We start from the raw sequence: 72,089 nt of genomic DNA, 5'->3' as shown, positions 1-72,089 counted from the left end.
GCATGTGTGGGAGTTGGGACAAAAGAGCTCTCTGAGCCATGTTGAGTAGGACTAGGGGCTCTGCAGTAAAATAAAACAAGGATAACTACCCTAAACAACAGTATACAAGGCATATTGACATTAGAGAGAGACATAAAGCGAGGCATAAAGCAATCACAGGTGTTGATTGGGAGAGCTAGCTAAGACAACAACGGGTAAGACAACAGTTAATCAGCTAAGACAACAACAACAGGTAAAATGGTGATGAATGGGCAGAGAGGGTCAGTTAAATACACACAGGGCCTGAATTCGAGGCTGGGGCCGACAGATAAACAAAACAAACAAAATGGAGTACCGTGATTAATGAACAGTCCAGCAGGCATCAGCTATGTAGCCAAGTGATCATAGGGTCCAGTGAACGGGAATATACGAAACAGGGAAGCCGGTAAGTAGTCGTTACTATGCTAGCCGGGAGATGCGCCTGGCTCGAGGCTAACTGGTGCTAACTTCGGGACAAGGGCGTCACCGACGTCCTGCAAAGGCCGGTTGAGGGCACATCGGACGGAATTACGTCGGCAGACCAGTCGTGATGGATCGGTGGAGCTCCGTGTTGACAAAGGGTACAGGCCAAGTGGCAAAATAGCTATTGTAGCTGGAGTAATTTTGTTTGGTAGCCGGGAGATGCACCTGGCTCAAGGCTAACTGGTGCTAGCTTCGGGACAAGGGAATTAGCCACTATAGCCACTCCGGTGCAAAGGTCCAGAGCTTACGGCAGGAATCCGGTGATGTAGTGGCTTCTAGTCGTCTTAGTGAAGAGTCTGGGAGGCATCAGCTGTGTAGCTGAGTGATCATAGGGTCCACTGAGCAGGCCGGGAGATGGGCCTGGCTCAACGCTAGCTTCGAGGCTGGGCCACTCGGTAGCAGCTAGCTAGCTGTGATTATCCAGTGTAATGGTCGGCTTGTCACCAAAAACACTCACAAACTTTTACAGATGCACAATCGAGAGCATCCTGTCGGGCTGTATCAAACGCCTGGTATGGCAGCTGCTCTGCCCATAACCGAAAAAGGCTCTCCAGAGGGTAGTGAGGTCTGCACCACGCATCACCATCACCAGAAACTATAGGAGCATAACATCAGAATTTACGAAGGCAAGCAGCAGCGGGAGGAGTAGGCTAAGGAAGAGGTTTTTTTCTGATGGTTAGGCTCTTGTATCTGAGGGGTGTCATCAATAGCCCATAATGACATAATGACAAAGTTAAAACAGGTAAAAAACAGAAATACCTTATTTACTTAAGTATTCAGACCCTTTGCTATGAGACTCAAAATTGCTTTCAGGTGCATCTTGTTTCCATTAATCATCCTTGAGATGTATCTACAACTTGTTCGGAGTCCACCTGTGGTAAATTCAATTGATTGGATATGATTTGGAAAGGCACACACCTGTCTATATAAGGTCCCACAGTTGACAGTGCACGTCAGAGCAAAAACCAAGCCATGAGGTCGAAGGAATTGTCTGTAGAGCTCCGAGACAGGATTGTGTCGAGGCACAGATCTGGGGATGGGTACCAAAAATAATTCTGCAGTATTGAAGGTCCCGAAGAACACAGTGGCCTCCATCATTCATAAATGGAATACTCTTCCTAGAGCTGGTCACCCGGCCAAACTGAGCGATTGGGGGAGAAGGGCCTCGGTCAGGGAGGTGACCACAAACCTGATGGTCACTCTGACAGAGCTCCAGAGTTCCTCTGTGGAGATGGGAGAACCTTCCAGAAGGACAACCATCTCTGCAGCAGTCCACCAATCAGACCTTTATGGTAGAGTGGCCAGACAGAAGCCACTCCTCAGTATAAAGCATATGACAGCCCTCTTGGAGTTTGACAAAAGGCACCTTAAGACTCTAAGACCATGAGAAACAAGATTCTCTGACTTGATGAAACCAAGATTGAACTCATTGGCCTGACTGCCAAGAGTCACATCTGGAGGAAACCTGGCACCATCCCTACGGTGAAGCATGGTGGTGGCAGCATCATGCTGTGGGGATGTTTTTCAGCAGCAGGGACTGAGAGACTAGTCCGGAAAGTATTATGTGAAATTATTTTGATGTGATATTTAAATATTGTGTGAAATTACTCTGAATTGATATGAAAGTACAGCAATTTATGCTTCTAGAAACGTATTGCAATTGAGAATCAATTCACATTTAGATGGATTATTTGACTATTTTACCTGAACAGAGCCAGTCTACCTCTGAAAATAACATACAGTCCTTGGACCTTGAGGAGTAACGGGGGCAGCAATCAGCAGTAGAAACAATAACAAAGCGTACTCCCTGCCCGTTTCAGTAAAAAGCTGAGGGATGGGGCTGGAGAAATGTAACCATCCATGATATCAACATTCTAGTTTTAACCATGTTTTGAGGATATACAGTGTTTGTTTATATTTACTGACAAACATTGGAGTAAAAGAAGCTTATATTTTGGGTTCTGATGGGGTTCGACAGTTGAACTAAGCTCATGAGGCATTTATAAGTGATTTATTCAAGAAACAGATGGGTACATATCATTAATGTATAAGTCCCCAAATGGATGTAACAACTGCTGATTGCCCCTTTAAGATAACATCTTGGGCTAATCTAATAGGAGATATTGAGGACTACAGTATTTCAGGCATTGTCATTGGAAGCATTTGATCAATTGTTAACGTTTTGTTGATGGTCCACTCTTGATGTTCTACACGTTACAGTGTAGCTTCAGCCATTCCTACAGAACAACATTAAAGTGTAGAACCCCTTTACTGCATATTGGTTCAACGACTGCAGAGACGGTACTTACTGGTGTTAAACAGATCTCCAACCTCCTCTTCTTCCCCCAAGTGACAGTCATCTCCCCCTCCTCCTCTTTCACTCCAAAAACTGCCTCCTCTTTCTCTTCTTCTTTTACTGTAACATCCTCCTCCTCTTTCACTCTGAACGCGTCTTTCTCTTCTTCTTTCACGGTAACAGCCTCACCTTCTACTTGTTTTTGTATTGTAACATCTTTCTCTTCCTCCTCCTCTTTCACTAGAGCTTCTTTCTCCGTCCAGCAGACCTCCTCTTCTTTATCAGGAGGAGAGTAGCTTAGTGAACTCATGGTCGGTATGTTAGCATTAGCGACTAGCTTAGTTCTACGCTAACTTAGCAAACCAGCTAGCTGACAAACAACGTAAATATATCATTAAATAGGCCAACAAGTACATACGACAGAAGTGTGTTTAATACACAGCGACTAATATACACCAAAACAGTGTAAAGAGCGTGAATGTTGTAGCTATGTTTGTTAGAAAGCTACCGAGGTGTCTGACTAGCTGTTGTTGTTGTTGAAGGAGCGTCCCGTCCACTAGATTATACGTCACACTGGCAGCATCGCCTGAACCTAAAAGACGCACATCGCCATCTGCTGACTGGACTGGGCAACGCAGTTGAGGAACCAAACGTTTATTTTTCATTTATTTCATAAAAGTTTAATATTATATTAAGTCGTTCAAAGAGAAGCATGTGTTGATTGATTAGTTTTTAATGAGTGAGAAATTAAAACAAACTTTAAACCCACTACATATTTGCTTTGAACCATACTTCTGACATGGATCATTTTGACCCCAGAGGCATATCTTTTATCATAGCCAAAATGTAGTTTATTCAATTCTTCATGACTTTGTCAATCAACTTGTTCTTAATAAATCTAAATCATGGTTTAGTGTTTCTATGTCAATATGGACTTTTAAAAAATTAAAATCCTTTGGAGTCATTTTGACCCCAACCAAAAGCACCTTTGATAAATAGGACGTTTATTTCAAATCAAATCACATTTTATTGGTCACATACACGTGTTTAGCAGATATTATTGCAGGTGTAGTGAAATGCTTGTGTTTCTAGCTCCGACAGTACAGTAATATCTAACAATTAATATCTAACAATATCACGACATAGACCCAATACACACAAATCTAAGTATTTGAATCTAGGTTTCTCTGTAGACATGATCCATGCCACCAGAGGGTGGAGGGGCTCCTGTATCAGTGGTTTTGACCAGATAGACACATGCAGACACACAGTATAGTGCCTCCCATGTACTCTCCTAAGATTGGACTTTTCTATACCACGTATCACATGACAGTGTACAAAACTGCCAATGATAGAAAACTCTGCCAGCGGTTTACAATGCATTTGTTAAGTATTCAGACCCCTTCACTTTGGAGGAGAGAGCAGCTGTAACACAGCACCTGGTCTAGTTCATGACATTGAGGAGGAGAGAGCAGCTGTAACACAGCACCTGGTCTAGTACATGACATTGAGGAGGAGAGAGCAGCTGTAACACAGTACCTGGTCTAGTTCATGGCATTGAGGAGGAGAGAGCAGCTGTAACACAGTACCTGGTCTAGTTCATGACATTGAGGAGGAGAGAGCAGCTGTAACACAGTACCTGGTCTAGTTCATGACATTGAGGAGGAGAGAGCAGCTGTAACAGTACCTGGTCTAGTTAGTGACATTGAGGAGGAGAGAGCAGCTGTAACACAGTACCTGGTCTAGTTCATGACATTGAGGAGGAGAGAGCAGCTGTAACACAGTACCTGGTCTAGTTCATGACATTGAGGAGTAGAAAGCAGCTGTAACACAGTACCTGGTCTAGTTCATGGCATTGAGGAGGAGAGAGCAGCTGTAACACAGTACCTGGTCTAGTTCATGACATTGAGGAGGAGAGAGCAGCTGTAACACAGTACCTGGTCTAGTTCATGACATTGAGGAGGAGAGAGCAGCTGTAACACAGTACCTGGTCTAGTTCATGGCATTGAGGAGGAGAGAGCAGCTGTAACACAGCACCTGGTCTAGTACATGACATTGAGGAGGAGAGAGCAGCTGTAACACAGTACCTGGTCTAGTTCATGGCATTGAGGAGGAGAGAGCAGCTGTAACACAGTACCTGGTCTAGTTCATGGCATTGAGGAGGAGAGAGCAGCTGTAACACAGTACCTGGTCTAGTTCATGACATTGAGGAGGAGAGAGCAGCTGTAACAGTACCTGGTCTAGTTCATGGCATTGAGGAGGAGAGAGCAGCTGTAACACAGTACCTGGTCTAGTTCATGACATTGAGGAGGAGAGAGCAGCTGTAACAGTACCTGGTCTAGTTCATGGCATTGAGGAGGAGAGAGCAGCTGTAACAGTACCTGGTCTAGTTCATGACATTGAGGAGGAGAGAGCAGCTGTAACACAGTACCTGGTCTAGTTCATGGCATTGAGGAGGAGAGAGCAGCTGTAACACAGTACCTGGTCTAGTTCATGACATTGAGGAGAGAGCAGCTGTAACACAGTACCTGGTCTAGTTCATGGCATTGAGGAGGAGAAAGCAGCTGTAACAGTACCTGGTCTAGTTCATGACATTGAGGAGGAGAGAGCAGCTGTAACACAGTACCTGGTCTAGTTCATGGCATTGAAGAGGAGAGAGCAGCTGTAACACAGTACCTGGTCTAGTTCATGACATGGAGGAGGAGAGAGCAGCTGTAACACAGTACCTGGTCTAGTTCATGACATTGAGGAGGAGAGAGCAGCTGTAACAGTACCTGGTCTAGTTCGTGACATTGAGGAGGAGAGAGCAGCTGTAACACAGTACCTGGTCTAGTTCATGACATTGAGGAGGAGAGAGCAGCTGTAACAGTACCTGGTCTAGTTCATGACATTGAGGAGGAGAGAGCAGCTGTAACACAGTACCTGGTCTAGTTCGTGACATTGAGGAGGAGAGAGCAGCTGTAACACAGTACCTGGTCTAGTTCATGACATTGAGGAGGAGAGAGCAGCTGTAACACAGTACCTGGTCTAGTTCATGACATTGAGGAGGAGAGAGCAGCTGTAACACAGTACCTGGTCTCGTTCATGACATTGAGGAGGAGAGAGCAGCTGTAACACAGTACCTGGTCTAGTTCATGGCATTGAGGAGAGAGAGCAGCTGTAACACAGTACCTGGTCTAGTTCATGACATTGAGGAGGAGAGAGCAGCTGTAACACAGTACCTGGTCTAGTTCATGACATTGAGGAGAGAGCAGCTGTAACACAGTACCTGGTCTAGTTCATGACATTGAGGAGGAGAGAGCAGCTGTAACACAGTACCTGGTCTAGTTCATGGCATTGAGGAGGAGAGAGCAGCTGTAACAGTACCTGGTCTAGTTCATGACATTGAGGAGGAGAGAGCAGCTGTAACACAGTACCTGGTCTAGTTCATGGCATTGAGGAGGAGAGAGCAGCTGTAACAGTACCTGGTCTAGTTCATGACATTGAGGAGGAGAGAGCAGCTGTAACAGTACCTGGTCTAGTTCATGACATTGAGGAGGAGAGAGCAGCTGTAACACAGTACCTGGTCTAGTTCATGACATTGAGGAGGAGAGAGCAGCTGTAACAGTACCTGGTCTAGTTCATGACATTGAGGAGGAGAGAGCAGCTGTAACAGTACCTGGTCTAGTTCATGACATTGAGGAGGAGAGAGCAGCTGTAACACAGTACCTGGTCTAGTTCATGGCATTGAGGAGGAGAGAGCAGCTGTAACAGTACCTGGTCTAGTTCATGACATTGAGGAGGAGAGAGCAGCTGTAACAGTACCTGGTCTAGTTCATGACATTGAGGAGGAGAGAGCAGCTGTAACACAGTACCTGGTCTAGTTCATGACATTGAGGAGGAGAGAGCAGCTGTAACAGTACCTGGTCTAGTTCATGACATTGAGGAGGAGAGAGCAGCTGTAACAGTACCTGGTCTAGTTCATGACATTGAGGAGGAGAGAGCAGCTGTAACACAGTACCTGGTCTAGTTCATGACATTGAGGAGGAGAGAGCAGCTGTAACACAGTACCTGGTCTAGTTCATGACATTGAGGAGGAGAGAGCAGCTGTAACACAGTACCTGGTCTAGTTCATGACATTGAGGAGGAGAGAGCAGCTGTAACACAGTACCTGGTCTAGTTCATGACATTGAGGAGGAGAGAGCAGCTGTAACAGTACCTGGTCTAGTTCATGACATTGAGGAGGAGAGAGCAGCTGTAACAGTACCTGGTCTAGTTCATGACATTGAGGAGGAGAGAGCAGCTGTAACACAGTACCTGGTCTAGTTCATGACATTGAGGAGGAGAGAGCAGCTGTAACACAGTACCTGGTCTAGTTCATGGCATTGAGGAGGAGAGAGCAGCTGTAACACAGCACCTGGTCTAGTACATGACATTGAGGAGGAGAGAGCAGCTGTAACACAGTACCTGGTCTAGTTCATGGCATTGAGGAGGAGAGAGCAGCTGTAACACAGTACCTGGTCTAGTTCATGGCATTGAGGAGGAGAGAGCAGCTGTAACACAGTACCTGGTCTAGTTCATGACATTGAGGAGGAGAGAGCAGCTGTAACAGTACCTGGTCTAGTTAGTGACATTGAGGAGGAGAGAGCAGCTGTAACACAGTACCTGGTCTAGTTCATGACATTGAGGAGGAGAGAGCAGCTGTAACACAGTACCTGGTCTAGTTCATGACATTGAGGAGTAGAAAGCAGCTGTAACACAGTACCTGGTCTAGTTCATGGCATTGAGGAGGAGAGAGCAGCTGTAACACAGTACCTGGTCTAGTTCATGGCATTGAGGAGGAGAGAGCAGCTGTAACAGTACCTGGTCTAGTTCATGACATTGAGGAGGAGAGAGCAGCTGTAACACAGTACCTGGTCTAGTTCATGGCATTGAGGAGGAGAGAGCAGCTGTAACACAGTACCTGGTCTAGTTCATGACATTGAGGAGAGAGCAGCTGTAACACAGTACCTGGTCTAGTTCATGACATTGAGGAGGAGAGAGCAGCTGTAACACAGTACCTGGTCTAGTTCATGGCATTGAGGAGGAGAAAGCAGCTGTAACAGTACCTGGTCTAGTTCATGACATTGAGGAGGAGAGAGCAGCTGTAACACAGTACCTGGTCTAGTTCATGGCATTGAGGAGGAGAGAGCAGCTGTAACACAGTACCTGGTCTAGTTCATGACATGGAGGAGGAGAGAGCAGCTGTAACACAGTACCTGGTCTAGTTCATGACATTGAGGAGGAGAGAGCAGCTGTAACAGTACCTGGTCTAGTTCGTGACATTGAGGAGGAGAGAGCAGCTGTAACACAGTACCTGGTCTAGTTCATGACATTGAGGAAGAGAGAGCAGCTGTAACAGTACCTGGTCTAGTTCATGACATTGAGGAGGAGAGAGCAGCTGTAACACAGTACCTGGTCTAGTTCGTGACATTGAGGAGGAGAGAGCAGCTGTAACACAGTACCTGGTCTAGTTCATGACATTGAGGAGGAGAGAGCAGCTGTAACACAGTACCTGGTCTAGTTCATGACATTGAGGAGGAGAGAGCAGCTGTAACACAGTACCTGGTCTCGTTCATGACATTGAGGAGGAGAGAGCAGCTGTAACACAGTACCTGGTCTAGTTCATGGCATTGAGGAGAGAGAGCAGCTGTAACACAGTACCTGGTCTAGTTCATGACATTGAGGAGGAGAGAGCAGCTGTAACACAGTACCTGGTCTAGTTCATGACATTGAGGAGGAGAGAGCAGCTGTAACACAGTACCTGGTCTAGTTCATGACATTGAGGAGGAGAGAGCAGCTGTAACACAGTACCTGGTCTAGTTCATGGCATTGAGGAGGAGAGAGCAGCTGTAACAGTACCTGGTCTAGTTCATGACATTGAGGAGGAGAGAGCAGCTGTAACACAGTACCTGGTCTAGTTCATGGCATTGAGGAGGAGAGAGCAGCTGTAACAGTACCTGGTCTAGTTCATGACATTGAGGAGGAGAGAGCAGCTGTAACAGTACCTGGTCTAGTTCATGACATTGAGGAGGAGAGAGCAGCTGTAACACAGTACCTGGTCTAATTCATGACATTGAGGAGGAGAGAGCAGCTGTAACAGTACCTGGTCTAGTTCATGACATTGAGGAGGAGAGAGCAGCTGTAACAGTACCTGGTCTAGTTCATGACATTGAGGAGGAGAGAGCAGCTGTAACACAGTACCTGGTCTCGTTCATGACATTGAGGAGGAGAGAGCAGCTGTAACACAGTACCTGGTCTAGTTCATGGCATTGAGGAGAGAGAGCAGCTGTAACACAGTACCTGGTCTAGTTCATGACATTGAGGAGGAGAGAGCAGCTGTAACACAGTACCTGGTCTAGTTCATGACATTGAGGAGGAGAGAGCAGCTGTAACACAGTACCTGGTCTAGTTCATGACATTGAGGAGGAGAGAGCAGCTGTAACACAGTACCTGGTCTAGTTCATGGCATTGAGGAGGAGAGAGCAGCTGTAACAGTACCTGGTCTAGTTCATGACATTGAGGAGGAGAGAGCAGCTGTAACACAGTACCTGGTCTAGTTCATGGCATTGAGGAGGAGAGAGCAGCTGTAACAGTACCTGGTCTAGTTCATGACATTGAGGAGGAGAGAGCAGCTGTAACAGTACCTGGTCTAGTTCATGACATTGAGGAGGAGAGAGCAGCTGTAACACAGTACCTGGTCTAGTTCATGACATTGAGGAGGAGAGAGCAGCTGTAACAGTACCTGGTCTAGTTCATGACATTGAGGAGGAGAGAGCAGCTGTAACAGTACCTGGTCTAGTTCATGACATTGAGGAGGAGAGAGCAGCTGTAACACAGTACCTGGTCTAGTTCATGACATTGAGGAGGAGAGAGCAGCTGTAACACAGTACCTGGTCTAGTTCATGACATTGAGGAGGAGAGAGCAGCTGTAACACAGTACCTGGTCTAGTTCATGACATTGAGGAGGAGAGAGCAGCTGTAACACAGTACCTGGTCTAGTTCATGACATTGAGGAGGAGAGAGCAGCTGTAACAGTACCTGGTCTAGTTCATGACATTGAGGAGGAGAGAGCAGCTGTAACAGTACCTGGTCTAGTTCATGACATTGAGGAGGAGAGAGCAGCTGTAACACAGTACCTGGTCTAGTTCATGACATTGAGGAGGAGAGAGCAGCTGTAACACAGTACCTGGTCTAGTTCATGGCATTGAGGAGGAGAGAGCAGCTGTAACACAGCACCTGGTCTAGTACATGACATTGAGGAGGAGAGAGCAGCTGTAACACAGTACCTGGTCTAGTTCATGGCATTGAGGAGGAGAGAGCAGCTGTAACACAGTACCTGGTCTAGTTCATGGCATTGAGGAGGAGAGAGCAGCTGTAACACAGTACCTGGTCTAGTTCATGGCATTGAGGAGGAGAGAGCAGCTGTAACACAGTACCTGGTCTAGTTCATGACATTGAGGAGGAGAGAGCAGCTGTAACAGTACCTGGTCTAGTTAGTGACATTGAGGAGGAGAGAGCAGCTGTAACACAGTACCTGGTCTAGTTCATGACATTGAGGAGGAGAGAGCAGCTGTAACACAGTACCTGGTCTAGTTCATGACATTGAGGAGTAGAAAGCAGCTGTAACACAGTACCTGGTCTAGTTCATGGCATTGAGGAGGAGAGAGCAGCTGTAACACAGTACCTGGTCTAGTTCATGACATTGAGGAGGAGAGAGCAGCTGTAACACAGTACCTGGTCTAGTTCATGACATTGAGGAGGAGAGAGCAGCTGTAACACAGTACCTGGTCTAGTTCATGGCATTGAGGAGGAGAGAGCAGCTGTAACACAGCACCTGGTCTAGTACATGACATTGAGGAGGAGAGAGCAGCTGTAACACAGTACCTGGTCTAGTTCATGGCATTGAGGAGGAGAGAGCAGCTGTAACACAGTACCTGGTCTAGTTCATGGCATTGAGGAGGAGAGAGCAGCTGTAACACAGTACCTGGTCTAGTTCATGACATTGAGGAGGAGAGAGCAGCTGTAACAGTACCTGGTCTAGTTCATGGCATTGAGGAGGAGAGAGCAGCTGTAACACAGTACCTGGTCTAGTTCATGACATTGAGGAGGAGAGAGCAGCTGTAACAGTACCTGGTCTAGTTCATGGCATTGAGGAGGAGAGAGCAGCTGTAACAGTACCTGGTCTAGTTCATGACATTGAGGAGGAGAGAGCAGCTGTAACACAGTACCTGGTCTAGTTCATGGCATTGAGGAGGAGAGAGCAGCTGTAACACAGTACCTGGTCTAGTTCATGACATTGAGGAGAGAGCAGCTGTAACACAGTACCTGGTCTAGTTCATGACATTGAGGAGGAGAGAGCAGCTGTAACACAGTACCTGGTCTAGTTCATGGCATTGAGGAGGAGAAAGCAGCTGTAACAGTACCTGGTCTAGTTCATGACATTGAGGAGGAGAGAGCAGCTGTAACACAGTACCTGGTCTAGTTCATGGCATTGAGGAGGAGAGAGCAGCTGTAACACAGTACCTGGTCTAGTTCATGACATGGAGGAGGAGAGAGCAGCTGTAACACAGTACCTGGTCTAGTTCATGACATTGAGGAGGAGAGAGCAGCTGTAACAGTACCTGGTCTAGTTCGTGACATTGAGGAGGAGAGAGCAGCTGTAACACAGTACCTGGTCTAGTTCATGACATTGAGGAGGAGAGAGCAGCTGTAACAGTACCTGGTCTAGTTCATGACATTGAGGAGGAGAGAGCAGCTGTAACACAGTACCTGGTCTAGTTCGTGACATTGAGGAGGAGAGAGCAGCTGTAACACAGTACCTGGTCTAGTTCATGACATTGAGGAGGAGAGAGCAGCTGTAACACAGTACCTGGTCTAGTTCATGACATTGAGGAGGAGAGAGCAGCTGTAACACAGTACCTGGTCTCGTTCATGACATTGAGGAGGAGAGAGCAGCTGTAACACAGTACCTGGTCTAGTTCATGGCATTGAGGAGAGAGAGCAGCTGTAACACAGTACCTGGTCTAGTTCATGACATTGAGGAGGAGAGAGCAGCTGTAACACAGTACCTGGTCTAGTTCATGACATTGAGGAGGAGAGAGCAGCTGTAACACAGTACCTGGTCTAGTTCATGACATTGAGGAGGAGAGAGCAGCTGTAACACAGTACCTGGTCTAGTTCATGGCATTGAGGAGGAGAGAGCAGCTGTAACAGTACCTGGTCTAGTTCATGACATTGAGGAGGAGAGAGCAGCTGTAACACAGTACCTGGTCTAGTTCATGGCATTGAGGAGGAGAGAGCAGCTGTAACAGTACCTGGTCTAGTTCATGACATTGAGGAGGAGAGAGCAGCTGTAACAGTACCTGGTCTAGTTCATGACATTGAGGAGGAGAGAGCAGCTGTAACACAGTACCTGGTCTAATTCATGACATTGAGGAGGAGAGAGCAGCTGTAACAGTACCTGGTCTAGTTCATGACATTGAGGAGGAGAGAGCAGCTGTAACAGTACCTGGTCTAGTTCATGACATTGAGGAGGAGAGAGCAGCTGTAACACAGTACCTGGTCTAGTTCATGACATTGAGGAGGAGAGAGCAGCTGTAACACAGTACCTGGTCTAGTTCATGACATTGAGGAGGAGAGAGCAGCTGTAACACAGTACCTGGTCTAGTTCATGACATTGAGGAGGAGAGAGCAGCTGTAACACAGTACCTGGTCTAGTTCATGACATTGAGGAGGAGAGAGCAGCTGTAACAGTACCTGGTCTAGTTCATGACATTGAGGAGGAGAGAGCAGCTGTAACAGTACCTGGTCTAGTTCATGACATTGAGGAGGAGAGAGCAGCTGTAACACAGTACCTGGTCTAGTTCATGACATTGAGGAGGAGAGAGCAGCTGTAACACAGTACCTGGTCTAGTTCATGACATTGAGGAGGAGAGAGCAGCTGTAACACAGTACCTGGTCTAGTTCATGACATTGAGGAGGAGAGAGCAGCTGTAACACAGTACCTGGTCTAGTTCATGGCATTGAGGAGGAGAGAGCAGCTGTAACACAGTACCTGGTCTAGTTCATGACATTGAGGAGGAGAGAGCAGCTGTAACAGTACCTGGTCTAGTTCATGGCATTGAGGAGGAGAGAGCAGCTGTAACACAGTACCTGGTCTAGTTCATGACATTGAGGAGGAGAGAGCAGCTGTAACAGTACCTGGTCTAGTTCATGGCATTGAGGAGGAGAGAGCAGCTGTAACAGTACCTGGTCTAGTTCATGACATTGAGGAGGAGAGAGCAGCTGTAACACAGTACCTGGTCTAGTTCATGGCATTGAGGAGGAGAGAGCAGCTGTAACACAGTACCTGGTCTAGTTCATGACATTGAGGAGAGAGCAGCTGTAACACAGTACCTGGTCTAGTTCATGACATTGAGGAGGAGAGAGCAGCTGTAACACAGTACCTGGTCTAGTTCATGGCATTGAGGAGGAGAGAGCAGCTGTAACAGTACCTGGTCTAGTTCATGACATTGAGGAGGAGAGAGCAGCTGTAACACAGTACCTGGTCTAGTTCATGTCATTGAGGAGGAGAGAGCAGCTGTAACACAGTACCTGGTCTAGTTCATGACATGGAGGAGGAGAGAGCAGCTGTAACAGTACCTGGTCTAGTTCATGACATTGAGGAGGAGAGAGAAGCTGTAACACAGTACCTGGTCTAGTTCGTGACATTGAGGAGGAGAGAGCAGCTGTAACACAGTACCTGGTCTAGTTCATGACATTGAGGAGGAGAGAGCAGCTGTAACACAGTACCTGGTCTAGTTCATGGCATTGAGGAGGAGAGAGCAGCTGTAACAGTACCTGGTCTAGTTCATGACATTGAGGAGGAGAGAGCAGCTGTAACACAGTACCTGGTCTAGTTCATGGCATTGAGGAGGAGAGAGCAGCTGTAACAGTACCTGGTCTAGTTCATGACATTGAGGAGGAGAGAGCAGCTGTAACAGTACCTGGTCTAGTTCATGACATTGAGGAGGAGAGAGCAGCTGTAACACAGTACCTGGTCTAGTTCATGACATTGAGGAGGAGAGAGCAGCTGTAACACAGTACCTGGTCTAGTTCATGACATTGAGGAGGAGAGAGCAGCTGTAACACAGTACCTGGTCTAGTTCATTGCATTGAGGAGGAGAGAGCAGCTGTAACACAGTACCTGGTCTAGTTCATGGCATTGAGGAGGAGAGAGCAGCTGTAACACAGTACCTGGTCTAGTTCATGGCATTGAGGAGGAGAGAGCAGCTGTAACACAGTACCTGGTCTAGTTCATGACATTGAGGAGGAGAGAGCAGCTGTAACACAGTACCTGGTCTAGTTCATGGCATTGAGGAGGAGAGAGCAGCTGTAACAGTACCTGGTCTAGTTCATGACATTGAGGAGGAGAGAGCAGCTGTAACACAGTACCTGGTCTAGTTCATGACATTGAGGAGGAGAGAGCAGCTGTAACACAGTACCTGGTCTAGTTCATGACATTGAGGAGGAGAGAGCAGCTGTAACACAGTACCTGGTCTAGTTCATGGCATTGAGGAGGAGAGAGCAGCTGTAACAGTACCTGGTCTAGTTCATGACATTGAGGAGGAGAGAGCAGCTGTAACACAGTACCTGGTCTAGTTCATGGCATTGAGGAGGAGAGAGCAGCTGTAACAGTACCTGGTCTAGTTCATGACATTGAGGAGGAGAGAGCAGCTGTAACAGTACCTGGTCTAGTTCATGACATTGAGGAGGAGAGAGCAGCTGTAACACAGTACCTGGTCTAGTTCATGACATTGAGGAGGAGAGAGCAGCTGTAACAGTACCTGGTCTAGTTCATGACATTGAGGAGGAGAGAGCAGCTGTAACAGTACCTGGTCTAGTTCATGACATTGAGGAGGAGAGAGCAGCTGTAACACAGTACCTGGTCTAGTTCATGACATTGAGGAGGAGAGAGCAGCTGTAACACAGTACCTGGTCTAGTTCATGACATTGAGGAGGAGAGAGCAGCTGTAACACAGTACCTGGTCTAGTTCATGGCATTGAGGAGGAGAGAGCAGCTGTAACACAGTACCTGGTCTAGTTCATGGCATTGAGGAGGAGAGAGCAGCTGTAACACAGTACCTGGTCTAGTTCATGACATTGAGGAGGAGAGAGCAGCTGTAACAGTACCTGGTCTAGTTCATGGCATTGAGGAGGAGAGAGCAGCTGTAACACAGTACCTGGTCTAGTTCATGACATTGAGGAGGAGAGAGCAGCTGTAACAGTACCTGGTCTAGTTCATGGCATTGAGGAGGAGAGAGCAGCTGTAACAGTACCTGGTCTAGTTCATGACATTGAGGAGGAGAGAGCAGCTGTAACACAGCACCTGGTCTAGTACATGACATTGAGGAGGAGAGAGCAGCTGTAACACAGTACCTGGTCTAGTTCATGGCATTGAGGAGGAGAGAGCAGCTGTAACACAGTACCTGGTCTAGTTCATGACATTGAGGAGGAGAGAGAAGCTGTAACACAGTACCTGGTCTAGTTCATGACATTGAGGAGGAGAGAGCAGCTGTAACACAGTACCTGGTCTAGTTCATGACATTGAGGAGGAGAGAGCAGCTGTAACACAGTACCTGGTCTAGTTCATGGCATTGAGGAGGAGAGAGCAGCTGTAACAGTACCTGGTCTAGTTCATGACATTGAGGAGGAGAGAGCAGCTGTAACAGTACCTGGTCTAGTTCATGACATTGAGGAGGAGAGAGCAGCTGTAACACAGTACCTGGTCTAGTTCATGACATTGAGGAGGAGAGAGCAGCTGTAACACAGTACCTGGTCTAGTTCATGACATTGAGGAGGAGAGAGCAGCTGTAACACAGTACCTGGTCTAGTTCATGGCATTGAGGAGGAGAGAGCAGCTGTAACACAGTACCTGGTCTAGTTCATGGCATTGAGGAGGAGAGAGCAGCTGTAACACAGTACCTGGTCTAGTTCATGGCATTGAGGAGGAGAGAGCAGCTGTAACACAGTACCTGGTCTAGTTCATGACATTGAGGAGGAGAGAGCAGCTGTAACACAGTACCTGGTCTAGTTCATGGCATTGAGGAGGAGAGAGCAGCTGTAACAGTACCTGGTCTAGTTCATGACATTGAGGAGGAGAGAGCAGCTGTAACACAGTACCTGGTCTAGTTCATGACATTGAGGAGGAGAGAGCAGCTGTAACACAGTACCTGGTCTAGTTCATGACATTGAGGAGGAGAGAGCAGCTGTAACACAGTACCTGGTCTAGTTCATGGCATTGAGGAGGAGAGAGCAGCTGTAACAGTACCTGGTCTAGTTCATGACATTGAGGAGGAGAGAGCAGCTGTAACAGTACCTGGTCTAGTTCATGACATTGAGGAGGAGAGAGCAGCTGTAACAGTACCTGGTCTAGTTCATGACATTGAGGAGGAGAGAGCAGCTGTAACACAGTACCTGGTCTAGTTCATGACATTGAGGAGGAGAGAGCAGCTGTAACACAGTACCTGGTCTAGTTCATGACATTGAGGAGGAGAGAGCAGCTGTAACACAGTACCTGGTCTAGTTCATGGCATTGAGGAGGAGAGAGCAGCTGTAACACAGTACCTGGTCTAGTTCATGGCATTGAGGAGGAGAGAGCAGCTGTAACACAGTACCTGGTCTAGTTCATGACATTGAGGAGGAGAGAGCAGCTGTAACAGTACCTGGTCTAGTTCATGGCATTGAGGAGGAGAGAGCAGCTGTAACACAGTACCTGGTCTAGTTCATGACATTGAGGAGGAGAGAGCAGCTGTAACAGTACCTGGTCTAGTTCATGGCATTGAGGAGGAGAGAGCAGCTGTAACAGTACCTGGTCTAGTTCATGACATTGAGGAGGAGAGAGCAGCTGTAACACAGTACCTGGTCTAGTACATGACATTGAGGAGGAGAGAGCAGCTGTAACACAGTACCTGGTCTAGTTCATGACATTGAGGAGGAGAGAGCAGCTGTAACACAGTACCTGGTCTAGTTCATGGCATTGAGGAGGAGAGAGCAGCTGTAACAGTACCTGGTCTAGTTCATGACATTGAGGAGGAGAGAGCAGCTGTAACACAGTACCTGGTCTAGTTCATGGCATTGAGGAGGAGAGATCAGCTGTAACAGTACCTGGTCTAGTTCATGACATTGAGGAGGAGAGAGCAGCTGTAACAGTACCTGGTCTAGTTCATGACATTGAGGAGGAGAGAGCAGCTGTAACACAGTACCTGGTCTAGTTCATGACATTGAGGAGGAGAGAGCAGCTGTAACACAGTACCTGGTCTAGTTCATGACATTGAGGAGGAGAGAGCAGCTGTAACACAGTACCTGGTCTAGTTCATGGCATTGAGGAGGAGAGAGCAGCTGTAACACAGTACCTGGTCTAGTTCATGGCATTGAGGAGGAGAGAGCAGCTGTAACACAGTACCTGGTCTAGTTCATGGCATTGAGGAGGAGAGAGCAGCTGTAACACAGTACCTGGTCTAGTTCATGACATTGAGGAGGAGAGAGCAGCTGTAACAGTACCTGGTCTAGTTCATGACATTGAGGAGGAGAGAGCAGCTGTAACACAGTACCTGGTCTAGTTCATGGCATTGAGGAGGAGAGAGCAGCTGTAACAGTACCTGGTCTAGTTCATGGCATTGAGGAGGAGAGAGCAGCTGTAACAGTACCTGGTCTAGTTCATGACATTGAGGAGGAGAGAGCAGCTGTAACACAGTACCTGGTCTAGTTCATGACATTGAGGAGGAGAGAGCAGCTGTAACACAGTACCTGGTCTAGTTCATGGCATTGAGGAGGAGAGAGCAGCTGTAACACAGTACCTGGTCTAGTTCATGGCATTGAGGAGGAGAGAGCAGCTGTAACACAGTACCTGGTCTAGTTCATGGCATTGAGGAGGAGAGAGCAGCTGTAACACAGTACCTGGTCTAGTTCATGACATTGAGGAGGAGAGAGCAGCTGTAACAGTACCTGGTCTAGTTCATGACATTGAGGAGGAGAGAGCAGCTGTAACACAGTACCTGGTCTAGTTCATGGCATTGAGGAGGAGAGAGCAGCTGTAACAGTACCTGGTCTAGTTCATGGCATTGAGGAGGAGAGAGCAGCTGTAACAGTACCTGGTCTAGTTCATGACATTGAGGAGGAGAGAGCAGCTGTAACACAGTACCTGGTCTAGTTCATGACATTGAGGAGGAGAGAGCAGCTGTAACAGTACCTGGTCTAGTTCATGACATTGAGGAGGAGAGAGCAGCTGTAACAGTACCTGGTCTAGTTCATGACATTGAGGAGGAGAGAGCAGCTGTAACACAGTACCTGGTCTAGTTCATGACATTGAGGAGGAGAGAGCAGCTGTAACACAGTACCTGGTCTAGTTCATGACATTGAGGAGGAGAGAGCAGCTGTAACACAGTACCTGGTCTAGTTCATGGCATTGAGGAGGAGAGAGCAGCTGTAACAGTACCTGGTCTAGTTCATGACATTGAGGAGGAGAGAGCAGCTGTAACACAGTACCTGGTCTAGTTCATGGCATTGAGGAGGAGAGAGCAGCTGTAACAGTACCTGGTCTAGTTCATGACATTGAGGAGGAGAGAGCAGCTGTAACAGTACCTGGTCTAGTTCATGACATTGAGGAGGAGAGAGCAGCTGTAACACAGTACCTGGTCTAGTTCATGACATTGAGGAGGAGAGAGCAGCTGTAACAGTACCTGGTCTAGTTCATGACATTGAGGAGGAGAGAGCAGCTGTAACAGTACCTGGTCTAGTTCATGACATTGAGGAGGAGAGAGCAGCTGTAACACAGTACCTGGTCTAGTTCATGACATTGAGGAGGAGAGAGCAGCTGTAACACAGTACCTGGTCTAGTTCATGACATTGAGGAGGAGAGAGCAGCTGTAACAGTACCTGGTCTAGTTCATGACATTGAGGAGGAGAGAGCAGCTGTAACAGTACCTGGTCTAGTTCATGACATTGAGGAGGAGAGAGCAGCTGTAACACAGTACCTGGTCTAGTTCATGACATTGAGGAGGAGAGAGCAGCTGTAACACAGTACCTGGTCTAGTTCATGACATTGAGGAGGAGAGAGCAGCTGTAACACAGTACCTGGTCTAGTTCATGGCATTGAGGAGGAGAGAGCAGCTGTAACACAGTACCTGGTCTAGTTCATGGCATTGAGGAGGAGAGAGCAGCTGTAACACAGTACCTGGTCTAGTTCATGACATTGAGGAGGAGAGAGCAGCTGTAACAGTACCTGGTCTAGTTCATGGCATTGAGGAGGAGAGAGCAGCTGTAACACAGTACCTGGTCTAGTTCATGACATTGAGGAGGAGAGAGCAGCTGTAACACAGTACCTGGTCTAGTTCATGGCATTGAGGAGGAGAGAGCAGCTGTAACACAGTACCTGGTCTAGTTCATGACATTGAGGAGGAGAGAGCAGCTGTAACACAGTACCTGGTCTAGTTCATGGCATTGAGGAGGAGAGAGCAGCTGTAACACAGTACCTGGTCTAGTTCATGACATTGAGGAGAGAGCAGCTGTAACACAGTACCTGGTCTAGTTCATGACATTGAGGAGGAGAGAGCAGCTGTAACACAGTACCTGGTCTAGTTCATGGCATTGAGGAGGAGAGAGCAGCTGTAACAGTACCTGGTCTAGTTCATGACATTGAGGAGGAGAGAGCAGCTGTAACACAGTACCTGGTCTAGTTCATGTTATTGAGGAGGAGAGAGCAGCTGTAACACAGTACCTGGTCTAGTTCATGACATGGAGGAGGAGAGAGCAGCTGTAACACAGTACCTGGTCTAGTTCATGACATTGAGGAGGAGAGAGCAGCTGTAACAGTACCTGGTCTAGTTCGTGACATTGAGGAGGAGAGAGCAGCTGTAACACAGTACCTGGTCTAGTTCATGACATTGAGGAGGAGAGAGTAGCTGTAACAGTACCTGGTCTAGTTCATGACATTGAGGAGGAGAGAGAAGCTGTAACACAGTACCTGGTCTAGTTCGTGACATTGAGGAGGAGAGAGCAGCTGTAACACAGTACCTGGTCTAGTTCATGACATTGAGGAGGAGAGAGCAGCTGTAACACAGTACCTGGTCTAGTTCATGGCATTGAGGAGGAGAGAGCAGCTGTAACAGTACCTGGTCTAGTTCATGACATTGAGGAGGAGAGAGCAGCTGTAACACAGTACCTGGTCTAGTTCATGGCATTGAGGAGGAGAGATCAGCTGTAACAGTACCTGGTCTAGTTCATGACATTGAGGAGGAGAGAGCAGCTGTAACACAGTACCTGGTCTAGTTAATGACATTGAGGAGGAGAGAGCAGCTGTAACACAGTACCTGGTCTAGTTCATGGCATTGAGGAGGAGAGAGCAGCTGTAACACAGTACCTGGTCTAGTTCATGGCATTGAGGAGGAGAGAGCAGCTGTAACACAGTACCTGGTCTAGTTCATGGCATTGAGGAGGAGAGAGCAGCTGTAACACAGTACCTGGTCTAGTTCATGACATTGAGGAGGAGAGAGCAGCTGTAACACAGTACCTGGTCTAGTTCATGGCATTGAGGAGGAGAGAGCAGCTGTAACAGTACCTGGTCTAGTTCATGACATTGAGGAGGAGAGAGCAGCTGTAACACAGTACCTGGTCTAGTTCATGGCATTGAGGAGGAGAGAGCAGCTGTAACAGTACCTGGTCTAGTTCATGGCATTGAGGAGGAGAGAGCAGCTGTAACAGTACCTGGTCTAGTTCATGACATTGAGGAGGAGAGAGCAGCTGTAACACAGTACCTGGTCTAGTTCATGACATTGAGGAGGAGAGAGCAGCTGTAACAGTACCTGGTCTAGTTCATGACATTGAGGAGGAGAGAGCAGCTGTAACAGTACCTGGTCTAGTTCATGACATTGAGGAGGAGAGAGCAGCTGTAACACAGTACCTGGTCTAGTTCATGACATTGAGGAGGAGAGAGCAGCTGTAACACAGTACCTGGTCTAGTTCATGACATTGAGGAGGAGAGAGCAGCTGTAACACAGTACCTGGTCTAGTTCATGGCATTGAGGAGGAGAGAGCAGCTGTAACAGTACCTGGTCTAGTTCATGACATTGAGGAGGAGAGAGCAGCTGTAACACAGTACCTGGTCTAGTTCATGGCATTGAGGAGGAGAGAGCAGCTGTAACAGTACCTGGTCTAGTTCATGACATTGAGGAGGAGAGAGCAGCTGTAACAGTACCTGGTCTAGTTCATGACATTGAGGAGGAGAGAGCAGCTGTAACACAGTACCTGGTCTAGTTCATGACATTGAGGAGGAGAGAGCAGCTGTAACAGTACCTGGTCTAGTTCATGACATTGAGGAGGAGAGAGCAGCTGTAACAGTACCTGGTCTAGTTCATGACATTGAGGAGGAGAGAGCAGCTGTAACACAGTACCTGGTCTAGTTCATGATATTGAGGAGGAGAGAGCAGCTGTAACAGTACCTGGTCTAGTTCATGACATTGAGGAGGAGAGAGCAGCTGTAACACAGTACCTGGTCTAGTTCATGACATTGAGGAGGAGAGAGCAGCTGTAACACAGTACCTGGTCTAGTTCATGACATTGAGGAGGAGAGAGCAGCTGTAACACAGTACCTGGTCTAGTTCATGGCATTGAGGAGGAGAGAGCAGCTGTAACACAGTACCTGGTCTAGTTCATGGCATTGAGGAGGAGAGAGCAGCTGTAACACAGTACCTGGTCTAGTTCATGGCATTGAGGAGGAGAGAGCAGCTGTAATACAGTACCTGGTCTAGTTCATGACATTGAGGAGGAGAGAGCAGCTGTAACACAGTACCTGGTCTAGTTCATGGCATTGAGGAGGAGAGAGCAGCTGTAACAGTACCTGGTCTAGTTCATGACATTGAGGAGGAGAGAGCAGCTGTAACACAGTACCTGGTCTAGTTCATGGCATTGAGGAGGAGAGAGCAGCTGTAACAGTACCTGGTCTAGTTCATGACATTGAGGAGGAGAGAGCAGCTGTAACAGTACCTGGTCTAGTTCATGACATTGAGGAGGAGAGAGCAGCTGTAACACAGTACCTGGTCTAGTTCATGACATTGAGGAGGAGAGAGCAGCTGTAACAGTACCTGGTCTAGTTCATGACATTGAGGAGGAGAGAGCAGCTGTAACACAGTACCTGGTCTAGTTCATGACATTGAGGAGGAGAGAGCAGCTGTAACACAGTACCTGGTCTAGTTCATGACATTGAGGAGGAGAGAGCAGCTGTAACACAGTACCTGGTCTAGTTCATGGCATTGAGGAGGAGAGAGCAGCTGTAACACAGTACCTGGTCTAGTTCATGACATTGAGGAGGAAAGAGCAGCTGTAACACAGTACCTGGTCTAGTTCATGACATTGAGGAGTAGAGAGCAGCTGTAACACAGTACCTGGTCTAGTTCATGACATTGAGGAGGAGAGAGCAGCTGTAACACAGTACCTGGTCTAGTTCATGGCATTGAGGAGGAGAGAGCAGCTGTAACAGTACCTGGTCTAGTTCATGACATTGGGAAAGGGACAAGGGGGATACTAAGGTGGACCAAGAGTCTGTTGATTGGTCAGTCATTGGGTTAATTTGTTGTACAATATGTTCAAATCAAATCAAGCTTTATTTATACAGCACGTCAGACATGGATGCAACACAATGGCTTCACAGGAAAAAACTATGAAAATAATCAGAAATATTTAGTACACAAATATGAGGATAAAAAACAATAATAACAACTGAAAGACTAATGAGCATTGTAAGGAAATGCCATTGATTAAAATATCAACAATATGATGCTATATCCAACCCACAATATAACTTGTTTTTTAGGAGGGGCTCTGAAAGACACTATGGGGGTGTCCACTGGAAGTTGACTAGTAACAACAACTGGGACCTAAAAGACACCCACCATGAGACCCACTAAATCTGCCCAAGAAGAGACAAACAAAAGAAAAACCCACACCAAACTTAAAGACAGGAAGCAAACCAAAAAGGTGGAACAACTAAAGGTGTTGACTCTCCACATGTATCAAGACAACTGGAGCACTGGGCCAGACACTCTTAAATAGAACCTGGACCAGCTCAGGTGAAACACCTTCCCACTAACGAGATGGACAAGCCAGCACAGGTGTAACACATACTGACTAACGAGGTGACACCAATCAGTGCGTCCTACGTGCTAACGAGCTAGACGTGCTAACGGGCTAGACGGGCTAACGAGCTAGACGTGCTAACGAGCTAGACGTGCTGACGGAGCTAGACGTGCTAACGAGCTAGACGTGCTAACGAGCTAGACGTGCTAAATTCCAACCTCAAAACATAAATGGAAAAACCAAAGCCTGTAACACCTTCCCCCTTAAGACAACAAATATATCCTATAGTTTGCTCACCACCAACAGAAAACAACTTCCATTTCACATTATAATCAACTACAATGCTTCACCTTCACCAATATAAACATGGTGTCTACTGGATGTCAACAATTAAAAACAAGAAAAAAACACGTATTTCTAAATAATAATATACAATAGTATTATTTGTTTCTCCTTTTTCTTTCTATAGAATCCTAAATCCCACTAGCTTCTAGAACTCTCGTCTTCCTAAAACTCACTAGCTTCTAGAACTCTCCTCTTCCTAAAACTCACTAGCTTCTAGAACTCTCCTCTTCCTAAAACTCACTAGCTTCTAGAACTCTAGTCTTCCTAAAACCCACTAGCTTCTAGAACTCTCGTCTCCTTGGAACGAGCCCAAACAAAACTCATCTCCAATACGGAAAAACGTGCAGTCAAAATACATTGTGATCCATGGTAACGCATTGTCTAAACACAAAACTTTTTAACTGCCCACCCTTGAGACAATCAGCAACCAAGTTGTCCTCACCACAGACATGTCTGATTTCAAGAGGAAACTCCTGCAATATCCATAGTAACTTTCCACCTCACTGCAGAGCTTCTCTCTCTTTTCAGTGTTCACTAGATAGGCATGTTGTTGGATCGGGGCCCAGTCCCCAATGTCATGTTCTAGTACATTTGGGTTGGCACATCTGAGAATGAACCCTGATATTTTAAAAGCAGGGCAAGAATGTCAATATAATTGTACCAAAAATTGTCAGTTGGTTGCATGAATAAATATCATCAATAAATCGATTACTAAATCTGATCATGAAATGTAAATATGAAATATTTGTTTGCATAGTCATATTTTCAACGTCTTATCAATGACATGTTGCTAGGTGGGATATCCCCAATGTCAAAACACAGTTTTAACGTGTCCTAATCAATAACCAATAAGCAGAAACAGTTGGGATATATTGAAAACCTAAACATAACATGTGCTATATACACAAACATCTGCCACAATAATCATATTACTTAAACAAGCACCTTATAAACTGCACAAGTAGCAATAAATCACTGATATCGATTAGGGGGGAAATCAGGTTGTACGTGCTGTTGAAACTAACACAACTAAAAAAACACATGGAAATGGAGATATATTTTACCTCACTGATTAGAGGACAACCTGCAGAAGACAGTCAGCTACATTTTGGAGTGATGCATTTAAATTTAGGGGTCCCTAAACAAAGGAACACAACACTTATTTGTCATAACTCATCGATATCATGTTAAAATCATTTGTGTGACAGGAGGGAGATGAGGTTGCACGTCCCGTTAAAACTAACAGCTCAAAAACCACACGGAATCTGGGAATAATGTGTACATCCCTGGTTAGAGGACAATTTGTAGAAAGCAGCTAGCTACATTTTGAAGTGTTGCATTTTGATTCAAGTGCGTCACCAACGTGGTATGTGTAACACAGCTCTTTTTTTGTTAGTCACTTTTTGTTAAATCACATAAATAGTACTCTTCCATTTCAGAGTCTGGATTTTCCCCCTGAAACTAAAATCAATAGAACAAATATAATATAATATTTAGGCAAATATTTAGGGTTCTACATTGTGACATCATTAAAATACTTCTACTACAATGTTAAAACATTCTACATTGTGACATAATTTCATTGATATCATGAAACAACTCCTTCATGTATTTTCTGATGTTTAATCAGAGATCTGTTATCAGAGTATCTCTTCCCACATTGATCACAGCTAGGAGATTTCTCTCCTGTGTGTGTTCTCTGATGTGATACTAGGCTGGTTAGCCAAGAAAATCTTGTCCCACATTGACTACAGCTATATTGTTTCTCTCCTGTGTGTGTTCTCTGGTGTATAGTGAGATAGCTAGACGTAGAAAAACTCTTCCCACATTGAGTACAGCTATAAGGTTTCTCTCCTGTGTGTGTTCTCTGGTGTATAGTGAGATAGCTAGACGTAGAAAAACTCTTCCCACATTGAGTACAGCTATATGGTTTCTCTCCTGTATGAGTTCTCTGGTGTTTAGTGAGATGGCTAGACGTAGAAAAACTCTTCCCACATTGAGTACAGCTATATGGTTTCTCTCCTGTGTGTGTTCTCTGGTGTATAGTGAGATAGCTAGACGTAGAAAAACTCTTCCCACATTGAGTACAGCTATAAGGTTTCTCTCCTGTGTGTGTTCTCTGGTGTAATATCAGGCCGTCTGACCGAGTAAAACTATTCCCACATTGATTACAGCTATAAGGTTTCTCTCCTGTGTGTGTTTTCTGGTGCTTCTTCATATTGTGTGAAGTTGAGAATATTTTTCCACAATCTGAACAGTGGAAAGATTTCTCTCCTGTGTGTGTTTTCTGGTGTAGAGTCAGAGAGCCAGATGCAGCAAAACTCTTCCCACATTGGTTACAGCTATAAGGTTTCTCTCCTGTGTGTGTTCTCTGGTGTAATATCAGGCCGTCTGACCGAGTAAAACTCTTCCCACATTGATTACAGCTATAAGGTTTCTCTCCTGTGTGTACTCGCTGGTGTTTAGTCAGATGGCAAGATGAAATATAAGTCTTCCCACATTGATCACAGCTATAAGGTTTCTCTCCTGTGTGTGTTCTCTGGTGTATTATCAGGCTGTCTGGCCGAGTAAAACTCTTCCCACATTGATTACAGCTATAAGGTTTCTCTCCTGTGTGTACTCGCTGGTGTCTACTCAGATGGCAAGATGAAATATAAGTCTTCCCACATTGATCACAGCTATAAGGTTTCTCTCCTGTGTGTGTTCTCTGGTGTGATAACAGGTTGCTTGACTGAGTAAAACTCTTAACACATTGATCACAGCTATAAGGTTTCTCTCCTGTGTGTGTTCTCTGGTGTGATAACAGGTTGCTTGACTGAGTAAAACTCTTAACACATTGATCACAGCTGTACGGTTTCTCTCCAGTGTGAATTCTCAGGTGTACTTTTAGTGCTTTTAAACTTGAGTAACTCTTCCCACAATCAAAACAGTGGTGAGATTTCTCTCCTGTGTGTGTTCGCTGGTGTATTTTAAGTTCTGATGAAGATTTGCAATGTTTTCCACAGTCAGAGCAGCAGATAGATTTCTTCCCTGTGGGTCTCTGCTGGTGTTTCTTGAGGTGATAGAATCTGGACAGACTCTTCTCTGACTCGTCAGCATCATGATGTTGAGACTCCCCAGAGGATCCATGATAGTCACGTCTCTCTCCTGTGTGAACAACAAAGTCAGACAGATGGTTAAAGGCTCACAACAGCAGAAATCCACTGAAAAAGGTGATGCCAACAGCGTAGCCATGATACTGTACAACAATTGACGTCTGTAATGAATGTTAAAATTACTTGACAATTGTCTTAAGACAGTCAAGTGAGCAACAATAGTCATATTTAGTCTTGTTTTCACATTAGTAGTAACTAGAAATAAGTAAAAGGTGTTGAACTCCTAAGCAGTGTGCCAGGCGACTTTTGTTCTCAAATATAGGCACCTTTCTGTGTTTGCTAAAATTGCGACAAGGGCGATGCACACACAATTTGATTGCAGAAACACCTCCCTGCTAATGCAGAAACCGCTAGTTATGGATGTAGTATATCTGCCTGGAGCAAAAATGGTGAGCAAGTGGCCTAAGCTGTGCCATTAGAGATTCTGGGTTCGAGTCCAAGCTCTGTTGCAGCCGACCGCGACCGGGAGGCCCATGGGGCGACGCACAATTGGCCCACCGTCGTCCGGGTTAGGGGAGGGTTTGGCCGGCAGGGATATCCTTGTCTCATCGCGCACTAGCGACTCATGTGGCGGGCCGGGCGCAGTGCACACTGACCAGGTCGCCAGGTGTACGGTGTTTCCTCCGACACATTGGTGCTGCTGGCTTCCGGGTTGGATGGGCATTGTGTCAAGTAGCAGCGCGGCTAGCTTGGGTTGTGTTTCGGAGGACGCTTGGTTCTCGACATTCGCCTCTCCAGAGTCCGTATGGGAGTTGCAGCGATGAGACAAGACTGTAAGTACCAATTGGGGAGAAAAAAGGGGTGAAAAAAGTATATATATTTAAAAAATGGTGAGCAAAGATTAGTTTTCACAATGTATTCTGAATATTACAGCACTAGATCAGGAGTGCTACTCAAGGAAACTCACATTAAGCTCTGTGTCTATTCACTAATTCACCACCGTGGGGGAAACTCAGGGGAGTTCTCATAGGCTGACAGCAAAAATAGCCTCCATTTCCAGGTTGATTATGATTATTATTATTATCATTTGACACTACTTTGGATTATAATTGTAAGGCTCGTTTGAATGTCCTGATTTAATATAATGTTTGTGTTATTGTCGAAAATGTACTACTTTATATTTAAAAACGCCTTCAACCAGTAAAATGATCATTGGCTAGTTTTCCATCAGCCTGACATCAGCCTGACAATGAGGTTTTGTCCACTAAGTGTATGCCAAAATGGTCTATAATCTCACCTAACAATAACATAGACCTACTGTAGGACCCATAACTTCACCTAACAACAACATAGACCTAGGACTATAAATCATTTAATATTTTAGGTGAAACAAGGAGACTAAAATGTCTGTCATGACATTTCATAACCTGATCACCAGATAATTTTGTGAATAATCCCACTAGGCTACTCTGTAATGAGTTGTCATTCTAAATGTCCTGAATAAAGGAAAATAGCTCTGTGTGTTGTACAATAGCCTATCCATCAAGGAACAGTTCTCTACACATTATGAGCTAAGTATCTCTGTTTCCAAACTGACTAACGAGACCCTACAGTAAATCAACCAGACAATAACACTTTATAAACATCAATTTGTTTGGGATGTTGGATCCAACGTGGAGCACGGCATAACTGTCTTTACCGGTGTAATGAATGAAGAACTACATGTGACTGTCATTCAGAAAATGATTTCCTGGATCAGCTGATGATAGTTGAACATGTGACTGTAACTAAACAGCTACAGTATTAAGTATTATGCGTAATTATTTAAGAACCGCATTAATGACAGTAACCATTTGGGTGTTGTCAATAAAGTTAAGGTGACTCTCGGTTAGAACCATTGGATTTAGTAAACTGAAATGATTTAGGATTTCTGTGCCCATGAAAACTTTTTTTACAGCGTGATATAAGGAGACAATAAATGTTACGTAGTTAGAAAGCATTTCAGAGATCTGAATACAAAAATCTGTCCGACAGCAAGATCCAGTATTTAACCTGTTAGGGCTAGGGGGCAGTATTGACACGGCTGGATAAAAAAACATACCCGATTTAATCTGGTTACCACTCCTACCCAGTAACTAGAATATGCATATACTTATTACATATGGATAGAAAACACCCTAAATTTTCTAAAACTGTTTGAATGGTGTCTGTGAGTATAACAGAACTCATTTGGCAGGCAAAACCCTGAGACATTTTCCGACAGGAAGTGGATACCTGATGTGTTGTATTACCTTTAAACCTATCCCATTGAAAAACACAGGGGCTGAGGAATATTTTGGCACTTCCTATTGCTTCCACTAGATGTCACCAGCCTTTACAAAGTGTTTTGAGTCTTCTGGAGGGAGATCTGACCGAACAAGAGCCATGGAACGATGATGTCCCATTAGACACCTGGCGCGCGAGTTCATGTTGGGTACCCTCGTTCCAATACGTTATAAAAGAGTATGCATTCGTCCACCTTGAATATTATTCATGTTCTGGTTAAAAAAGGCCCTAATGATTTATGCTATACAACGTTTGACATGTTTGAACGAACGGAAATATATTTTTTCCCCTCGTTCATGACGAGAAGTCCGGCTGGCTTAGATCATGTGCTAACAAGACGGAGATTTTTGGACATAAATGATGAGCTTTTTTGAACAAAACTACATTCGTTATGGACCTGTGATACCTGGAAGTGACATCTGATGAAGAGAATCAAAGGTAATGGATTATTTACATAGTATTTTCGATTTTAGATCTCCCCAACATGACGTCTAGTCTGTATCGCAACGCGTATTTTTCTGGGCGCAGTGCTCAGATTATTGCAAAGTGTGATTTCCCAGTAAGGTTATTTTTAAATCTGGCAAGTTGATTGCGTTCAAGAGATGTAAATCTATAATTCTTTAAATGACAATATAATATTTTACCAATGTTTTCTAATTTTAATTATTTAATTTGTGACGCTGACTTGACTGCCGGTTATTGGAGGGAAACGATTTCCTCAACATCAATGCCATAGTAAAACGCTGTTTTTGGATATAAATATGAACTTGATAGAACTAAAAATGCATGCATTGTCTAACATAATGTCCTAGGAGTGTCATCTGATGGAGATTGTAAAAGGTTAGTGCATCATTTTAGCTGGTTTTATGGTTTTGGTGACCCTGTCTTTGAATTGACAAAACATTACACACAACTCTTGTAAATGTACTGTCCTAACATACTCTAAATTTATGCTTTCGCCGTAAAACCTTTTTGAAATCGTAAAACGTGGTTAGATTAAGGAGATGTTTATCTTTCAAAGGGTGTAAAATAGTTGTATGTTTGAAAAATTTGAATTTTGACATTTATTCGGATTCAAATTTGCCGCTCTTGAAATGCACCTGCTGTTGATGGAGTGCACCACGGGTGGCACGCTAGCGTCCCACCTAGCCCATAGAGGTTAAGTTAAAGTTCATCATATGACAAGCTTAACGTTATGACTATAACTACTGTTCGCTGAAGGAGGGAAACTAGGTACAACATACTGTTAAAGCCACACGTTATGACTATAACTACTGTTCCCTGAAGGAGGGAAACTAGGTACAACATACTATTAAATCCACACCTCGCTGGAAGACCCGCATTCCACAGGTGATGAGCGTGAGACTCGGATATATTCCTCAAATCATTTAATCCTTAAATTTAATACCTCACTTCACCGACCCAGGAAGTGGCGGAGCCAAACAGGTGTTGTAACTCGTTCATAACTGGCACGCAGATCGGTGGAAATGGTAAGATAAATTGGCACTCAAACGGAAATGGAAAAAGTTGGCCTATTTTACCGGAAACTTCAGGAGCATAACGTCAGAATTAACGAAGGCCAGCAGCAGATGGGGAATTGGTTATTTTCTACTGGTTATATTGACCTCTGGCTTCCGCAAGTCATTTGTGTGTGTTAATTATTTAATCAAACGCTTGAAGCATCAGTTCAGTTCAAGTTCTGCACATACAGTTGATTTTATTAAACACATGGGGTGTGTCTATATGAACAAATACACGTCATAACATTTCAAACCAATCAATTGGTAGAAAGAAAATACTATTTTTTTTTTTTAAATCTGCCCTAGAACATACAACATACATGCATTCCTTCCCTTTTTACACATTTTTATTATAAAATAGATTTTTTTTTTCAATTATCAATTTTCAGACAATATCTCATAAAGACATCACAATACCCCATAAAAGTGAGAAAAAAAGTTTAGAAATGCTTGTATGCATATATATATATATATATATATATATATATATATATATACATATATATATAAATATAAATATATCTAGGTCATGCCAGTAGGCTACAGTAGGTTGTATCTCTCTAGGTCATGCCAGTAGGCTACAGTAGGTTGTAACTCTCTAGGTCATGCCAGTAGGTTGTATCTCTCTAGGTCATGCCAGTAGGTTACAGCAGGTTGTAACTCTCTAGGTCATGCCAGTAGGTTACAGTAGGTTGTATCTCTCTAGGTCATGCCAGTAGGTTGTAACTCTCTAGGCCATGCCAGTAGGCTACAGTAGGTTGTAACTCTCTAGGCCATGCCAGTAGGCTACAGTAGGTTGTAACTCTCTAGGTCATGCCAGTAGGCTACAGTAGGTTGTATCTCTCTAGGTCATGCCAGTAGGCTACAGTAGGTTGTAACTCTCTAGGTCATGCCAGTAGGTTGTATCTCTCTAGGTCATGCCAGTAGGTTACAGCAGGTTGTAACTCTCTAGGTCATGCCAGTAGGTTACAGTAGGTTGTATCTCTCTAGGTCATGCCAGTAGGTTGTAACTCTCTAGGTCATGCCAGTAGGTTGTATCTCTCTAGGTCATGCCAGTAGGCTACAGTAGGTTGTATCTCTCTAGGCCATGCCAGTAGGCTACAGTAGGTTGTAACTCTCTAGGCCATGCCAGTAGGCTACAGTAGGTTGTAACTCTCTAGGTCATGCCAGTAGGCTACAGTAGGTTGTATCTCTCTAGGTCATGCCAGTAGGCTACAGTAGGTTGTAACTCTCTAGGTCATGCCAGTAGGTTGTATCTCTCTAGGTCATGCCAGTAGGTTACAGCAGGTTGTAACTCTCTAGGTCATGCCAGTAGGTTACAGTAGGTTGTATCTCTCTAGGTCATGCCAGTAGGCTACAGTAGGTTGTATCTCTCTAGGCCATGCCAGTAGGCTACAGTAGGTTGTATCTCTCTAGGCCATGCCAGTAGACTACAGTAGGTTGTAACTCTCTAGGCCATGCCAGTAGGCTACAGTAGGTTGTAACTCTCTAGGTCATGCCAGTAGGCTACAGTAGGTTGTATCTCTCTAGGTCATGCCAGTAGGCTACAGTAGGTTATAACTCTCTAGGTCATGCCAGTAGGTTGTATCTCTCTAGGTCATGCCAGTAGGTTACAGCAGGTTGTAACTCTCTAGGTCATGCCAGTAGGTTACAGTAGGTTGTATCTCTCTAGGTCATGCCAGTAGGTTGTAACTCTCTAGGTCATGCCAGTAGGTTGTATCTCTCTAGGTCATGCCAGTAGGCTACAGTAGGTTGTATCTCTCTAGGTCATGCCAGTAGGCTACAGTAGGTTGTAACTCTCTAGGCCATGCCAGTAGCCTACAGTAGGTTGTAACTCTCTAGGTCATGCCAGTAGGCTACAGTAGGTTGTATCTCTCTAGATCATGCCAGTAGGCTACAGTAGGTTGTATCTCTCTAGGTCATGCCAGTAGGGTACAGTAGGTTGTAACTCTCTAGGTCATGCCAGTAGGTTACAGTAGGTTATATCTCTCTAGGTCATGCCAGTAGGCTACAGTAGGTTGTAACTCTCTAGGTCATGCCAGTAGGTTGTATCTCTCTAGGTCATGCCAGTAGGTTACAGTAGGTTGTACCTCTTTAGGTCATGCCAGTGGGTTACAGTAGGTTGTATCTCTCTAGGTCATGCCAGTAGGCTACAGTAGGTTGTATCTCTCTAGGTCATGCCAGTAGGTTACAGTAGGTTGTAACTCTCTAGGTCATGCCAGTAGGTTACAGTAGGTGGTATCTCTCTAGGTCATGCCAGTAGGTTACAGTAGGTTGTAACTCTCTAGGTCATGCCAGTAGGTTGTAACTCTCTAGGTCATGCCAGTAGGTTACAGTAGGTTGTATCTCTCTAGGTCATGCCAGTATGTTACAGTAGGTTGTACCTCTCTAGGTCATGCCAGTAGGTTACAGTAGGTTATATCTCTCTAGGTCATGCCAGTAGGCTACAGTAGGTTGTAACTCTCTAGGTCATGCCAGTAGGTTACAGTAGGTTGTACCTCTCTAGATCATGCCAGTAGGTTACAGTAGGTTGTACCTCTCTAGATCATGCCAGTAGGTTACAGTAGGTTGTAACTGTCTAGGTCATGCCAGTAGGTTGTATCTCTCTAGGTCATGCCAGTAGGTTGTATCTCTCTAGGTCATGCCAGTAGGCTACAGTAGGTTGTATCTCTCTAGGTCATGCCAGTAGGCTACAGTAGGTTGTAACTCTCTAGGTCATGCCAGTAGGTTACAGTAGGTTGTAACTCTCTAGGTCATGCCAATAGGCTACAGTAGGTTGTATCTCTGGGGGTCATGCCAGTAGGTTGTATCTCTCTAGGTCATGCCAGTAGGTTGTATCTCTCTAGGTCATGCCAGTAGGTTACAGTAGGTTGTATCTCTCTAGATCATGCCAGTAGGCTACAGTAGGTTGTATCTCTCTAGGTCATGCCAGTAGGCTACAGTAGGTTGTATCTCTCTAGGGCATGCCAGTAGGCTACAGTAAGTTGTATCTCTCTAGGTCATGCCAGTAGGTTACAGTAGGTTGTAACTCTCTAGGTCATGCCAGTAGGTTACAGTAGGTTGTAACTCTCTAGGTCATGCCAGTAGGTTGTATCTCTCTAGGTCATGCCAGTAGGTTACAGTAGGTTGTATCTCTGCAGGTCATGCCAGTAGGCTACAGTAGGTTGTATCTCTCTAGGTCATGCCAGTAGGCTACAGTAGGTTGTATCTCTCTAGGTCAAGCCAGTAGGCTACAGTAGGTTGTAAGTCCCTAGGTCTTGCCAGTAGGTTACAGTAGGTTGTATCTCTCTAGGTCATGCCAGTAGGTTACAGTAGGTTGTACCTCTCTAGGTCATGCCAGTAGATTGTATCTCTCTAGGTCATGCGAGTAGGTTACAGTAGGTTGTATCTCTCTAGGTCATGCCAGTAGGTTACAGTAGGTTGTATCTCTCTAGGTCATGCCAGTAGGTTGTATCTCTCTAGGTCATGCCAGTAGGATACAGTAGGTTGTAACTCTCTAGGTCATGCCAGTAGGTTACAGTAGGTTGTATCTCTCTAGGTCATGCCAGTAGGTTACAGTAGGTTGTAACTCTCTAGGTCATGCCAGTAGGTTGTATCTCTTTAGGTCATGCCAGTAGATTACAGTAGGTTGTAACTCTCTAGGTCATGCCAGTAGGTTACAGTAGGTTGTAACTCTCTAGGTCATGCCAGTAGGCTACAGTAGGTTGTATCTCTCTAGGTCATGCCAGTAGGCTACAGTAGGTTATAACTCTCTAGGTCATGCCAGTAGGTTGTATCTCTCTAGGTCATGCCAGTAGGTTACAGCAGGTTGTAACTCTCTAGGTCATGCCAGTAGGTTACAGTAGGTTGTATCTCTCTAGGTCATGCCAGTAGGCTACAGTAGGTTGTATCTCTCTAGGTCATGCCAGTAGGCTACAGTAGGTTATAACTCTCTAGGTCATGCCAGTAGGTTGTATCTCTCTAGGTCATGCCAGTAGGTTACAGCAGGTTGTAACTCTCTAGGTCATGCCAGTAGGTTACAGTAGGTTGTATCTCTCTAGGTCATGCCAGTAGGTTGTAACTCTCTAGGTCATGCCAGTAGGTTGTAGCTCTCTAGGTCATGCCAGTAGGTTGTAGCTCTCTAGGTCATGCCAGTAGGCTACAGTAGGTTGTATCTCTCTAGGTCATGCCAGTAGGCTACAGTAGGTTGTAACTCTCTAGGTCATGCCAGTAGGCTACAGTAGGTTGTAACTCTCTAGGCCATGCCAGTAGGTTACAGTAGGTTGTATCTCTCTAGATCATGCCAGTAGGCTACAGTAGGTTGTATCTCTCTAGGTCATGCCAGTAGGTTACAGTAGGTTGTAACTCTCTAGGTCATGCCAGTAGGTTACAGTAGGTTGTATCTCTCTAGGTCATGCCAGTAGGTTACAGTAGGTTGTATCTCGCAAGGTCATGCCAGTAGGTTACAGTAGGTTGTACCTCTCTAGGTCATGCCAGTAGGTTGTAACTCTCTAGGTCATGCCAGTAGGCTCCAGTAGGTTGTATCTCTCTAGGTCATGCCAGTAGGTTGTATCTATCTAGGTCATGCCAGTAGGATACAGTAGGTTGTAACTCTCTAGGTCATGCCAGTAGGTTACAGTAGGTTGTAACTCTCTAGGTCATGCCAGTAGGTTGTATCTCTCTAGGTCATGCCAGTAGGTTACAGTAGGTTGTACCTCTTTAGGTCATGCCAGTGGGTTACAGTAGGTTGTATCTCTCTAGGTCATGCCAGTAGGCTACAGTAGGTTGTATCTCTCTAGGTCATGCCAGTAGGTTACAGTAGGTTGTAACTCTCTAGGTCATGCCAGTAGGTTACAGTAGGTTGTATCTCTCTAGGTCATGCCAGTAGGTTACAGTAGGTTGTAACTCTCTAGGTCATGCCAGTAGGTTACAGTAGGTTGTAACTCTCTAGGTCATGCCAGTAGGTTACAGTAGGTTGTATCTCTCTAGGTCATGCCAGTATGTTACAGTAGGTTGTACCTCTCTAGGTCATGCCAGTAGGTTACAGTAGGTTATATCTCTCTAGGTCATGCCAGTAGGCTACAGTACGTTGTAACTGTCTAGGTCATGCCAGTCGGTTGTATCTCTCTAGGTCATGCCAGTAGGTTGTATCTCTCTAGGTCATGCCAGTAGGCTACAGTAGGTTGTATCTCTCTAGGTCATGCCAGTAGGCTACAGTAGGTTGTAACTCTCTAGGTCATGCCAGTAGGTTGTATCTCTCTAGGTCATGCCAGTAGGTTACAGCAGGTTGTAACTCTCTAGGTCATGCCAGTAGGTTACAGTAGGTTGTATCTCTCTAGGTCATGCCAGTAGGCTACAGTAGGTTGTATCTCTCTAGGCCATGCCAGTAGGCTACAGTAGGTTGTAACTCTCTAGGCCATGCCAGTAGGCTACAGTAGGTTGTAATTCTCTAGGTCATGCCAGTAGGCTACAGTAGGTTGTATCTCTCTAGGTCATGCCAGTAGGCTACAGTAGGTTGTAACTCTCTAGGTCATGCCAGTAGGTTGTATCTCTCTAGGTCATGCCAGTAGGTTACAGCAGGTTGTAACTCTCTAGGTCATGCCAGTAGGTTACAGTAGGTTGTATCTCTCTAGGTCATGCCAGTAGGTTGTAACTCTCTAGGTCATGCCAGTAGGTTGTATCTCTCTAGGTCATGCCAGTAGGCTACAGTAGGTTGTATCTCTCTAGGCCATGCCAGTAGACTACAGTAGGTTGTAACTCTCTAGGCCATGCCAGTAGGCTACAGTAGGTTGTAACTTTCTAGGTCATGCCAGTAGGCTACAGTAGGTTGTATCTCTCTAGGTCATGCCAGTAGGCTACAGTAGGTTATAACTCTCTAGGTCATGCCAGTAGGTTGTATCTCTCTAGGTCATGCCAGTAGGTTACAGTAGGTTGTAACTCTCTAGGTCATGCCAGTAGGTTACAGTAGGTTGTATCTCTCTAGGTCATGCCAGTATGTTACAGTAGGTTGTACCTCTCTAGGTCATGCCAGTAGGTTACAGTAGGTTATATCTCTCTAGGTCATGCCAGTAGGCTACAGTACGTTGTAACTGTCTAGGTCATGCCAGTCGGTTGTATCTCTCTAGGTCATGCCAGTAGGTTGTATCTCTCTAGGTCATGCCAGTAGGCTACAGTAGGTTGTATCTCTCTAGGTCATGCCAGTAGGCTACAGTAGGTTGTAACTCTCTAGGTCATGCCAGTAGGTTGTATCTCTCTAGGTCATGCCAGTAGGTTACAGCAGGTTGTAACTCTCTAGGTCATGCCAGTAGGTTACAGTAGGTTGTATCTCTCTAGGTCATGCCAGTAGGCTACAGTAGGTTGTATCTCTCTAGGCCATGCCAGTAGGCTACAGTAGGTTGTAACTCTCTAGGCCATGCCAGTAGGCTACAGTAGGTTGTAATTCTCTAGGTCATGCCAGTAGGCTACAGTAGGTTGTATCTCTCTAGGTCATGCCAGTAGGCTACAGTAGGTTGTAACTCTCTAGGTCATGCCAGTAGGTTGTAACTCTCTAGGTCATGCCAGTAGGTTGTATCTCTCTAGGTCATGCCAGTAGGCTACAGTAGGTTGTATCTCTCTAGGCCATGCCAGTAGACTACAGTAGGTTGTAACTCTCTAGGCCATGCCAGTAGGCTACAGTAGGTTGTAACTCTCTAGGTCATGCCAGTAGGCTACAGTAGGTTGTATCTCTCTAGGTCATGCCAGTAGGCTACAGTAGGTTATAACTCTCTAGGTCATGCCAGTAGGTTGTATCTCTCTAGGTCATGCCAGTAGGTTACAGCAGGTTGTAACTCTCTAGGTCATGCCAGTAGGTTACAGTAGGTTGTATCTCTCTAGGTCATGCCAGTAGGTTGTAACTCTCTAGGTCATGCCAGTAGGTTGTATCTCTCTAGGTCATGCCAGTAGGCTACAGTAGGTTGTATCTCTCTAGGTCATGCCAGTAGGCTACAGTAAGTTGTAACTCTCTAGGCCATGCCAGTAGGCTACAGTAGGTTGTAACTCTCTAGGTCATGCCAGTAGGCTACAGTAGGTTGTAACTCTCTAGGCCATGCCAGTAGGTTACAGTAGGTTGTATCTCTCTAGATCATGCCAGTAGGCTACAGTAGGTTGTATCTCTCTAGGTCATGCCAGTAGGTTACAGTAGGTTGTAACTCTCTAGGTCATGCCAGTAGGTTACAGTAGGTTGTATCTCTCTAGGTCATGCCAGTAGGTTACAGTAGGTTGTATCTCGCAAGGTCATGCCAGTAGGTTACAGTAGGTTGTACCTCTCTAGGTCATGCCAGTAGGTTGTAACTCTCTAGGTCATGCCAGTAGGCTCCAGTAGGTTGTATCTCTCTAGGTCATGCCAGTAGGTTGTATCTATCTAGGTCATGCCAGTAGGATACAGTAGGTTGTAACTCTCTAGGTCATGCCAGTAGGTTGTATCTCTCTAGGTCATGCCAGTAGGTTACAGTAGGTTGTACCTCTTTAGGTCATGCCAGTGGGTTACAGTAGGTTGTATCTCTCTAGGTCATGCCAGTAGGCTACAGTAGGTTGTATCTCTCTAGGTCATGCCAGTAGGTTACAGTAGGTTGTAACTCTCTAGGTCATGCCAGTAGGTTACAGTAGGTTGTATCTCTCTAGGTCATGCCAGTAGGTTACAGTAGGTTGTAACTCTCTAGGTCATGCCAGTAGGTTGTAACTCTCTAGGTCATGCCAGTAGGTTACAGTAGGTTGTATCTCTCTAGGTCATGCCAGTATGTTACAGTAGGTTGTACCTCTCTAGGTCATGCCAGTAGGTTACAGTAGGTTAAATCTCTCTAGGTCATGCCAGTAGGTTACAGTAGGTTGTACCTCTCTAGATCATGCCAGTAGGTTACAGTAGGTAGTACCTCTCTAGATCATGCCAGTAGGTTACAGTAGGTTGTAACTGTCTAGGTCATGCCAGTAGGTTGTATCTCTCTAGGTCATGCCAGTAGGTTGTATCTCTCTAGGTCATGCCAGTAGGCTACAGTAGGTTGTATCTCTCTAGGTCATGCCAGTAGGCTACAGTAGGTTGTAACTCTCTAGGTCATGCCAGTAGGTTACAGTAGGTTGTAACTCTCTAGGTCATGCCAATAGGCTACAGTAGGTTGTATCTCTGGGGGTCATGCCAGTAGGTTGTATCTCTCTAGGTCATGCCAGTAGGTTGTATCTCTCTAGGTCATGCCAGTAGGTTACAGTAGGTTGTATCTCTCTAGATCATGCCAGTAGGCTACAGTAGGTTGTATCTCTCTAGGTCATGCCAGTAGGCTACAGTAGGTTGTATCTCTCTAGGGCATGCCAGTAGGCTACAGTAAGTTGTATCTCTCTAGGTCATGCCAGTAGGTTACAGTAGGTTGTAACTCTCTAGGTCATGCCAGTAGGTTACAGTAGGTTGTAACTCTCTAGGTCATGCCAGTAGGTTGTATCTCTCTAGGTCATGCCAGTAGGTTACAGTAGGTTGTATCTCTGTAGGTCATGCCAGTAGGCTACAGTAGGTTGTATCTCTCTAGGTCATGCCAGTAGGCTACAGTAGGTTGTATCTCTCTAGGTCAAGCCAGTAGGCTACAGTAGGTTGTAAGTCCCTAGGTCTTGCCAGTAGGTTACAGTAGGTTGTATCTCTCTAGGTCATGCCAGTAGGTTACAGTAGGTTGTACCTCTCTAGGTCATGCCAGTAGATTGTATCTCTCTAGGTCATGCGAGTAGGTTACAGTAGGTTGTATCTCTCTAGGTCATGCCAGTAGGTTACAGTAGGTTGTATCTCTCTAGGTCATGCCAGTAGGTTGTATCTCTCTAGGTCATGCCAGTAGGATACAGTAGGTTGTAACTCTCTAGGTCATGCCAGTAGGTTGTATCTCTCTAGGTCATGCCAGTAGGCTACAGTAGGTTGTATCTCTCTAGGTCATGCCAGTAGGCTACAGTAGGTTATAACTCTCTAGGTCATGCCAGCAGGTTGTAACTCTCTAGGTCATGCCAGTAGGTTACAGTAGGTTGTATCTCTCTAGGTCATGCCAGTAGGCTACAGTAGGTTGTATCTCTCTAGGCCATGCCAGTAGGCTACAGTAGGTTGTAACTCTCTAGGCCATGCCAGTAGGCTACAGTAGGTTGTAATTCTCTAGGTCATGCCAGTAGGCTACAGTAGGTTGTATCTCTCTAGGTCATGCCAGTAGGCTACAGTAGGTTGTAACTCTCTAGGTCATGCCAGTAGGTTGTATCTCTCTAGGTCATGCCAGTAGGTTGTATCTCTCTAGGTCATGCCAGTAGGTTACAGTAGGTTGTATCTCTCTAGATCATGCCAGTAGGCTACAGTAGGTTGTATCTCTCTAGGTCATGCCAGTAGGCTACAGTAGGTTGTATCTCTCTAGGGCATGCCAGTAGGCTACAGTAAGTTGTATCTCTCTAGGTCATGCCAGTAGGTTACAGTAGGTTGTAACTCTCTAGGTCATGCCAGTAGGTTACAGTAGGTTGTAACTCTCTAGGTCATGCCAGTAGGTTGTATCTCTCTAGGTCATGCCAGTAGTTTACAGTAGGTTGTATCTCTGCAGGTCATGCCAGTAGGCTACAGTAGGTTGTATCTCTCTAGGTCATGCCAGTAGGCTACAGTAGGTTGTATCTCTCTAGGTCAAGCCAGTAGGCTACAGTAGGTTGTAAGTCCCTAGGTCTTGCCAGTAGGTTACAGTAGGTTGTATCTCTCTAGGTCATGCCAGTAGGTTACAGTAGGTTGTACCTCTCTAGGTCATGCCAGTAGATTGTATCTCTCTAGGTCATGCGAGTAGGTTACAGTAGGTTGTATCTCTCTAGGTCATGCCAGTAGGTTACAGTAGGTTGTATCTCTCTAGGTCATGCCAGTAGGTTGTATCTCTCTAGGTCATGCCAGTAGGATACAGTAGGTTGTAACTCTCTAGGTCATGCCAGTAGGTTACAGTAGGTTGTATCTCTCTAGGTCATGCCAGTAGGTTACAGTAGGTTGTAACTCTCTAGGTCATGCCAGTAGGTTGTATCTCTCTAGGTCATGCCAGTAGATTACAGTAGGTTGTAACTCTCTAGGTCATGCCAGTAGGTTACAGTAGGTTGTAACTCTCTAGGTCATGCCAGTAGGCTACAGTAGGTTGTATCTCTCTAGGTCATGCCAGTAGGCTACAGTAGGTTATAACTCTCTAGGTCATGCCAGTAGGTTGTATCTCTCTAGGTCATGCCAGTAGGTTACAGCAGGTTGTAACTCTCTAGGTCATGCCAGTAGGTTACAGTAGGTTGTATCTCTCTAGGTCATGCCAGTAGGCTACAGTAGGTTGTATCTCTCTAGGTCATGCCAGTAGGCTACAGTAGGTTATAACTCTCTAGGTCATGCCAGTAGGTTGTATCTCTCTAGGTCATGCCAGTAGGTTACAGCAGGTTGTAACTCTCTAGGTCATGCCAGTAGGTTACAGTAGGTTGTATCTCTCTAGGTCATGCCAGTAGGTTGTAACTCTCTAGGTCATGCCAGTAGGTTGTAGCTCTCTAGGTCATGCCAGTAGGCTACAGTAGGTTGTATCTCTCTAGGTCATGCCAGTAGGCTACAGTAGGTTGTAACTCTCTAGGCCATGCCAGTAGGCTACAGTAGGTTGTAACTCTCTAGGTCATGCCAGTAGGCTACAGTAGGTTGTAACTCTCTAGGCCATGCCAGTAGGTTACAGTAGGTTGTATCTCTCTAGATCATGCCAGTAGGCTACAGTAGGTTGTATCTCTCTAGGTCATGCCAGTAGGTTACAGTAGGTTGTAACTCTCTAGGTCATGCCAGTAGGTTACAGTAGGTTGTATCTCTCTAGGTCATGCCAGTAGGTTACAGTAGGTTGTATCTCGCAAGGTCATGCCAGTAGGTTACAGTAGGTTGTACCTCTCTAGGTCATGCCAGTAGGTTGTAACTCTCTAGGTCATGCCAGTAGGCTCCAGTAGGTTGTATCTCTCTAGGTCATGCCAGTAGGTTGTATCTATCTAGGTCATGCCAGTAGGATACAGTAGGTTGTAACTCTCTAGGTCATGCCAGTAGGTTACAGTAGGTTGTAACTCTCTAGGTCATGCCAGTAGGTTGTATCTCTCTAGGTCATGCCAGTAGGTTACAGTAGGTTGTACCTCTTTAGGTCATGCCAGTGGGTTACAGTAGGTTGTATCTCTCTAGGTCATGCCAGTAGGCTACAGTAGGTTGTATCTCTCTAGGTCATGCCAGTAGGTTACAGTAGGTTGTAACTCTCTAGGTCATGCCAGTAGGTTACAGTAGGTTGTATCTCTCTAGGTCATGCCAGTAGGTTACAGTAGGTTGTAACTCTCTAGGTCATGCCAGTAGGTTACAGTAGGTTGTAACTCTCTAGGTCATGCCAGTAGGTTACAGTAGGTTGTATCTCTCTAGGTCATGCCAGTATGTTACAGTAGGTTGTACCTCTCTAGGTCATGCCAGTAGGTTACAGTAGGTTATATCTCTCTAGGTCATGCCAGTAGGCTACAGTACGTTGTAACTGTCTAGGTCATGCCAGTCGGTTGTATCTCTCTAGGTCATGCCAGTAGGTTGTATCTCTCTAGGTCATGCCAGTAGGCTACAGTAGGTTGTATCTCTCTAGGTCATGCCAGTAGGCTACAGTAGGTTGTAACTCTCTAGGTCATGCCAGTAGGTTGTATCTCTCTAGGTCATGCCAGTAGGTTACAGCAGGTTGTAACTCTCTAGGTCATGCCAGTAGGTTACAGTAGGTTGTATCTCTCTAGGTCATGCCAGTAGGCTACAGTAGGTTGTATCTCTCTAGGCCATGCCAGTAGGCTACAGTAGGTTGTAACTCTCTAGGCCATGCCAGTAGGCTACAGTAGGTTGTAATTCTCTAGGTCATGCCAGTAGGCTACAGTAGGTTGTATCTCTCTAGGTCATGCCAGTAGGCTACAGTAGGTTGTAACTCTCTAGGTCATGCCAGTAGGTTGTATCTCTCTAGGTCATGCCAGTAGGTTACAGCAGGTTGTAACTCTCTAGGTCATGCCAGTAGGTTACAGTAGGTTGTATCTCTCTAGGTCATGCCAGTAGGTTGTAACTCTCTAGGTCATGCCAGTAGGTTGTATCTCTCTAGGTCATGCCAGTAGGCTACAGTAGGTTGTATCTCTCTAGGCCATGCCAGTAGACTACAGTAGGTTGTAACTCTCTAGGCCATGCCAGTAGGCTACAGTAGGTTGTAACTTTCTAGGTCATGCCAGTAGGCTACAGTAGGTTGTATCTCTCTAGGTCATGCCAGTAGGCTACAGTAGGTTATAACTCTCTAGGTCATGCCAGTAGGTTGTATCTCTCTAGGTCATGCCAGTAGGTTACAGCAGGTTGTAACTCTCTAGGTCATGCCAGTAGGTTACAGTAGGTTGTATCTCTCTAGGTCATGCCAGTAGGTTGTAACTCTCTAGGTCATGCCAGTAGGTTGTATCTCTCTAGGTCATGCCAGTAGGCTACAGTAGGTTGTATCTCTCTAGGTCATGCCAGTAGGCTACAGTAGGTTGTAACTCTCTAGGCCATGCCAGTAGGCTACAGTAGGTTGTAACTCTCTAGGTCATGCCAGTAGGCTACAGTAGGTTGTAACTCTCTAGGCCATGCCAGTAGGTTACAGTAGGTTGTATCTCTCTAGATCATGCCAGTAGGCTACAGTAGGTTGTATCTCTCTAGGTCATGCCAGTAGGTTACAGTAGGTTGTACCTCTCTAGGTCATGCCAGTAGGTTGTAACTCTCTAGGTCATGCCAGTAGGCTCCAGTAGGTTGTATCTCTCTAGGTCATGCCAGTAGGTTGTATCTATCTAGGTCATGCCAGTAGGATACAGTAGGTTGTAACTCTCTAGGTCATGCCAGTAGGTTACAGTAGGTTGTAACTCTCTAGGTCATGCCAGTAGGTTGTATCTCTCTAGGTCATGCCAGTAGGTTACAGTAGGTTGTACCTCTTTAGGTCATGCCAGTGGGTTACAGTAGGTTGTATCTCTCTAGGTCATGCCAGTAGGCTACAGTAGGTTGTATCTCTCTAGGTCATGCCAGTAGGTTACAGTAGGTTGTAACTCTCTAGGTCATGCCAGTAGGTTACAGTAGGTTGTATCTCTCTAGGTCATGCCAGTAGGTTACAGTAGGTTGTAACTCTCTAGGTCATGCCAGTAGGTTGTAACTCTCTAGGTCATGCCAGTAGGTTACAGTAGGTTGTATCTCTCTAGGTCATGCCAGTATGTTACAGTAGGTTGTACCTCTCTAGGTCATGCCAGTAGGTTACAGTAGGTTATATCTCTCTAGGTCATGCCAGTAGGCTACAGTAGGTTGTAACTCTCTAGGTCATGCCAGTAGGTTACAGTAGGTTGTACCTCTCTAGATCATGCCAGTAGGTTACAGTAGGTTGTACCTCTCTAGATCATGCCAGTAGGTTACAGTAGGTTGTAACTGTCTAGGTCATGCCAGTAGGTTGTATCTCTCTAGGTCATGCCAGTACGTTGTATCTCTCTAGGTCATGCCAGTAGGCTACAGTAGGTTGTATCTCTCTAGGTCATGCCAGTAGGCTACAGTAGGTTGTAACTCTCTAGGTCATGCCAGTAGGTTACAGTAGGTTGTAACTCTCTAGGTCATGCCAATAGGCTACAGTAGGTTGTATCTCTGGGGGTCATGCCAGTAGGTTGTATCTCTCTAGGTCATGCCAGTAGGTTGTATCTCTCTAGGTCATGCCAGTAGGTTACAGTAGGTTGTATCTCTCTAGATCATGCCAGTAGGCTACAGTAGGTTGTATCTCTCTAGGTCATGCCAGTAGGCTACAGTAGGTTGTATCTCTCTAGGGCATGCCAGTAGGCTACAGTAAGTTGTATCTCTCTAGGTCATGCCAGTAGGTTACAGTAGGTTGTAACTCTCTAGGTCATGCCAGTAGGTTACAGTAGGTTGTAACTCTCTAGGTCATGCCAGTAGGTTGTATCTCTCTAGGTCATGCCAGTAGGTTACAGTAGGTTGTATCTCTGTAGGTCATGCCAGTAGGCTACAGTAGGTTGTATCTCTCTAGGTCATGCCAGTAGGCTACAGTAGGTTGTATCTCTCTAGGTCAAGCCAGTAGGCTACAGTAGGTTGTAAGTCCCTAGGTCTTGCCAGTAGGTTACAGTAGGTTGTATCTCTCTAGGTCATGCCAGTAGGTTACAGTAGGTTGTACCTCTCTAGGTCATGCCAGTAGATTGTATCTCTCTAGGTCATGCGAGTAGGTTACAGTAGGTTGTATCTCTCTAGGTCATGCCAGTAGGTTACAGTAGGTTGTATCTCTCTAGGTCATGCCAGTAGGTTGTATCTCTCTAGGTCATGCCAGTAGGATACAGTAGGTTGTAACTCTCTAGGTCATGCCAGTAGGTTACAGTAGGTTGTATCTCTCTAGGTCATGCCAGTAGGTTACAGTAGGTTGTAACTCTCTAGGTCATGCCAGTAGGTTGTATCTCTCTAGGTCATGCCAGTAGGTTACAGTAGGTTGTAACTCTCTAGGTCATGCCAGTAGGTTACAGTAGGTTGTAACTCTCTAGGTCATGCCAGTAGGCTACAGTAGGTTGTATCTCTCTAGGTCATGCCAGTAGGCTACAGTAGGTTATAACTCTCTAGGTCATGCCAGTAGGTTGTATCTCTCTAGGTCATGCCAGTAGGTTACAGCAGGTTGTAACTCTCTAGGTCATGCCAGTAGGTTACAGTAGGTTGTATCTCTCTAGGTCATGCCAGTAGGCTACAGTAGGTTGTATCTCTCTAGGTCATGCCAGTAGGCTACAGTAGGTTATAACTCTCTAGGTCATGCCAGTAGGTTGTATCTCTCTAGGTCATGCCAGTAGGTTACAGCAGGTTGTAACTCTCTAGGTCATGCCAGTAGGTTACAGTAGGTTGTATCTCTCTACGTCATGCCAGTAGGTTGTATCTCTCTACGTCATGCCAGTAGGTTGTAACTCTCTAGGTCATGCCAGTAGGCTACAGTAGGTTGTATCTCTCTAGGTCATGCCAGTAGGCTACAGTAGGTTGTAACTCTCTAGGCCATGCCAGTAGGCTACAGTAGGTTGTAACTCTCTAGGTCATGCCAGTAGGCTACAGTAGGTTGTAACTCTCTAGGCCATGCCAGTAGGTTACAGTAGGTTGTATCTCTCTAGATCATGCCAGTAGGCTACAGTAGGTTGTATCTCTCTAGGTCATGCCAGTAGTTTACAGTAGGTTGTAACTCTCTAGGTCATGCCAGTAGATTACAGTAGGTTGTATCTCTCTAGGTCATGCCAGTAGGTTACAGTAGGTTGTATCTCGCAAGGTCATGCCAGTAGGTTACAGTAGGTTGTACCTCTCTAGGTCATGCCAGTAGGTTGTAACTCTCTAGGTCATGCCAGTAGGCTCCAGTAGGTTGTATCTCTCTAGGTCATGCCAGTAGGTTGTATCTATCTAGGTCATGCCAGTAGGATACAGTAGGTTGTAACTCTCTAGGTCATGCCAGTAGGTTACAGTAGGTTGTAACTCTCTAGGTCATGCCAGTAGGTTGTATCTCTCTAGGTCATGCCAGTAGGTTACAGTAGGTTGTACCTCTTTAGGTCATGCCAGTGGGTTACAGTAGGTTGTATCTCTCTAGGTCATGCCAGTAGGCTACAGTAGGTTGTATCTCTCTAGGTCATGCCAGTAGGTTACAGTAGGTTGTAACTCTCTAGGTCATGCCAGTAGGTTACAGTAGGTTGTATCTCTCTAGGTCATGCCAGTAGGTTACAGTAGGTTGTAACTCTAGGTCATGCCAGTAGGTTACAGTAGGTTGTAACTCTCTAGGTCATGCCAGTAGGTTACAGTAGGTTGTATCTCTCTAGGTCATGCCAGTATGTTACAGTAGGTTGTACCTCTCTAGGTCATGCCAGTAGGTTACAGTAGGTTATATCTCTCTAGGTCATGCCAGTAGGCTACAGTAGGTTGTAACTCTCTAGGTCATGCCAGTAGGTTGTATCTCTCTAGGTCATGCCAGTAGGTTGTATCTCTCTAGGTCATGCCAGTAGGCTACAGTAGGTTGTATCTCTCTAGGTCATGCCAGTAGGCTACAGTAGGTTGTAACTCTCTAGGTCATGCCAGTAGGTTGTATCTCTCTAGGTCATGCCAGTAGGTTACAGCAGGTTGTAACTCTCTAGGTCATGCCAGTAGGTTACAGTAGGTTGTATCTCTCTAGGTCATGCCAGTAGGTTGTAACTCTCTAGGCCATGCCAGTAGGCTACAGTAGGTTGTAACTCTCTAGGCCATGCCAGTAGGCTACAGTAGGTTGTAACTCTCTAGGTCATGCCAGTAGGCTACAGTAGGTTGTATCTCTCTAGGTCATGCCAGTAGGCTACAGTAGGTTGTAACTCTCTAGGTCATGCCAGTAGGTTGTATCTCTCTAGGTCATGCCAGTAGGTTACAGCAGGTTGTAACTCTCTAGGTCATGCCAGTAGGTTACAGTAGGTTGTATCTCTCTAGGTCATGCCAGTAGGTTGTAACTCTCTAGGTCATGCCAGTAGGTTGTATCTCTCTAGGTCATGCCAGTAGGCTACAGTAGGTTGTATCTCTCTAGGCCATGCCAGTAGGCTACAGTAGGTTGTAACTCTCTAGGCCATGCCAGTAGGCTACAGTAGGTTGTAACTCTCTAGGTCATGCCAGTAGGCTACAGTAGGTTGTATCTCTCTAGGTCATGCCAGTAGGCTACAGTAGGTTGTAACTCTCTAGGTCATGCCAGTAGGTTGTATCTCTCTAGGTCATGCCAGTAGGTTACAGCAGGTTGTAACTCTCTAGGTCATGCCAGTAGGTTACAGTAGGTTGTATCTCTCTAGGTCATGCCAGTAGGCTACAGTAGGTTGTATCTCTCTAGGCCATGCCAGTAGGCTACAGTAGGTTGTAACTCTCTAGGCCATGCCAGTAGGCTACAGTAGGTTGTAATTCTCTAGGTCATGCCAGTAGGCTACAGTAGGTTGTATCTCTCTAGGTCATGCCAGTAGCCTACAGTAGGTTGTAACTCTCTAGGTCATGCCAGTAGGTTGTATCTCTCTAGGTCATGCCAGTAGGTTACAGCAGGTTGTAACTCTCTAGGTCATGCCAGTAGGTTACAGTAGGTTGTATCTCTCTAGGTCATGCCAGTAGGTTGTAACTCTCTAGGTCATGCCAGTAGGTTGTATCTCTCTAGGTCATGCCAGTAGGCTACAGTAGGTTGTATCTCTCTAGGCCATGCCAGTAGACTACAGTAGGTTGTAACTCTCTAGGCCATGCCAGTAGACTACAGTAGGTTGTAACTCTCTAGGCCATGCCAGTAGGCTACAGTAGGTTGTAACTCTCTAGGTCATGCCAGTAGGCTATAGTAGGTTGTATCTCTCTAGGTCATGCCAGTAGGCTACAGTAGGTTATAACTCTCTAGGTCATGCCAGTAGGTTGTATCTCTCTAGGTCATGCCAGTAGGTTACAGCAGGTTGTAACTCTCTAGGTCATGCCAGTAGGTTACAGTAGGTTGTATCTCTCTAGGTCATGCCAGTAGGTTGTAACTCTCTAGGTCATGCCAGTAGGTTGTATCTCTCTAGGTCATGCCAGTAGGCTACAGTAGGTTGTATCTCTCTAGGTCATGCCAGTAGGCTACAGTAGGTTGTAACTCTCTAGGCCATGCCAGTAGGTTACAGTAGGTTGTAACTCTCTAGGTCATGCCAGTAGGCTACAGTAGGTTGTAACTCTCTAGGCCATGCCAGTAGGTTACAGTAGGTTGTATCTCTCTAGATCATGCCAGTAGGCTACAGTAGGGTGTATCTCTCTAGGTCATGCCAGTAGGTTACAGTAGGTTGTATCTCTCTAGGTCATGCCAGTAGGTTACAGTAGGTTGTACCTCTCTAGGTCATGCCAGTAGATTGTATCTCTCTAGGTCATGCGAGTAGGTTACAGTAGGTTGTATCTCTCTAGGTCATGCCAGTAGGTTACAGTAGGTTGTATCTCTCTAGGTCATGCCAGTAGGTTGTATCTCTCTAGGTCATGCCAGTAGGATACAGTAGGTTGTAACTCTCTAGGTCATGCCAGTAGGTTACAGTAGGTTGTATCTCTCTAGGTCATGCCAGTAGGTTACAGTAGGTTGTAACTCTCTAGGTCATGCCAGTAGGTTGTATCTCTCTAGGTCATGCCAGTAGGTTACAGTAGGTTGTAACTCTCTAGGTCATGCCAGTAGGTTACAGTAGGTTGTAACTCTCTAGGTCATGCCAGTAGGCTACAGTAGGTTGTATCTCTCTAGGTCATGCCAGTAGGCTACAGTAGGTTATAACTCTCTAGGTCATGCCAGTAGGTTGTATCTCTCTAGGTCATGCCAGTAGGTTACAGCAGGTTGTAACTCTCTAGGTCATGCCAGTAGGTTACAGTAGGTTGTATCTCTCTAGGTCATGCCAGTAGGCTACAGTAGGTTGTATCTCTCTAGGTCATGCCAGTAGGCTACAGTAGGTTATAACTCTCTAGGTCATGCCAGTAGGTTGTATCTCTCTAGGTCATGCCAGTAGGTTACAGCAGGTTGTAACTCTCTAGGTCATGCCAGTAGGTTACAGTAGGTTGTATCTCTCTACGTCATGCCAGTAGGTTGTATCTCTCTACGTCATGCCAGTAGGTTGTAACTCTCTAGGTCATGCCAGTAGGCTACAGTAGGTTGTATCTCTCTAGGTCATGCCAGTAGGCTACAGTAGGTTGTAACTCTCTAGGCCATGCCAGTAGGCTACAGTAGGTTGTAACTCTCTAGGTCATGCCAGTAGGCTACAGTAGGTTGTAACTCTCTAGGCCATGCCAGTAGGTTACAGTAGGTTGTATCTCTCTAGATCATGCCAGTAGGCTACAGTAGGTTGTATCTCTCTAGGTCATGCCAGTAGTTTACAGTAGGTTGTAACTCTCTAGGTCATGCCAGTAGATTACAGTAGGTTGTATCTCTCTAGGTCATGCCAGTAGGTTACAGTAGGTTGTATCTCGCAAGGTCATGCCAGTAGGTTACAGTAGGTTGTACCTCTCTAGGTCATGCCAGTAGGTTGTAACTCTCTAGGTCATGCCAGTAGGCTCCAGTAGGTTGTATCTCTCTAGGTCATGCCAGTAGGTTGTATCTATCTAGGTCATGCCAGTAGGATACAGTAGGTTGTAACTCTCTAGGTCATGCCAGTAGGTTACAGTAGGTTGTAACTCTCTAGGTCATGCCAGTAGGTTGTATCTCTCTAGGTCATGCCAGTAGGTTACAGTAGGTTGTACCTCTTTAGGTCATGCCAGTGGGTTACAGTAGGTTGTATCTCTCTAGGTCATGCCAGTAGGCTACAGTAGGTTGTATCTCTCTAGGTCATGCCAGTAGGTTACAGTAGGTTGTAACTCTCTAGGTCATGCCAGTAGGTTACAGTAGGTTGTATCTCTCTAGGTCATGCCAGTAGGTTACAGTAGGTTGTAACTCTCTAGGTCATGCCAGTAGGTTACAGTAGGTTGTAACTCTCTAGGTCATGCCAGTAGGTTACAGTAGGTTGTATCTCTCTAGGTCATGCCAGTATGTTACAGTAGGTTGTACCTCTCTAGGTCATGCCAGTAGGTTACAGTAGGTTATATCTCTCTAGGTCATGCCAGTAGGCTACAGTAGGTTGTAACTCTCTAGGTCATGCCAGTAGGTTGTATCTCTCTAGGTCATGCCAGTAGGTTGTATCTCTCTAGGTCATGCCAGTAGGCTACAGTAGGTTGTATCTCTCTAGGTCATGCCAGTAGGCTACAGTAGGTTGTAACTCTCTAGGTCATGCCAGTAGGTTGTATCTCTCTAGGTCATGCCAGTAGGTTACAGCAGGTTGTAACTCTCTAGGTCATGCCAGTAGGTTACAGTAGGTTGTATCTCTCTAGGTCATGCCAGTAGGTTGTAACTCTCTAGGCCATGCCAGTAGGCTACAGTAGGTTGTAACTCTCTAGGCCATGCCAGTAGGCTACAGTAGGTTGTAACTCTCTAGGTCATGCCAGTAGGCTACAGTAGGTTGTATCTCTCTAGGTCATGCCAGTAGGCTACAGTAGGTTGTAACTCTCTAGGTCATGCCAGTAGGTTGTATCTCTCTAGGTCATGCCAGTAGGTTACAGCAGGTTGTAACTCTCTAGGTCATGCCAGTAGGTTACAGTAGGTTGTATCTCTCTAGGTCATGCCAGTAGGTTGTAACTCTCTAGGTCATGCCAGTAGGTTGTATCTCTCTAGGTCATGCCAGTAGGCTACAGTAGGTTGTATCTCTCTAGGCCATGCCAGTAGGCTACAGTAGGTTGTAACTCTCTAGGCCATGCCAGTAGGCTACAGTAGGTTGTAACTCTCTAGGTCATGCCAGTAGGCTACAGTAGGTTGTATCTCTCTAGGTCATGCCAGTAGGCTACAGTAGGTTGTAACTCTCTAGGTCATGCCAGTAGGTTGTATCTCTCTAGGTCATGCCAGTAGGTTACAGCAGGTTGTAACTCTCTAGGTCATGCCAGTAGGTTACAGTAGGTTGTATCTCTCTAGGTCATGCCAGTAGGCTACAGTAGGTTGTATCTCTCTAGGCCATGCCAGTAGGCTACAGTAGGTTGTAACTCTCTAGGCCATGCCAGTAGGCTACAGTAGGTTGTAATTCTCTAGGTCATGCCAGTAGGCTACAGTAGGTTGTATCTCTCTAGGTCATGCCAGTAGGCTACAGTAGGTTGTAACTCTCTAGGTCATGCCAGTAGGTTGTATCTCTCTAGGTCATGCCAGTAGGTTACAGCAGGTTGTAACTCTCTAGGTCATGCCAGTAGGTTACAGTAGGTTGTATCTCTCTAGGTCATGCCAGTAGGTTGTAACTCTCTAGGTCATGCCAGTAGGTTGTATCTCTCTAGGTCATGCCAGTAGGCTACAGTAGGTTGTATCTCTCTAGGCCATGCCAGTAGACTACAGTAGGTTGTAACTCTCTAGGCCATGCCAGTAGGCTACAGTAGGTTGTAACTCTCTAGGTCATGCCAGTAGGCTATAGTAGGTTGTATCTCTCTAGGTCATGCCAGTAGGCTACAGTAGGTTATAACTCTCTAGGTCATGCCAGTAGGTTGTATCTCTCTAGGTCATGCCAGTAGGTTACAGCAGGTTGTAACTCTCTAGGTCATGCCAGTAGGTTACAGTAGGTTGTATCTCTCTAGGTCATGCCAGTAGGTTGTAACTCTCTAGGTCATGCCAGTAGGTTGTATCTCTCTAGGTCATGCCAGTAGGCTACAGTAGGTTGTATCTCTCTAGGTCATGCCAGTAGGCTACAGTAGGTTGTAACTCTCTAGGCCATGCCAGTAGGTTACAGTAGGTTGTAACTCTCTAGGTCATGCCAGTAGGCTACAGTAGGTTGTAACTCTCTAGGCCATGCCAGTAGGTTACAGTAGGTTGTATCTCTCTAGATCATGCCAGTAGGCTACAGTAGGGTGTATCTCTCTAGGTCATGCCAGTAGGTTACAGTAGGTTGTAACTCTCTAGGTCATGCCAGTAGGTTACATCTCTCTAGGTCATGCCAGTAGGTTACAGTAGGTTGTATCTCGCAAGGTCATGCCAGTAGGTTACAGTAGGTTGTACCTCTCTAGGTCATGCCAGTAGGTTGTAACTCTCTAGGTCATGCCAGTAGGCTCCAGTAGGTTGTATCTCTCTAGGTCATGCCAGTAGGTTGTATCTATCTAGGTCATGCCAGTAGGATACAGTAGGTTGTAACTCTCTAGGTCATGCCAGTAGGTTACAGTAGGTTGTAACTCTCTAGGTCATGCCAGTAGGTTGTATCTCTCTAGGTCATGCCAGTAGGTTACAGTAGGTTGTACCTCTTTAGGTCATGCCAGTGGGTTACAGTAGGTTGTATCTCTCTAGGTCATGCCAGTAGGCTACAGTAGGTTGTATCTCTCTAGGTCATGCCAGTAGGTTACAGTAGGTTGTAACTCTCTAGGTCATGCCAGTAGGTTACAGTAGGTTGTATCTCTCTAGGTCATGCCAGTAGGTTACAGTAGGTTGTAACTCTCTAGGTCATGCCAGTAGGTTGTAACTCTCTAGGTCATGCCAGTAGGTTACAGTAGGTTGTATCTCTCTAGGTCATGCCAGTATGTTACAGTAGGTTGTACCTCTCTAGGTCATGCCAGTAGGTTACAGTAGGTTATATCTCTCTAGGTCATGCCAGTAGGCTACAGTAGGTTGTAACTCTCTAGGTCATGCCAGTAGGTTACAGTAGGTTGTACCTCTCTAGATCATGCCAGTAGGTTACAGTAGGTTGTACCTCTCTAGATCATGCCAGTAGGTTACAGTAGGTTGTAACTGTCTAGGTCATGCCAGTAGGTTGTATCTCTCTAGGTCATGCCAGTAGGTTGTATCTCTCTAGGTCATGCCAGTAGGCTACAGTAGGTTGTATCTCTCTAGGTCATGCCAGTAGGCTACAGTAGGTTGTAACTCTCTAGGTCATGCCAGTAGGTTACAGTAGGTTGTAACTCTCTAGGTCATGCCAATAGGCTACAGTAGGTTGTATCTCTGGGGGTCATGCCAGTAGGTTGTATCTCTCTAGGTCATGCCAGTAGGTTGTATCTCTCTAGGTCATGTCAGTAGGTTACAGTAGGTTGTATCTCTCTAGATCATGCCAGTAGGCTACAGTAGGTTGTATCTCTCTAGGTCATGCCAGTAGGCTACAGTAGGTTGTATCTCTCTAGGGCATGCCAGTAGGCTACAGTAAGTTGTATCTCTCTAGGTCATGCCAGTAGGTTACAGTAGGTTGTAACTTTCTAGGTCATGCCAGTAGGTTACAGTAGGTTGTAACTCTCTAGGTCATGCCAGTAGGTTGTATCTCTCTAGGTCATGCCAGTAGGTTACAGTAGGTTGTATCTCTGTAGGTCATGCCAGTAGGCTCCAGTAGGTTGTATCTCTCTAGGTCATGCCAGTAGGCTACAGTAGGTTGTATCTCTCTAGGTCAAGCCAGTAGGCTACAGTAGGTTGTAAGTCCCTAGGTCTTGCCAGTAGGTTACAGTAGGTTGTATCTCTCTAGGTCATGCCAGTAGGTTACAGTAGGTTGTACCTCTCTAGGTCATGCCAGTAGATTGTATCTCTCTAGGTCATGCGAGTAGGTTACAGTAGGTTGTATCTCTCTAGGTCATGCCAGTAGGTTACAGTAGGTTGTATCTCTCTAGGTCATGCCAGTAGGTTGTATCTCTCTAGGTAATGCCAGTAGGATACAGTAGGTTGTAACTCTCTAGGTCATGCCAGTAGGTTACAGTAGGTAGTATCTCTCTAGGTCATGCCAGTAGGTTACAGTAGGTTGTAACTCTCTAGGTCATGCCAGTAGGTTGTATCTCTCTAGGTCATGCCAGTAGGTTACAGCAGGTTGTAACTCTCTAGGTCATGCCAGTAGGTTACAGTAGGTTGTATCTCTCTAGGTCATGCCAGTAGGCTACAGTAGGTTGTATCTCTCTAGGTCATGCCAGTAGGCTACAGTAGGTTATAACTCTATAGGTCATGCCAGTAGGTTGTATCTCTCTAGGTCATGCCAGTAGGTTACAGCAGGTTGTAACTCTCTAGGTCATGCCAGTAGGTTACAGTAGGTTGTATCTCTCTAGGTCATGCCAGTAGGTTGTAACTCTCTAGGTCATGCCAGTAGGTTGTATCTCTCTAGGTCATGCCAGTAGGCTACAGTAGGTTGTATCTCTCTAGGTCATGCCAGTAGGCTACAGTAGGTTGTAACTCTCTAGGCCATGCCAGTAGGCTACAGTAGGTTGTAACTCTCTAGGTCATGCCAGTAGGCTACAGTAGGTTGTAACTCTCTAGGCCATGCCAGTAGGTTACAGTAGGTTGTATCTCTCTAGATCATGCCAGTAGGCTACAGTAGGTTGTATCTCTCTAGGTCATGCCAGTAGGTTACAGTAGGTTGTAACTCTCTAGGTCATGCCAGTAGGTTACAGTAGGTTGTATCTCTCTAGGTCATGCCAGTAGGTTACAGTAGGTTGTATCTCGCAAGGTCATGCCAGTAGGTTACAGTAGGTTGTACCTCTCTAGGTCATGCCAGTAGGTTGTAACTCTCTAGGTCATGCCAGTAGGCTCCAGTAGGTTGTATCTCTCTAGGTCATGCCAGTAGGTTGTATCTATCTAGGTCATGCCAGTAGGATACAGTAGGTTGTAACTCTCTAGGTCATGCCAGTAGGTTACAGTAGGTTGTAACTCTCTAGGTCATGCCAGTAGGTTGTATCTCTCTAGGTCATGCCAGTAGGTTACAGTAGGTTGTACCTCTTTAGGTCATGCCAGTGGGTTACAGTACGTTGTATCTCTCTAGGTCATGCCAGTAGGCTACAGTAGGTTGTATCTCTCTAGGTCATGCCAGTAGGTTACAGTAGGTTGTAACTCTCTAGGTCATGCCAGTAGGTTACAGTAGGTTGTATCTCTCTAGGTCATGCCAGTAGGTTACAGTAGGTTGTAACTCTCTAGGTCATGCCAGTAGGTTACAGTAGGTTGTAACTCTCTAGGTCATGCCAGTAGGTTACAGTAGGTTGTATCTCTCTAGGTCATGCCAGTATGTTACAGTAGGTTGTAACTCTCTAGGTCATGCCAGTAGGTTACAGTAGGTTATATCTCTCTAGGTCATGCCAGTAGGCTACAGTACGTTGTAACTGTCTAGGTCATGCCAGTCGGTTGTATCTCTCTAGGTCATGCCAGTAGGTTGTATCTCTCTAGGTCATGCCAGTAGGCTACAGTAGGTTGTATCTCTCTAGGTCATGCCAGTAGGCTACAGTAGGTTGTAACTCTCTAGGTCATGCCAGTAGGTTACAGTAGGTTGTAACTCTCTAGGTCATGCCAATAGGCTACAGTAGGTTGTATCTCTGTAGGTCATGCCAGTAGGTTGTATCTCTCTAGGGCATGCCAGTAGGCTACAGTAAGTTGTATCTCTCTAGGTCATGCCAGTAGGTTACAGTAGGTTGTAACTCTCTAGGTCATGCCAGTAGGTTACAGTAGGTTGTAACTCTCTAGGTCATGCCAGTAGGTTGTATCTCTCTAGGTCATGCCAGTAGGTTACAGTAGGTTGTATCTCTGTAGGTCATGCCAGTAGGCTACAGTAGGTTGTATCTCTCTAGGTCATGCCAGTAGGCTACAGTAGGTTGTATCTCTCTAGGTCATGCCAGTAGGCTACAGTAGGTTGTAAGTCCCTAGGTCTTGCCAGTAGGTTACAGTAGGTTGTATCTCTCTAGGTCATGCCAGTAGGTTACAGTAGGTTGTACCTCTCTAGGTCATGCCAGTAGATTGTATCTCTCTAGGTCATGCGAGTAGGTTACAGTAGGTTGTATCTCTCTAGGTCATGCCAGTAGGTTACAGTAGGTTGTATCTCTCTAGGTCATGCCAGTAGGTTGTATCTCTCTAGGTCATGCCAGTAGGATACAGTAGGTTGTAACTCTCTAGGTCATGCCAGTAGGTTACAGTAGGTTGTATCTCTCTAGGTCATGCCAGTAGGTTACAGTAGGTTGTAACTCTCTAGGTCATGCCAGTAGGTTGTATCTCTCTAGGTCATGCCAGTAGGTTACAGTAGGTTGTAACTCTCTAGGTCATGCCAGTAGGTTACAGTAGGTTGTACCTCTCTAGGTCATGCCAGTAGGCTACAGTAGGTTGTAACTCTCTAGGTCATGCCAGTAGGTTACAGTAGGTTGTAACTCTCTCGGTCATGCCAGTAGGTTACAGTAGGTTGTAACTCTCTAGGTCATGCCAGTAGGTTGTAACTCTCTAGGTCATGCCAGTAGGCTCCAGTAGGTTGTATCTCTCTAGGTCATGCCAGTAGGTTACAGTAGGTTGTATCTCTCTAGGTCATGCCAGTAGGTTGTATCTCTCTAGGTCATGCCAGTAGGATACAGTAGGTTGTAACTCTCTAGGTCATGCCAGTAGGTTACAGTAGGTTGTATCTCTCTAGGTCATGCCAGTAGGTTGTATCTCTCTAGGTCATGCCAGTAGGTTACAGTAGGTTGTAACTCTCTAGGTCATGCCAGTAGGTTACAGTAGGTTGTACCTCTCTAGGTCATGCCAGTAGGCTACAGTAGGTTGTAACTCTCTAGGTCATGCCAGTAGGTTACAGTAGGTTGTAACTCTCTCGGTCATGCCAGTAGGTTACAGTAGGTTGTAACTCTCTAGGTCATGCCAGTAGGTTGTAACTCTCTAGGTCATGCCAGTAGGCTCCAGTAGGTTGTATCTCTCTAGGTCATGCCAGTAGGTTACAGTAGGTTGTATCTCTCTAGGTCATGCCAGTAGGTTGTAACTCTCTAGGTCATGCCAGTAGGCTCCAGTAGGTTGTATCTCTCTAGGTCATGCCAGTAGGTTACAGTAGGTTGTATCTCTCTAGGTCATGCCAGTAGGTTGTATCTCTCTAGGTCATGCCAGTAGGTTACAGTAGGTTGTAACTCTCTAGGTCATGCCAGTAGGTTACAGTAGGTTGTATCTCTCTAGGTCATGCCAGTAGGTTACAGTAGGTTGTATCCAAGTGGAAACAATTATCAACCCAATGTGGAAAGTGTTGAATTTGGTCAACAACAAAATGAATGGCTTATTTGCTACGTGAGGTTTACTTGATCTAACAGAAGTTTCGTAATGATTAAGTTGTTACGTGGACACGTGACATACCGACAACTTTGATAAAAACACTATTGGAGTTGTCTCCAGATTGCTATGCATATTCATGCTAGTAGCTTAGCATCTCTCTCCATTGAATACAGGTGGTTGACGACAACAACCCTCATAGAATATAAACAATAGATTACAATAATAAGATGTATCCACTAATCCAAAGACAGGATAGGTGGGAGATAGACAACCCACAGTGCAGCTTTGTGGACAACGACTCCCCTTGTCAGGACGGAGAGACATCTTGTCAGTATATCCATAATGTTTGGTGTAGCCAACCCAACTCTCACATGGCTCTATTGGGGGTCACGGTGTGTAGTAAAACATCACTACATTAAAAACACTACATGCCGTGGCCCCCCAGTCTGCGGTCAGCAGATAGACCCTCCTCAAATATATATGTTAAGTCACTTTTTGGAAACGGAACGGAGAAAACAAGGGGTAGCTTGTCTCTACGTCGTCTGATTCTAGACATATCAGTCATCATCCCAGGGCCCTCCGTTGAAGAGGTATTGACGAGCCAACTCCGAATATCCAAAGTTAAAAACTAATTGAAGGCGGTACTTACTGGTGTTAATCAGATCTCCTATCTCCTCCTCTTCATCTTCATCTTTCAATGTGACAGTAATCTCTCCTTCCTTCTTCACTCCAAAAACTGCATCTTCCTCCTCCTTCACTCTTAACACGTCTTCCTCTTCTTTCACTGTAATGTCTTTCTCTTCTTCTTTCACGGTAACAGCCTCACCCTCTACTTGGTTTTGTATTGAAACAGCCTCCTCTTCCTCCTCCTCTTTGACGAGAGCTTCTTTCTCCGTCCAGCAGACCTCATCTTCTTTAGCAGGAGGAGAGTAGCTCAGTGACCGCATGGTCGGAGATGTTAGCTAGCTAGGCTAATGCTAACTTAACCAGCCCGCTAGCTGAATAATAACAACAACACCGTAAATATGAAATTAAATCGGATAACTAACTAGACGACAGTAGTGGGTTTAAAACACAGTGGCTAATATACACTAAAGCATCTAAAGAGCTTTATTGTTCGGCTATTTTGTCTAGCAAGCTACCGTGGTGTCTGACTAACTGTTGTTGCTGTTGAAAGAAGCGTTCCGTCCACTACATTATACGTCACACCAACAGCATTACCTTAAATTCCCACACCGCCATCTGCTGACTGGAGTGGGTAACGCAGTTGAGTAAAATGATTATTTTATTGTCAGACAAAAAGTTAAAGTGTAGGAAGCATGAGTTTTTACTCGCCAGTGTAACAACACAGTGTGGTTAAAGACTTAGTAGCCTAGTTGTAGTCACGATATGGTTACCTATAAGTACAAACAGTTATGTTTTTGCATTATTACAAATTGATTAACTTATTTCGGGAAATCTTCTAAACTACCCACAATGCACTATTTCCCAACGTCATATGTATTATCAACTCTATGCTACCGAGTTTGTATGCCAGTGTAACGGTGTAATGAAGTTACATTTTAAAAAAAATGTATTTAACCTTTATTTAAACAGGCAAGCCAGCTAAGGACAAATTCTTATTTACAATGACGGCCAAACCCCTGCCAAACCCTAACCCATGTTTCCTGAAGCACCTCCCACAAATTGGATTGGATTGATGGGCACTTCTTACGTATCATACGGTCAAGCTGCCCCCACAACAGCTCAATAGGGTTGAGATCCGGTGACTGTGCTGACCACTCCATTATAGACAGAATACCAGCTGAATGCTTCTTCCCTAAATGGAGCTGTGCTTTGGGTCATTGTCCTGGTGTAGGAGGAAGTTGGCTCCAATTAAGCGCTGTCCACAGGGTATGGCATGGCGTTGCAAAATGGAGTGATAGCCTTCCTTCTTCAAGATCCCTTTTACCCTGTATAAATCTCCCACTTTACCACCACCAAAGCACCCCCAGACCATCACATTGCCTCCACCATGCTTGACAGATGGTGTCAAGCACTCCTCCAGCATCTTTTCATTTTTTCTGGAACTCACGAATGTTCTTGTTTGTGATCCGAACACCTCAAACTTAGATTCGTCTGTCCATAACACTTTTTTCCAATCTTCCTCTTCCCAATGTCTGTGTTAGTTTGCCCATCTTAATCTTTTGCTTTTTTTTTTTAAAACGGTCTGAGATATGGATTTTTCTTTGCAACTCTGCCTAGAAGGCCAACATCCCGGAGTCGCCTCTTCACTGTTGACGTTTAGACTGGTGTTTTGCAGGTACAATTTGATTAAGCACCTAGTTGAAAACTTCTGAGGCGTCTGTTTCTCAAATTAGACACTAATGTACTTGTCCTCTTGCTCAGTTGTGCACTGGGGCCTCCTTCCATTCTGGTTAGAGCCAGTTTGCGCTGTTCTGTGTAGGGAGTAGTACACAGCATTGTACGAGATCTTCAGTTTCTTGGCAATTTTTCGCATTGGAATAGCCTTCATTTCTCAGAAATAGAATAGACTAACAATTTTCAGAAGAAAATGATTTGTTTCTGGCCATTTTGAGCCTGTAATCGAACTCACAAATGCTGATGCTCCAGATACTCAACTAGTCTAAAGAAGGCCAGTTTTATTGCTTCATTAATCAGAACAAAAGTTTTCAGCTGTGCTAACATAATTGCAAAAGGGTTTTCTAATGATCAATTAGCCTTTTAAAATGATAAACTTGGAGAATATAAAATATAGAATATATTTTGATTTGTTTAACACTTTTTTTGGTTACTACATGATTCCATATGAGTTATTTCATAGTTTTGATGTCTCCACTATTATTCTACAATGTAGACAATAGTTAAAATAAAGAAAAAACATTGAATTTGGAGGTGTGTCCAAACAATTGACCGGTACTGAATATGCATTGTGGAGGAGAACTGATCCTAGATCTGTACAAAGGCATAACATCTACAGCAGGAACAACTGTCTGTGTTAAAAAGGCCCAGCTGGATTGAATTGAGCCATTTAAAATGACATTTAAAATGACATATTTGAATGTGAAATGATTTTCGGCTAAAATATCCTGGTTGTGGGTAAAGTTTATTTATTTTATACAGTCATTTTAGCTCATCTTTATCAAGGGTATCAATAACTAGGTGCTTATTTTGATATCTAGTTATTTGACTGAATCAGAAATACAGATGTGGAGTAGATGTAGAGTTTGTTTTAAATTCTCATAAAAAAATGAACTAATCAAACAACACTTGTTGCTCTTTGTACGTGTTGATATAATATTAATATTTAATGGAGAGAAAAAAAACGTTTCCCTAAACTGCTTTATAATATTATAATTCAATGAAGAATAAAAATAGTTTTCCCTCCTCAACTGCGTTTCCTTCCTCCAGACAGCAGATGGCGATATGTGTCTTTCAGGCGATGTTTCTAGTGTGACGTATAATCTAGTGGACGGAACGCTTCTTCAACAACTGCAGCCACCTCGGTAGCTCGCTAGCCGACAAAGTCGGAACATTCAAGTTCTTTAGACAATTTCGTGGTTTATTTGTCACTATGATTTAAACATACTTATGTGGAAACAACTAGCTACCCATTTAATGTAATATTTACGTTGTAAGTCAACTAGCTGGCTGGTTAAGTTAGCACTAGCCTAGCTAGCTAACATCCCCGACCATGAGTTCACTAAGCTACTCTCCTCCTGTTAAAGAAGAGGAGGTCTGCTGGACGGAGAAAGAAGCTCTCGTGAAAGAGGAGGAGGAAGAGGAGGCTGTTACAATACAAAAACAAGTAGAGGGTGAGGCTGTTACCGTGAAAAAAGAAGAGAAAGACGTTACAGTGAAAGAAGAGGAGGAAGAGGAGGCTGTTTCAATACAAAAACAAGTAGAGGGTGAGGCTGTTACCGTGAAAAAAGAAGAGAAAGACGTTACAGTGAAAGAAGAGGAAGACGCCTTCAGAGTGAAAGAGGAGGAGGATGTTACTGTGAAAGAAAAGGAGGAAGATGCAGTTTTTGGAGTGGAGGATGAAGAGGGGTGAGATTACTGTCACATTAGAGGAGGACGAAGAAGAGAAGACTGGAGATCTGATTATCACCAGTAAATACAGTGAGTACTATCTAATAAAACAGGGGCATTGATCTGATTAACACCAGTAAATACAGTGAGTACTATCTTATAAAACAGGGACATTGATCTGATTAACACCAGTAAATACAGTGAGTACTATCTAATGAAACAGGGACATTGATCTGATTAACACCAGTAAATACAGTGAGTACTATCTAATAAAACAGGGACATTGATCTGATTAACACCAGTAAATACAGTGAGTACTATCTAATAAAACAGGGACATTGATCTGGTTAACACCAGTAAATACAGTGAGTACTATCTTATAAAACAGGGACATTGATCTGATTAACACCAGTAAATACAGTGAGTACTATCTAATAAAACAGGGACATTGATCTGATTAACACCAGTAAATACAGTGAGTACTATCTAATAAAACAGGGACATTGATCTGATTAACACCAGTAAATACAGTGAGTACTATCTAATAAAACAGGGACATTGATCTGATTAACACCAGTAAATACAGTGAGTACTATCTAATAAAACAGGGACATTGATCTGATTAACACCAGTAAATACAGTGAGTACTATCTTATAAAACAGGGACACAAACTCTGCAGTTGTTGAACTAATGTGTGATTTTTAAAAGAGCATTCTACACTTGAATATGTTTTTGTACTGTATGAATTGTCCATGACGCCCTCCAGTGATTTTGTAAAAAACTTTTCCCGTTGAAAAGTGATATAATAATAAATGAAAACAACTTAACTTTATTGACAACACCCAAATGGATACTGTCATTAACGCGGTTCTTCAACAATTACACATAATACTTAATACTGTAGCTGTTTAGTTACAGTCACATGTTCAACTATCATCAGCTGATCCAGGAAATCATTTTCTGAATGACAGTCACATGACAAACATCACGACATGTAACAACAACCAAAGTGCTTCTTCATTCATTACTCTGGTAAAGACAGTTATGCCGTGCTCCACGTTGGATCCAACATCCCTAACAAATTGATGTTTATAATGTGTTATTGTCTGCTTGATTTACAGTAGGGTCTCGTTAGTCTGTTTGGATACAGAGATACTTCGCTCATAATGTGTAGAGAACTGTTCCTTGATGGATAGGCTATTGTACAACACACAGAGCTATTTTCCTTTATTCAGGACATTTAGAATGACAACACATTACAGAGTAGCCTAGTGGGATTATTCACAAAATTATCTGGTGATCAGGTTATGAAATGTCACGACAGACATTTTAGTTTCCATGTTTCACTTGAAATATTTAATATATAGTCTTAGGTCTATGTTGTTGTTAGGTGAAGTTATGGGTCCTACAGTAGGTCTATGTTGTTGTTAGGTGATGTTATGGGTCCTACAGTAGGTCTATGTTGTTGTTAGGTGAAGTTATGGGTCCAACAGTAGGTCTATGTTGTTGTTAGGTGAAGTTATGGGTCCTACAGTAGGTCTATGTTGTTATTAGGTGATGTTATGGGTCCTACAGCAGGTCTATGTTGTTGTTAGGTGAAGCTATGGGCCAATTTGTTAAACACTTGGTGTACAAACCCTTATTGTCAGCTTGATGGCAAAGCTAGCCAAAGAGCATTTTACTAGTTGAAGTGTTTTTTTAAGTATAAAGCAGTTGATTTGCGACAATAACACAAACATATTAAGCAGGTGATTCAAGCGAGTCTTACAGTTATAATCCAAAAGTAGTGTGAAATGCACTCATAATCAACCTGGAAATGGAGGCTATTTTTGCTGTCAGCCTATGAGAACTCCCCTGAGTTTCCCCCACGGTGGTGAATTAGTGAATAGACACAGAGCTTAATGTGAGTTTCCTTGAGTAGCACTCCTGATCTTGCGCTCTAATATTCAGAATGCTTTGTGAAAAACTAAAATCTTTGTTCACTATTTTTGCTCCATGCAGATATTCTACATCCATAACTAGTGGTTTCCTCATTACCAGATATACTACATCCATAACTAGTGGTTTCCTCAATTTCCAGATATACTACATCCATAACTAGTGGTTTCCTCATTACCAGATATACTACATCCATAACTAGTGGTTTCCTCAATTTCCAGATATACTACATCCATAACTAGTGGTTTCCTCGTTACCAGATATACTACATCCATAACTAGTGGTTTCCTCATTACCAGATATACTACATCCATAACTAGTGGTTTCCTCATTACCAGATATACTACATCCATAACTAGTGGTTTCCTCATTACCAGATATACTACATCCATAACTAGTGGTTTCCTCATTAGCAGGGAGGAGTTTCTGTAATCAAATTGTGTGCGCATTGCCCTCGTGCTGAAAGGACCTATATTGGAGACCAAAAGTCATCTGGCACACTGCTTAGAGTTACAACAACTTTAATAACTTATTTGTAGTTACTACTAATGTGAAAACAAGACTAAATATGACTTGTTGCTAACTTGACTGTCTTAATTGTCAAATAATTTAACAGATATGAATTGTTGTACAACTTCACGGGTATGCTCTGGGCATCACCTCAAATAAACAGTCTCAGACCTGCAGACCTGCTGTTTTCAACTCTCTAGAGACAGCAGGAGCGGTAGAGATACTCTCAATGATCAGCTATGAAAAGCCAACTGACATTTACTCCTGGGGTCCTGACCTGTTGCACCCTCGACAACTACTGTGATTATTGTTATTTGACCATGCTGGTCATTTATGAACAATTTAACATCTTGGCCATATTCTGTTATAATCTCCACCCGGCACAGCCAGAAGAGGACTGGCCACCCCTCATAGCCTGGTTCCTCTCTAGGTTTCTTCCTAGGTTTTGGCCTTTCTAGGGAGTTTTTCCTAGCCACCGTGCTTCTACACCTGCATTGCTCGCTGTTTGGGGTTTTAGGCTGGGTTTCTATACAGCACTTTGTGACATCAGCTGATGTAAGAAGGGCTATATAAATACATTTGATTTGATTTCTGCTGTTGTGGGCCTTTAACCGTCTGTCTGACTTTGTCATTCACACAGGAGAGAGACGTGACTATCGGGGATCCTCCTGGGAGCCTCAACAACATCATGATGCTGAAGAGGCAGAGAAAAGTCTCTCCAGATCAGAACTCCTAAAGAAACACCAGCAGAGACCCACAGGGAAGAAATCTAACTGCTGCTCTGACTGTGGGAAGAGATTCAACACTTCATCAGACCTTAAAATACATCAAAGAATTCACACTGGAGAGAAATCTTACAGCTGTGATCAATGTGGGAAGAGATTTACCAGATCTAGCTATCTCACTATACATCAGAGAATACACACAGGAGAGAAACCATATAGCTGTGATCAATGTGGAAAGAGTTTGGGTGCATCTGGCTGTCTGACAAAACACCAGAGAACACACACAGGAGAGAAACCTTATAGCTGTAGTCAATGTGGAAAGAGTTTCTGTATATCTGGCTCTCTGACTGAACACCAGAGAACACACACAGGAGAGAAATCTTATAGCTGTGATCAATGTGGGAAGAGTTTTCTCGGCAATACAGCCTGATAGTACACCAGCGGGGACACACAGGAGAGAAACCTTATAGCTGTGATCAATGTGGGAAGAGTTTTACTCAGCTAAACAGCCTGATAGTACACCAGCGGACACACACAGGAGAGAAACCTTATAGCTGTGATCAATGTGGGAAGAGTTTTACTACATCTAGCTATCTAACTATACACCAGAGAACACACACAGGAGAGAAACCTTATATCTGTGATCAATGTAGGAAGAGTTTTACTACAGCTAGCTATCTAACTATACACCAGAGAACACACACAGGAGAGAAATCTCATAGCTGTAGTCAATGTGGGATGAGTTTTACTCAGTCAACCAGCCTGACATCACACCAGAGAACACACACAGGAGAGAAATCTCATAGCTGTAATCAATGTGGGAAGAGATACTCTAATAAAAAATCTCTGACTAAACATCAGAAAATACATGGAGTTGTTTCATGATATCAATGAAATAATGTAAAATGTTTTTAATATTGTGGAAGTATTTTAGTAACGTCACAATATAGAATGTTTTAACATTGTAGTAGCAGTATTTTAAGGAATGAATGTAGAACCCTAAATGTTCAGTTGATATTAGCCTCAGTGGAAAGTAAAATCCAGGCTCTGAATTGAAAGAGTTACTATTTATGAGATGTAACAAAAAGTGACTAACAAAAATAGAGTTGTGTTACACTTACCACGTTGGTCACCCACTTGAATCAAAATGCAACACTTCAAAATGTTTAGGTTTTCAATATATCCCAAACTGTTTCTGCATATTGGTTATTGATTTGGACACGTTAAAACTGTGTTGTGACATTGCGCTATTCTCATTTAGCAAAATGTCATTCAAAAGACGTTGAAAATAAGACTATATATATGTTCGCTTGTAGTTCAAAGTGAAAGTTGAAAAGATGTATTTTCGGGTCGTTCTTTCAATGACTTGAAAACAACTTAATTTCAAGGTACTTGCAGCCTATACATAAGGACGCAGTGTAATAAATTGGTCTATAATAAAAAAAAATGTAACAATCTTACATCACTCCAGTATTTATTTACAACATCCAAGTGTTATATGTCTTTATTCCACTTCTGAAGAAGCAGGTCTCAAATCACCTCATATTTCAAACATTCAGCCTGACAAAAGATACGTGTTTTATTATTCCATGCCTCACCCTTAAGTTAATTATTGCCAATACATATTAACAAAGGGGTGTACATTTGCTTTTCATATTTCATATTTACAATTCATGTAACATTTAGACATCATAATTATTGATACAACCATCATTATCCTGCTTTTAGAATATCAGGGTTCATTCTCAGATATGCCAACCCAAATGTACTGGAGCATGACATTGGGGACTGGGCCCCGATCCAACAACATGCCTATCGAGATATTGCAGGAGTTTGCTCTTGAAATCAGACATGACTAATACAATTTGATTTTTGTTTGGGCTTGTTCCAAGGGGACGAGAGTTCTAGAAGGTAGTGAGTTTTAGGAAGACGAGAGTTCTAGAAGCTAGTGAGTTTTAGGAAGACGAGAGTTCTAGAAGCTAGTGAGTTTTAGGAAGACGAGAGTTCTAGAAGCTAGTGAGTTTTAGGATTCTATAGAAAGAAAAAGGAGAAAAATTATATGATTGTATATTATTATTTAGAAGTACGTTTTTTTTCTTGTTTTTAATTGTTGACAGCAAGTTGTTTTCTGTTGGTGGTGAGCAAACTTGTCCAACAAAAATATAGGATATATTTGTTGTCATAAGGGGGAAGGTGCTACAGGCTTTGGTTTTTCCATTTATGTTTTGTGGTTGGACTTTAGCTTGTTATCACGTCTAGCTCGTTAGCCCGTCTAGCTCGTTAGCACGTAGGACACACTGATTGGTGTCACCTCGTTAGTCAGTATGTGTTACACCTGTGCTGGCTTGTCCATCTCGTTAGTGGGAAGGTGTTTCACCTGAGCTGGTCCAGGTTCTATTTAAGAGTGTCTGGCCCAGTGCTCCAGTTGTCTTGATACATGTGGAGAGTCAACACCTTTAGTTGCTCCACCTTTTTGGTTTGCTTCCTGTCTTTAAGTTTGGTGTGGGTTTTTCTTTTGTTTGTCTCTTCTTGGGCAGATTTAGTGGGTCTCATGGTGGGTGTCTTTTAGGTCCCAGTTGTTGTTACTAGTCAACTTTCAGTGGACACTGAGCGCAAAACACTGACAGGAGATTTACAATGTCTTTTGGGTGATAAAACCTAAAGAGACTGCATTCCAGAGCATAAGTTAATGTTTCTGTTCTATATGGTACCAGGGAGAGATGACCCCAGGGCCAGACCCTGGTCTCTACACAAAGAGTACTGTTTTTACAGCAGATACTGTCTGCTGAGAATTGTAAGTATTTTTCATACAAATCTTAACCTTGTGACCCGTTCTATACATCTGTTGTTTGTGTAGGTTGAAAGGGGTGTATCTTGGCTATAAAAGACCTTTGTACTTTCATCTGGGGGTGATTCGTCGACCAGCCATCATTATTGTAGAACACTCAATTGATTAACTTTATATGTGTATGTTGTATTGACCTGCTCCCTAATTAATAAGTGAATAAAGATTTAGTTTTAGAATAACTCTGACTTGTGTGATAAGTTGGTCTCATTTGATTAAAGAAATTAACAACCACATTTGGCGATGGGGATGTGAATCTTGACTTGGTGACCGCTCCTGGTGACCTGGGTAAATGGTGGTCCAGGGATCCCTCTAACTTGGGATCTCAGGGAGACCACACTGCGGGAACAGAACAAATGGACCCACCTTTGATCTGAGAGGCAGCGAGCCGAGTATAGATGAGCATGAGATAGAAATGTGAAAATATTACTGCAGGTTAAAATATTGTTGAAAAACAACTCATTGATTAGGTTTGTTTGAGAATAGCATTGTATGACTGTGATATGAGAGTTGTGTGACTGAGTCTTAATCTGATGTTTGGATAGTAACAGAGATCTGTAGTTCCTCACAGAGATCTATAGTTCTTCATATAGAAATATGGTTAATCAGATGATTGACATTTTACATTTTAGTCATTTAGCAGATGTTCTTACCCAGAGCAACTTAGAGTAGTGAACGCATACATTTCATACATTTGTAATTTTTTTGTACTGGCCCCCGTGGGAATCGAACACACAACCCTGGCGTTGCACACACCATGCTGGCGTTGCAAACACCATGCTCTACCAACTAACGTTATCTTGTGGTTCCGTTCCTTCACTGCCATCATAGAATATCACGGGGTGGTATTGAGAGGGGAATGATATTTTAGGAAGCAGCGGAAGGTCTATAGTTCCTGCGAGGCTTGATTTTGCCGTGGTCTCTGGGAGGTTAGAGAACCGTTGAGGATCCCATGGTCATTGTCCGGGAAACTAAAGTTTATTTTTGGTTCTGCTGGGAGGATGTTTGGAGAGATGCTTCGTTGCTATGGAGAGTCCCTGAAAAAGCAAATTGAATGGTTGTCGTGACTACCTGAATTTCTTATGTTTTATATGGATTCTGTGAATATATGAAAATATGATGAATTGTATGTGTGTATAATGATTACTAGAGATTTGATGAAGTAATACTGGGAATATAATTAGATACAATTTAAACAACCCATATGTAGATGAACGTAGGTTTTGAGTTGGAATCTTTAATGGATCATTTGATAAAGATGAGGTTTAAGCATTATTAAACAGTCTACAAAGTCTGGGCAATTGTCTCAGAAACTGATGGGAGTGTGTCCACTTTAGGGTAAGTTGCCCTAAGGATGAAACTATAAAACGTCCGGGTACCTTAATTGAAATAAACTGCCCTTAAGGCGTAGGGTTCTTCCCAGTATGAGAGGAGTTGCTAGATTTATTGAATAAACCTTTTTCCATAAAGTTAGAGTGAACCAAGGTGTCTGACTAGCTGTTGATGTTGAAGAAGCGTCCCGTAAAGGTTCCTGGAGTTTAGGGGTTCTTCAAATTCAACATTGAAACTGTGGGGGAACCCCTATAAGTTCCTCAAAGAACATTTTGGGGTTCATTTTTTTAACTCTCGGTCCACCCTCCCTGCATTATAAAAAACATATTTTAATAACAACAATATTGACAATATTGATTTAAATAATTCATTGTTTATTTAGTGCCACCACAAAATGTGAATTAATATTTACAAAACACATTAAAACTTCTTAAGGACAGACGTTAGCGGAACGCCTCACCAATATCCAATGATAGAGCGTGGTGCGAAATACAAATACCTCAAAAATGCTATAACTTCAATTTCTCAAACATATGACTATTTCACACAATTTTAAAGACAAGACTCTCGTTAATCTAACCACACTGTCCGATTTCAAAAAGGCTTTACAGCGAAAGCAAAACATTAGATTATGTCAGGAGAGTACCCTGCCAAAAATAATCACACAGCCATTTTCAAAGCTAGCATATAATGTCACAAAAACCAAAACCACAGCTAAATGCAGAGCACTAACCTTTGATGATCTTCATCAGATGACACTCCTAGGACATTATGTTATACAATACATGCATGTTTTGTTCAATCAAGTTCATATTTATATCAAAAAACAGCTTTTTACATTAGCATGTGATGTTCAGAACTAGCATACCCACCGCAAACTTCTGGTGAATTTACTAAATTATAGATACAGAATTATAGATACAGAACAATTATTTTAAGAATTATAGATACAAAACTCCTTTATTTTATCGCGGTGTCACATTTTAAAATAGCTTTTCGGCGAAAGCACATTTTGCAATATTCTGAGAAGATAGCTCGGCCATCACAGGCTAGCTAATTTGACACCCACCAAGTTTGGTGCTCACTAAACTCAGATTTACTATTAGAAAAATTGGATTACCTTTGCTGTTCTTCGTCAGAATGCACTCCCAGGACTTCTACTTCAACAACAAATGCTGTTTTGGTTCCAAATAATCCATAGTTATATTGAAATAGCTCTGTTTTGTTTGTGCGTTCAGGTCACTATCCGAAGGGTTACGCGCGAACGCATTTCGTGACAAAAAAATTCTAAATATTCTATTACCGTACTTCGAAGCATGTCAAACGCTGTTTAAAATCAATTTTTATGCTATTTTTCTCATAAAATAGCGATAATATTCCAACCGGGCGACGTTGTATTCATTCAAAGGCTGAAAGAAAAAAATTGAGAATTCTCATGAACCCGCATCTCCAGTGTCAATGTTCCCAGGCTGACCACTAACAAAATCTCCTGCTGTTCTTCGCCCAGAGACAGCAGACACTTCATTCCACTTTCTGGCGCCTTCTGAGAGCCAATGGAAGCCTTAAATGTCACGTTACAGCACAGACGCTGTGTTTTCGATAGAGATGCAACAAAAGGAAAACAAATTGTCAGACAGGGCACTTCCTGTATGGAATCTTCTCAGGTTTTGGCCTGCCATATGAGTTCTGTTATACTCACAGACACCATTCAAACTGTTTTAGAAACTTTAGAGTGTTTTCTATCCATATCTACTAATTATATGCATATTCTAGTTTCTGGGCAGGAGTAGTAACCAGATTAAATCAGGTACGTTTTTTATCCGGCCGTGAAAATACTGCCCCCTACACCATAACAGGTTAAGAAATTGCAACATTTCTGCAGACATGTCAGACCATAATAAATAATACATTTACTTTGTATAGTGCTTTTCATGACATTTACAATATATAAATAATGATGTACAATAAAAACATTAAAAATGAATCACAGGGAAACTAACAATATTGTAGACTTGATGCTAAAAACAGATTTTTCAGCTTTAGTGTGTATATCGTATCCACTTAGTTATGTTAGGAAGTTTTCCATCTTTATGACCGGCCCTGGTAACTTCACCCCAACTTCTCTGATCCCCAGAACACAGTAACTTAACAACATAAGGGTTTTTCTGACATTTTGGGGAAATTTAACATAAAATAAAACGTCCAGCCGTAGCAGAGCCCCAAGTCCCATGGGGACGTCCTCGAGGGCCTGGATGTTCTCCCCATCAAAGGCCAGCGGGATTTCACTCTCATGGTGAAATGGATTTCCACCGATGTGCAGTAAAGGAGTGAAGAGCGGTGAAAATCTGTGTCAACAAAAGTAAGAAAAGATTAATACACAAACAATTAACAAAGAACATAACAAATGTTCAGCTGTAGTTTTATATAAGCATGCACCCCTATGTTTATGAAGAAACAGATGATTGGTGCATAGGCATACCTTGTCACGGACATAAAGGCCACTCGGGTCCTCATTGAAGAGGTAGGGCAAGAGCAGAATCGCTGCTGTGGTCTCCAGTCCTAGTAAAGTAAAGCAATGATATTACTACACTTGCTCATTTTATTACAAAATACATTAGAGAAAGGGAAGGAATAAGAGCAGATCCCTCTTCTGTATTGTCCTTCAGGGACTGTCAAAATAGCAGGATGATGTCCTCACCCCTGCCTCGCCTCTCTACCTCTGATAGTCCTTGAATTATCTTTTTGTCTATATCCATTCCATGGACTTGATTCATTTCTGAGAAGATCATTTGCACACATTTGTATGCTAATAGATGTCAGTTTGTATTGACTGCTATGTAGGTTAAATGTACACTTCAAATGCAGCTGTCCTACAACATATCTGTACCTTCTTCTTGATCCCAATTGCATTGTGTCCATGTTTTGTCCTATAAGAATTTCAAAGGAAGAGAAAATGTGTCAAAGAATAGTCTTACAAGCATTAAAACTTATATATATATTAAATAAATATTGAAAGATAAATGGCATCGACATACAATGGAATGTAAAATAGAAGAACATATTGGAGAAAGCACTAGCCAATACAGTACTGCCATACAGTAACAGTACTGTCATACAGCCCTAATATCACATTTCAAGATATCTTTGTACACAAATTGTTCAATATTTTATCAGGCTGACTTGAAAGATTATACTCAACATTTTGCTGCGTGGCAATACTGTGTTTGGATTCTGAAGAGCATTTATACAAAATAGGTAGTCTAGACACTTTATTAATACCTTTATGCATTTGAATCCCATCTACAGCTACCATCTAAGATATTAATTTCCCTCCACAAGGGGGCGGACATGTAACGTTTCCAAAATGGGATAGTATTGTACATGTAACGTTTCCAAGATGGGATAGTATTGTACATGTAACGTTTCCAAAATGGGATAGTATTGTACATGTAACATTTCCAAAATGGGATAGTATTGTCCATGTAACGTTTCCAAAATGGGATAGTATTGTACATGTAACGTTTCCAAAATGGGATAGTATTGTACAATAACGTTTCCAAAATGGGATAGTATTGTCCATGTAACGTTTCCAGAATGGGATAGTATTGTCCATGTAACGTTATGCCCCCTTGTGAGTTAATAGTATTGCATGCTGTAGCAGCCTATATAAAGAGGAAGACCTCCATTGATGATTCAGTTCGTTGTAACATCTCGTCTGGACAGGTCACCGTCCTTAGTTAGTTAGTTAGTTAACGAAGCTAACGTTAGCTAGTTCATTATCACAAAAGTGAGAACTGCTCTAGATTGGAAACTTACATTAATGAGAGTGTAAAGCCATGTTGGCTTTATGGAAACGATATACAATATATGGGAAAGAATATAGTTGAGGAAATAATCCAAACCTAGTTGTGCCTAGTTAGGACATAACGTTAGCTAGCTAGCTAACGGTACTGTACTGTAGCTCATACAACGCCGACGGTCAAACCC

At 44.1% G+C, this 72,089-nt stretch overlaps 1 long non-coding RNA gene and 1 pseudogene across 1 annotated transcript; one reads left to right on the top strand and one right to left on the bottom strand.

Moving 5' to 3' along the window:
• Positions 1-24,850: 24,850 nt before the first annotated feature.
• On the bottom strand, positions 24,851-57,746 carry LOC145877055 (uncharacterized; annotated as a pseudogene).
• Positions 57,747-60,203: 2,457 nt separating this feature from the next.
• Positions 60,204-65,385, top strand: LOC145877056 (uncharacterized). Its single transcript, XR_014391565.1, has 2 exons — positions 60,204-60,841; positions 63,841-65,385. It is a non-coding gene; the product is annotated as an uncharacterized LOC145877056 (long non-coding RNA).
• Positions 65,386-72,089: the final 6,704 nt, after the last annotated feature.

This window comes from Salmo salar, unplaced genomic scaffold (genome assembly GCF_965601325.2).
Source record: "Salmo salar unplaced genomic scaffold, fSalSal1 ptg000669l, whole genome shotgun sequence".
Taxonomy (NCBI): Eukaryota; Metazoa; Chordata; class Actinopteri; order Salmoniformes; family Salmonidae; genus Salmo; species Salmo salar.
The sequence above is the reverse complement of the archived record's forward strand: the minus strand, read 5'-3'. Positions and strand labels throughout refer to the sequence as shown.